This window comes from Lampris incognitus, chromosome 18, assembly GCF_029633865.1.
Source record: "Lampris incognitus isolate fLamInc1 chromosome 18, fLamInc1.hap2, whole genome shotgun sequence".
NCBI classification, from domain to species: domain Eukaryota; kingdom Metazoa; phylum Chordata; class Actinopteri; order Lampriformes; family Lampridae; genus Lampris; species Lampris incognitus.
This window is the reverse complement of record NC_079228.1, coordinates 37,601,324-37,673,412: the sequence shown is the minus strand read 5'-3', so window position 1 is coordinate 37,673,412 and position 72,089 is coordinate 37,601,324. Positions and strand designations below refer to the sequence as shown.

The window sequence follows — 72,089 nt, the reverse complement described above, 5'->3', positions numbered from 1 at the left end:
CTTGTTGAGGTAAGGTGCTACCCCTCTACAGCCTGCAGTTGCAGTTTAGTGTCTTACCCAGGACATAAGAGTATGTTCATCTATACACAAATATATGTGTGTGTGTGTGTGTGTGTGTATATATATATATATATATATATATATATGAAGCCGGGGTAATTACACACGGGACATTCAAATATAATTTTAGGGTCTTTATTCCGATACTAAAAATATGGATAGATGAAAGGTAAGAGGTTCACAACATCCCACTTCAGCTCTGGGTGTGAGAGGGATCGTTTGGAGGGAACAACCGTTTCAATTCAATGCAGCTCAAAATACAAAAAAATACTTGTATAAATACAAATACAATAAATACGGCAGTGGCAGCTTCTCAAAGTTTGAAAGATCCTAAAGACCTTATGGCGGACACAAAACCCTCACCATCATCTGGTCTGCAATTGTTCGCCTTCTCTGCTCTGCATGGTCAAAAAAAACAAACAACAAAAAAACCGTGGCCACAACGAACATTGTTCACGTCCTGACAGTGTGACAGCATCAGCGATACGCATCCTATCTTAAAGCGACAGTAGTATAAATGTCAATATAACAGAAATAGGGACTTGAATCGTGGTTTCCGAATTTATAAGGATTTAAATGAATTTCTTTACATTCTACACTAGTACTCCTTTACCACCGGGTTACACTCTCCCCTGCTTAACTATCAATGTCCTCAGTGACTACTGCATACATACTCTTCACCTCTTTCAAAGCTTCTCTAAAGAACACTGAACCTAAATTGGCTAGGATCTGAGATACAACTGCTGAACTTAGGGACAGAGACTCTAAAGCTGATTTTGGCTCATGATGCGGATTTGTATGCACACCAGCATTGATTCTCTTACTCCTGCGAGGCGCAGGGATGGGAACCTGTACCACAGGTACAGGGTCGGGTACGGGCTCTGAATCAACAGTTACTGACTGTCCCAGTTCAGGGTCCAAAGTCTCAGTCTCCATAACACTGGGCTCTATATCAGGCATTACTGACTTGATAGACTGAGGGTCAGGAACAGGGAGGGGATCGGTTTCTGGATTGTTCTTTACCCTAAAAGAAACCTCTTCAATCACAACTCCATCATCATGTTCTCCATCTGACCGCTCTGATTCTGAACCCTCAGACTGAATAGGCTCACGCTGTCAGTACTGAACCACAGGCTTGGACTCAAAACGCAGACTCAAGTCTCAGTTCAAAAAAATCAGTCCTTTTAATAAAAATGAGGTTGGTACACAGGTGATCAGATAACAAGGCAACAGTGCCCAAATCGGCAGGTGAAAGGCGAGGTCAAAAAAGGCAAAAACAGGTCAGGAAACCATAGGGCTCAAGAAACTCACACAAGGAAAAAATGCTGGAACGCCGTCACAAGGAACAAGAAGAACTGGCACAGAAGGAAGGGAACACTAAGACTATATACTCTGCAGGAGGGGAGACAATGAGACACAGGTGCAACACATTAGGGCAGGGCAGGTAATCACACAGGAAGGAGACACATGAGGGCAGGAAGTAAAGGACCTGAAACGAGACAAGAGGTGAGTATCAAACTAAAACAGGAAGTACAAGACAAAGAACACTGGGAGAAACAAAAGATAACTATCCAGACGGGGTGTGACAGTACCCCCCCTCTACAGCCAGCTCCAGACGGCTCAGTGTTGCCAGGGTGGGCCCGATGGAAGTCCCGGATGAGGGAGGGGTCCAGGATGTTGCTGGCCGAGACCCAGGAACGTTCCTCCGGGCCGTATCCCTCCCAGTCGACCAGGTATTGGGAGCCCTGGCCCCGATGCCGGACCGCCAGGAGCTTCTGGACAGTGTAAACAGGGCCACCATCGATGAACCGGGGGGGAGGTGGGGGCCTGGAGGCAGGGACCAGAGGGCTTCCTATGGCCGGTTTGATCTGGCTCACGTGGAAGGATGGGCGGACTCTCATGGCTCTGGGGAGTTTGAGCTTGACAGCAACTGGGTTAATGACCTTGGAAATAGGGAATGGCCCCACAAACCTGGGAGCAAGTTTCCAGGACTCCACTCTGAGAGGCAGGTCTTTAGTGGATAGCCATATCCTCTGGCCGCTCCTGTAAGTGGGGGCAGGGATCCGTCGTCAGGCAGCCGCCTTCTTGTAACGCTCGGAATTGCGGAGCAGGGTGTGTCGGGCCCGGGCCACACTGGGCCCGGGCCTGACAGCAGCACACCAGAGCCAGCGCAGAGGGCACACTGATCTCCCTCTCCAGGGCAGGGGAGAGAGGAGGTTGATATCCATAGGCACACTGAAAGGGGGAGACCAGATGAGGAACATGGGAGAGAGTTGTGTGCATACTCAACCCAGGTGAGCTGACAGCTCCATGTGTTGGGGCTCTGGGAGGCGAGGCAACGCAGGCTGGTCTCCAGCTCCTGGGTCAGCCGCTCCGTCTTTCTGTGAGAAAGGGCTGTGGTCCTTGGGCCCACCCAAGCTCCCTCAAACCAAGCACCTCCCCGCACTCTATACGACGACACCAAAAACACCACAGTCAATGCCACGTGAGGCCGGCCGCCAGACCACCCTCAGTGTTATCAGAACTGCCAGTCTGCATGGGCTAGCAGTTAGCTTAGCCTGCCCTGCTTCTGCATCCTGTCAGACCACCCTTGGTGCTTCTTCCTCAGGCACGGCTACAGGCAGGGCCGTGGTCCCTGGGCCCACAAGACGCAGCAGACCAAGCGCTCTCATCCGATCCAGCGCCAGCTCTCCCAGCTGTCAAATGAAGACAAACTTAGACGCAGACGTGGACAAAGACACTGCGTGGACGGTACTATGTGAGGCCGCTGCAAACGTGAATTCGCGCCGCCATCATCCCACACCGGAAGCAGAAATATACTAGCCGAGGTACCCGGCGTTGCCCAGGGAAAATATTTGTAGAACCGTGCAACCCTTGGAAAGTGCTGATTCTAAAGATACCTTACCCGGCATTGCCCGGGGAAAATTTTCTCACCAAAACAACCAACACGATCGGATTTTTACGATATAAGTAAGTGATGATGAAATATAGGATAATTTATGATATGATACATGTGATAAACAAATGAATGTTATTAACGAAAATGATCAAATGTCATAATTTTCAATCCATTCATCAAGCTTCTTTGCCAATGTGTGTATTAACTGGCGCAAACCTGCCGCCGCCAGCCACCGCAAATCGGCACAAAATAAACTCAATTTCGCAAATAAATCAAAATTTTTACTTGGTTTTTGAAATATTTTTCAAACTGTGCAATCCTTGGAAAGTGCTGATTCTAAAGATACCTTTCTTTTTGTTCTACAATGACTATTTCTGGAGTTTTAAGCAAACATACAAACATACACTCTTGCTTTATATATATGATATTGTGGGAGTGCAATGTGGAAGTGCAGGAATGAGGAGACGGAGAGATCGAGTCGAGTTAATTGCGTTTACTTGCCATACAAAATGACACCGATACAGCACAATCTCTTGTGGCAACCAGCTAATCGACCCCTGCTGACCAGCTCACCGCTGCTGCAAACATGGCTCACCCCGGAAACTCTGAGCAGTGCCTACGTCAGCACTCTGAATATCTGCCTTAAAGGAGCAGCAGCCCCTGGTGAATCTAACCTGAATTGTGTATCACCACAATATACACATATATAAAGATAAAATTATAAATGAAGGAGGAGAGGATACAGATGTGAGGAATTTAGAAGCTGTCCCTCCTCTATTTCTCTTTCTGTCTCTCTCCAAAAGTTGGTGGGTGTCATTTTGTTTGTTTTTGAGTCTATTCCCCTTTTCATCCCAGTTTAGCATGTTGACTCTTCCTGACGTCCCACCATCACACGAACCACTGCTGCCTGACACCCACCAGCAGCAGTTATGTTCCCCTTGACCCCTCGCTGAGCCACACACCCACTTCTGCTTTCCATGTGCTAAAAAACACACCAGTCTTTATCGGTATGTCAATGAGGAACTGTTCTAAAGAATCAAGCACTTCAGAGAGGAGAGAGTTTTATATTTCAACATACTGACTTAAACTTCCCAGTATGATAGTAAAAATCCACTGGTCAGGATCAATACATGAAGGGGGACGTCTACAGTGACATCTGTATGTAGTACTAATACAGGATCAATACATGAAGAGGGACATCTAGTATAGTGACATCTGTATGTAGTACTAATACAGGGTCAACACATAAAGAGGGACGTCTACAGTGACATCTGTATGTAGTACTAATACAGTATCAATACATGAAGAGGGACATCTAATATAGTGACATCTGTATGTAGTACTAATACAGGGTCAACACATAAAGAGTGACGTCTACAGTGACATCTGTATGTAGTACTAATACAAGATCAATACATGAAGGGGGGCGTCTACAGTGAGATCTGTATGTAGTACTAATACATGATCCACACATAAAGAGGGACGTCTACAGTGACATCTGTATGTAGTATTAATACAGGGTTAATACATGAAGGGGGACATGCACATTGACATCTGTATGTAGTACTAATACAGGATCAATACATGAAGGGGGACGTCTACAGTGACATCCGTATGTAGTACTAATACCGGATCAATACATGGCAACAATCAATAATGGCAACAACAGCAAACGGTACTCACTTGACGTACCGACAGCCAGTAAGTGAGTGATTACTGTAATACTGATGTTATTATTTACCTGGATAATCTGCCCAGCAGTATGTACTTGAAGGTGCAGGTATTTGCGTCCCTATAAATGTTTTGAAAAAGAAAGTAAAAAAAAGAGAATTGACAGTTATTGTTGTCGGTAATGTTGCTTCAATCTGTACTCTTTCAGTTTTAGCGATATCTGTCTCTCTTTTGTCGTGCCGCTCAGTAATCCAGGTGAGAACATCACAGAGGGTTGAATCAGTTCATCTGGACACAACGTTTACTGAGAGGAACGTTTCATCATAATGCCCCTTTTCCACTGCATGGTACCGGCTCGGCTCAACTCTACTCGCTAGTTTTGGTTTTCCATTGGGCAAAAGTTAGGGATCGTACCTGGTACCAGGTACTTTTTTTGGTACCACCTCCGTTGAGGTTCTAAGTGAGCTGAGCCGATACTAAACGGTGACATCAAAATACCACCATAAATAAATAAATTGAATTAAATAAATATACATCTAAATAACTATAAACATCTGTATATTTATTTATATTTATTTAAATATGTATAAAACAAAAACAAAAACTAGTCAACATGCCCCCAAATGACCAGCAGAGGCTTCATGTGAGGGGATACTACCTGCAGTGGGGATCCAAATCCCAAAAAGTAAAGCGAGTGGAGTCGAATGGAGTCGAGTCGAGCTGAGCCAGTACCACGCAGCAGAAAGGGGACATCAATGACCTCCTCAGTCTCAACTGACTGCAGGTATCCCACCCTTACTCAGTTGCTTTCAAAACCCCAAACACGCTGCACCAGAAGTTGGTCCACCCCAAGGATCGGGTCCCTCGGCACAAACAGAGCAATATAGTGTACGCTGTTAAGTGCCAGGAGGATTGTCGTGACTTGTACATCGGGGAAACCAAACAGACGCTGGCCGAGAGGATGACACAACACAGGACAGCTAACACGCCAGACCAGGACTCCACAGTCTACACCATCTACAGGCCAGGACTCCACAGTCTACACCATCTACAGGCCAGGACTCCACAGTCTACACCTTCTACAGGCCAGTGGCCACTCTTTCAAGGATGAGGATGTGCACATCCTTGATAGGGACGAACGCTGGTTTGAACGGGGAGTCAAAGAGGCCATCGATGTGAAGAGGGAACGACCATCCCTGAACCCCTGGAGGAGGGGGGGGGGTTAAGAGCACATCTCACATCTGTCACCATCTTACAATGCTGTGATTGCAAACATTCCCCAAACCTCTGTGAATAGTACACATGACCACTGTGACTCTAGTTAATGGTCACACCCATGTTTGCATATGAAACTGGTGGTTGGTTTGGGTGGTTATGCCACTGTATTGTTTAGCATGGTGGGACACCTGCAGTCAGCTGAGACTGGAGAGGTCACTTAGATGAGTGATGGAACGTTTCTCTCAGTAAACGTGTCCAGATGAACGGATTCAACCCTTTGGTTGTCTCTCTTTTCTTTGCAAGTGGTAAAGCAAATCTCATCTGTTTTGCTGTCTGTTGTCACATTATAACACACAGTGTTATCGTTTGGCTTGGTATTAGACGTGACTAATGTTGCTCTGTGGAAGCACAATGTGAACATTAGATATCAGCAGCAGAACACACACATACACACATACTTGGCTCTCGCTCAGCCTACAGTAAACCGAAATCTACCAAAGGCGTTCAGAAATGGAAGATTTTGTGAGATGTTGTCAGTGTTGTCAGATGTTGTCAGATGGGCTGTGCTGGATATGCTCTTTTCTCGTCCTTTCTGTTTGGATTGCGTTTAGTTGTTCACATCACTGCATGGAAGAGGTCTGCCTTCGGGCGAAGAACTGCACATTTCATCGTTCAACTGTTTGTCATTCTGCTTGAGTATTTACTAGCTAGCTAGCTAGCTAGTAAATACTCAAAACAATCAGATCCTATATGGGGTTCAGAAATGAAACATTTCAAATGGAGAGAAGTTTAAACCCAAACAACAACAAAAAAATAATCAGATATCAGTTAGAAAAAACAACCACAGTAATACAACCGGAAGAGGATATTACTGGTATGACTTTCAGCTCCACCACAGGTTCATCATTACAGTAATACAACCCACTGTCAGAAATTTCAGTCGCTGTAATGTACAGTGACTTATCTACTAGGGAACTATATCGCTTATATGGGTCTTTAATGTGTGTGCGGTTTGTGTCACCAGGAGTAAGGATGTCAACTTCACGTCCATTAGTCCCTCTCGTCTACTTTACATCGTTGCCAGAGAGACGACATGACAACACCGCGTACTTCTTCTCTTTCACCACCTGAAGTCTTATTATATCTGTCAAATAGAAAACAAATTGGACACATAAGCAGAAACACAGCCTAGGAAAATGAAATTACACAACTCATTGTTGGGAATAGGCTGACTGTATCTGACTCAGAATTAAATTCAACATCTGAATCCCTTTTTGCTGTGTAGTGAAGTCAAGAACTCTGGCCTGCTCAGTCTGGACAGTTTGTGCCAAAAACGTTGCAGACTCCATATATACTGTAAAATCACATCATGTTTTTTTGCAAGGTTTGTCAGTCAAACATCCTTTTTGATTTAATGTCAGAACTGTGTTGTTGGCCTGATGCGTATATCGTCACATTTGCGAGCAGCATTAGTGAAATGAGTCAGCTTGCAGCAGGACCAGGTAACTTTGGATCAAGAACATGAAAAAGACCAAAATAATTGAAATCCAAAGTCTATGTGCTTGAGTCAAGATGCAAGAAAATTAAATGGAGAAGAACAAAAACATCATCCCGTACTGGATCAATGCCACGTTTTTGGTTAACCATCACCATGAATCAGCTGCGATATAGGCTATAACGCTTTCCAGACTATTTGAGAATATTAACATGTATTTTTAAAAAACAATTTTTGATTATCCCTTAAAACTGAACTATCCCGTGGAACCAGAGTCAGAAAATGAAGAGGAATACAGTGACTTATAGAAATTAAATACCTCATTTGCTATATCCTTTGGCTCAGAGGATTCACTCCCATTAATAATAAGCTTATTTACTTTTTTTTTTAGCTCTGTGATGGCCAGGCAGCCTGTCCAGGGTGTCTCCCTGCCTGCCGCCCAGTGACTGCTGGGATAGGCTCCAGCATCCCCGCGACCCTGAGAGCAGGATAAGCCGTTCAGATAATGGATGGATGGATGGTGTTTTTTATCTGTCTCCTTTTTTCCAAGTTGAAAGAAGTAAGCAGAATTTCACTATTCTCATTACTGTTGATTACTGTAAGTGTACATGAAGATGTCATAGCAATTTACATTCATATTCTCTCTTTTGTTTGCACAGATTTTTGTTAAAGCCTACAGAGTGCCCTCAAATCTTAGATTTCAGAAACTCCCATTTGCTGCAGTTAGAGAGTTGGACATAATTTTTAATTTCAGAAATCCATCTCATCTCATCTCGTCTTCAGCCGCTTCTCCGGGGTGGGGTCGGGGTGGCAGCAAGCTAAGTAGGGCACTCCAGATGTCCCTCTCCCCAGCAACGCCCTCCAGCTCCTCCTGGGGGATCCCAAAGCATTCCCAGGCCAGACTGGACATGTAGTCCCTCCAGCGAGTTCTGGGTCTACCTCAGGGTTTCCTCCCAGTTGGCCGTGCCCAGTAAACCTCCAAAGGAAGGCGCCCAGGAGGCATCCTAATCAGATGCCCAGAAAATTTCAGAAATCCTTCTAATATCAGCACAGTATTCCTAATTTTTCAACAGATCGTCATTAAACTTCCAATAGCCTTTGGAGTTGACGGTCTTCATAGCTGGATTCAAAACTACCGAGACTGGTCAGTTAAGGGGGGCTGTGCGATGGAAGAATTAAATGTAGATCTCATCACTGCCTCTGTACCAAGCCAAAAATCAATTCTTGACTTGCTGCTTGCATTAGGATTAATCCAAGAGAACTGTTTTACGTTCGGGATTTAAATTTCTCCAAATATCAAGCAAATGGTCGTCAATGTTAAATTGTAAAATAGCTGGGTTATAGTGAAACGTAGCATAATTAGATGGCCACCTATCAAGCCACTCATCAGGCATTATATTAAAGTCGCCACCTACTAACACAGTCAGTAGGGAAGGGCGATTACAATTCAACTATAACCTCTGTAATTTTCTAAAGAAGCTTACTGTTTTCTTTGTAATTATTATACCCATATATATTGACTAAAATAACAAATAAATTGTCTATATCCACCACTACAGCCAACCAGTGTCCATTAATATCAGCGCTATGTGTGACAACTTTACCAGAAAAATTATTAAAACAGATTGCAACTCCTCTAGAACGGTTGGAGCCATGGCTGAATAACATAGTCACCCCACTGAGTAGACCAGAAAGTGAATAACACAGAGTCACCCCACTGAGTAGACCAGAGAGTGAATAACATAGTCACCACACTGATTAGACCAGAGAGTGAATAACAGAGTCACCCCACTGATTAGACCAGAGAGTGAATAACACAGTCACCCCACTGAGTAGACCAGAAAGTGAATAACATAGTCACCCCACTGAGTAGACCAGAAAGTGAATAACATAGTCACCCCACTGATTAGACCAGAAAGTGAATAACACAGTCACCCCACTGATTAGACCAGAGAGTGAATAACATAGTCACCCCACTGATTAGACCAGAGAGTGAATAACATAGTCACCCCACTGAGTAGACCAGAAAGTGAATAACATAGTCACCCCACTGATTAGACCAGAAAGTGAATAACACAGTCACCCCACTGATTAGACCAGAGAGTGAATAACACAGTCACCCCACTGATTAGACCAGAGAGTGAATAACATAGTCACCCCACTGATTAGACCAGAGAGTGAATAACATAGTCACCCCACTGAGTAGACCAGAAAGTGAATAACACAGTCACCCCACTGATTAGACCAGAGAGTGAATAACATAGTCACCCCACTGATTAGACCAGAGAGTGAATAACATAGTCACCCCACTGATTAGACCAGAGAGTGAATAACATAGTCACCCCACTGATTAGACCAGAGAGTGAATAACACAGTCACCCCACTGATTAGACCAGAAAGTGAATAACATAGTCAACCCACTGATTAGACCAGAGAGTGAATAACATAGTTACCCCACTGATTAGACCAGAAAGTGAATAACATAGTCACCCCACTGATTAGACCAGAGAGTGAATAACATAGTCACCACACTGATTAGACCAGAGAGTGAATAACATAGTCACCCCACTGATTAGACCAGAGAGTGAATAACATAGTCACCCCACTGATTAGACCAGAAAGTGAATAACATAGTCAACCCACTGATTAGACCAGAGAGTGAATAACATAGTCACCCCACTGATTAGACCAGAAAGTGAATAACATAGTCACCACACTGATTAGACCAGAGAGTGAATAACACAGTCACCCCACTGATTAGACCAGAGAGTGAATAACATAGTCAACCCACTGATTAGACCAGAAAGTGAATAACATAGTCACCCCACTGATTAGACCAGAGAGTGAATAACATAGTCAACCCTGAAGCGGAAGTATGCAGCTTTATTGGCCTGTCCTGCTTTTTCGATCTGAGGCCAGAGACGTTGTCTCTCCATCCAGTCCTCTGCAAAACGGGGGTGGTTTGCGTGGTTTTCGCCAGGCTCGCTATCGTAGTGTAACCGGTTATTTTCTTGCCCGGTGCGGGATTCGATACGAGGTGTACTACACCACAAGGCGACATCACTAACCGCTCGGCTAAAGGGTCAGACCCCCCAGCTAATGGGTCTTATTAGTAGTTTAGAGTCGTTACCCTCCCCGGAAGCGCGCCCTCGCGCTTTGTTATTCCCGCGCTCCGAAGAGACTTCTGAGGATCTGCACACTTCCGGATCCCACCGCTGCCACCAATGTAACCGGTTATTTTCTTGCCCGGTGCGGGATTCGAGACGGGGTGTACTGCTTATTAGTAGTTTACAATGGTGCTGTTGCGTTTCAACTGGCCATTAAACTCCGCCAACCAGTGGCGCCCCCAAGGGGTGGCCACGGCCACCCTGATACTATCCCTGCCCCCCCCCCGCTGGCCCCCCCAGCCACGAGTCGCATATGCAGAATATGCTTCTGATTATGCATAATATGCTTCTCTCTGATATCTTACATTAGGTGCTGTTCATTTAAATCAATAATGTATATTTTTCTTAACTCTCATATCGACAGTTTTCCACTAGGCTATACAGTATACTACAACAGCAGCATAGGATTCCCGAAATTCAGTCACGGCTTTTGGTTTTGGTGTGCCACCCCAAGATTTTCAGTGGCCCCATTTGCCCCCCCCCATGAAACATTTCTGGGGGCGCCACTGCCGCCAACTGGTCATCCACTCTAGTACCCAAGGCTCGACCGGCCTCCAATATGGCTCTACTGGCGACGTCGCTCCCCTCTTCCTCTGACTTCTTCTTCGTTTCTCCGCGTTGTTTTGACGGAGAAGTTGGTGCGACGTCTTGTTCCCGGTCCCTCTCGCTGCTGTTAGCGTTCGCATCCACACCTCTATGAAGTAGTCGCGTCCGTTGTTTTCAAGTAGACTGGAGGGAGCCGAAGAACCCGAGGGACGACCGTCAATAGGTTTCTTTGGATTTGACATTTTAAAAGTTTGAAATCCAGCCGTTTGATGTCGACGTAACCGTCTAATTTTATAACTTTGGGCTGTAAGGAGGCAGAGCTGCGAAAAGTTGCACTGCTCGGCCCGCCATCTTTTTTTTTGAGCCAGAAGAAGACGAGGAAGAAGAAGAAGAAGCCTTCGTTACTGTTACGTCACTTCCGCTACAAGGTCAAGGCCTCAGTCAAGCGCCAGATTTGCCGACTTGCTTGAAAACAATATGTAATGTTTGGAGATGTTTCAAGCAGAAGAAGACGAGGAAGAAGAAGTGTTCGTTACTGTTACGTCACTTCCGCTACAAGGTCAAAGGGCCTCAGTCAAGCGCCAGATTTGCCGACTAGCTGTGAAAACAATATCTAATGTTTGGAGATGTTTCAAGCATTAGCATACATGTACGGACTAGTCCAACTGTTGAGGCTGGAAGGACTGATTCTTCTGCCCAAATGGAGATAAGGCATCTCTGGTACGTGCATATGTTAATACTGAGCCTTCAGTGACACCTACTGGTGAAATGTGTTAGCCAGGTTGCCATGACGATATATCGTATGTAGATCGATATCCGGTATGTGGGGAGTTCTGGGATTGAATTTTAAAAAAAAAACAACTTTGAGCTGAAACATGGTGTCAGAAGCGGTTTAGCTACCAAATACACTAATAAATCCACACCATGGATCTGAGGTTCAACAATCGGTCAGAGCCTCCTCGAGCACCCTATTGTATTTTTAAATCACTTCAGGACACAGCGCTGTCACTCGACACAACCTCTCCGTGGCATTCTTTATTTAGACTGACTCAGCATCAAAGGCAGACCCGATCAAACAACCCAGAGCCCGCAGGCATCACCAATCGATCCCAGCACAATAGAACAGCACCAAATCAAATGCAGCACTGTCGATGTGTGCAGACATAACATTCCCCCCCCCCCCGGCAGGATTTCAAACATGAAAGGTTGACACAAAGTCCTCTAGGTGGCCAGGGCGTAAACGTGTGCGAACAGGTCGCGGGGCGGCCTGAGGCTGGGCAGGCCGAGGTGGGGAGGGAGATGGCAGGGGAAGTTGAGGCCCAGAAATGTCTGGGGCCCATGTAGGAGCTGCATGAAGCCCCGGGGCGTCTCGCCATGCTGAGGGAATGGCTATGGTTGTGTCACCAGCTGTGTGTGGCAGAGCTGACACCTTCCGTAGACGACTGGAGTGCCACCGAGTGCCATCGCTGAGGAGGTAAGTGGCTGGGCCCAGCTGACGGGTGACTTGGAGAGGAGAGGACCAGTATGAAGCCATTTTATTGTCCCTGTGGGGCCTGCGGACCCTGACCCAGTCTGACACATTGATGTCTGGCACCCTGGTTCGTTTTGACTGGTCAAACCGTTGCTTCATCCGCGTCTGCTGACGAGTGACTGAGGCTCTGACCCCAGAGGGAGGTGCCTGAGGTGTGGAGGGGCGGAGCCTGTCAAGGGGAATGCACAGTTCCCGGCCTAGCATGAGAGAGGCTGGGGAGACGCCTGTGGTCGAGTGCTGTGTGGCCCGATAGTGCAGCAGAGTGTGACGGATGGCCTGTGTGAAAGAGCACCCTTGGGCCATGTGTGCTCTGAGGCCGTTCTTCAGTGACTGGTGAAAACGTTCAACGCCGCCATTGGCCTGGGGGTGGTAGTACGCAGTGCGTATATGACGGATGCCCTTGCTTTCGAGATAAGCAGTGAACTCAGCAGAGACCAGCTGAGGGCCGTTGTCAGTGGTGATGGTCTTTGGGAGGCCCCAGCGAGAGAAAAGAGAGTCCAGGAAGTCGATGATGATCTGTGAGGTCACAGTGCCGGAAGTGGTGAGTTCAGGCCATTTTGAGTGTAGATCGTAGGCGACCACCATGAAGCGTTGGTGGTGGGGAACTCCATGGATCTCACCACAAATGTCCAACTGCAGTTGTTCCCAGGGCTGAGAGGGCCAGGCGAGAGGTTGCAGGGGTGGGGGAGCCTGGTGGCCAGTCTTGCCACTCACAAGGCAGGCAGAACAGTCCTTCACCAGAGCCTCAATATCTCTGTCTATCCCCGGCCACCACACCAGGTCTCGGCAGCGCTGTTTCAGTTTCACAATGCCCAGGTGGCCTTCATGCGCCGTATTCAAAACACGTGCACGGAGAGCAGCTGGGACCACTGTGCAAAACCCACGTGCCACGCAGGTGTCGTTCCAGCAGGAGAGCTCCTGTCTGACTCGGGCGAACGCAGCCAGCTCCTCTGGGACCTTGTGAGGCCAGCCGTTCTGGATGTAGGTGCGGAGCTGAGAGAGGACAGGGTCCTGTTCGGAGGCTGCCCTCAGCTCCTGCAGAGAGACAGTGGCCTGGAGGGGTGTGTGTAGCATTTGGACAATGTCCTTTTCCACACAGTCAGTGTCCGTCTGTGGAGCTGGGGTGGAGACAGAGCGAGAGAGCAGGTCGGCGACAACATTGTCTCTGCCTGGGGTGAACTGCAGGCTGAAGTTGTACTGGCGGAGGCGGTCAGACCAGCGGTGCAGCCTCAGGGGTTTGTGGCCTGTCCCAGAGGTGGACAGCAGCGCTGTCAGGGCCTGGTGATCTGTCCTGAGGGTGAAGGAGCGGCCATAGAGGTAGAGGTGCCACCTTTCACAAGCCCAGATACAGGCTAACGCCTCACGCTCACCCACGGAGTACCGCTGCTCGGTCAGGTTGAGGGCACGGGAGGCGAAGGCAATGGGCTTCTCCACACCGTTCTGGGTTTGAGACAGCACAGCCCCTATCGCTGTGGCTGATGCGTCACAGGTCACAAAGGTGGAGCTGGAGATGTCGAAGTGAGCCAACACTGGTGGTGAAGTCAGTTGAGTCTTGAGATCACGCACAGCGTCACTGCATGCCTTTGACCACACCCATGGCTCGTCCTTACGCAGCAGCTGGCGCAGGGGGGCTGTGGTCGCAGAGTACTGGAGAAGAAACCTCAGGTAGTAACTTGTCATACCCAGGAAGGAGGCGACCTGGGCGGCCGAGCTGGGCTCAGGGATGGCCTGAATGGCGTCCACGTTGGATTGTAGTGGAGTTACACCGCTCGCTGACAGCCGGAACCCCACGAAGTCGATGGCTGGCACAGAGAGGACACATTTCTCAGCATTGAGAGTTAGCTTGTGCTTGGACAGGGCTGCGAAGACCATGTTGAGGCGCTTGTCGTGGATTTCACTGGTGGGCCCGTGTACCACTATATCGTCCAGATAAATGGCCACGCCCAGTATGCCAGCCAGCACGGAGACCATGATTTTCTGGAAGCAGCTAGGGGCGGAGCTGAGACCGAAAGGCATCCTGGTGTAGCGAAACACTCCTGCATGTGTCACAAAGGCTGTGAGGTTTCGGCTGCTGGGGTGGAGGGGCACCTGTAAGTACCCCTGTCTGAGGTCGAGCTTGGAGAACACCTCAGAGCCATAGAACTGAGCAGTGAGTTCTTCTGAGGTGGGCAGTGGATACTTATCAGGGACTACTGCCTTATTTACTGCACGTAGATTGACGCAGACACGCAGGCCCCCCGACTTCTTCTTAGCCACCACGAGGTGGCTAAGAAGACCCAAGGTGACGCGTCCACCGGTTCAATGATACCAGCTTCCAGCAGTTGTTGCAGCTCGGCGGAGACCCCATCACGGAGAGCCAACGGGATGCGGCGCAGTGGTTGGATGACAGATTTCACAGCAGGGTTGAGGAGAGGTTGATGGGTGAAGGCGGAGAGGCAGCCCAGCCCCATAAACAGCGATGGCCACTTCTGCTGCCAAGGTGTGGCGACAGTCAGGATTGCTGCCCCCCTTGTGTCTAAGAGGGAGAACCCCAGAGCGGAGAACAGGTCCAGGCCCATCAGGTTGGCCCCACGGCGTGCCACATGAAAAACTGCATTGGGCACCAGCTTGGTTCCATAGCGGACAGTCACTTGGAGAGAGCCAACCAGATCGATTTTGGAGTCACCATACCCACAGAGGACAGCTGAGGGTGCGGACAGTGGCAGTGAACCGAAAAATTGACTGTAGGTATCAAAATTCAGGAGAGACACACCTGCACCGGTGTCCAACAGCAGGGGGATGCACACATCGTTAATGTTGACTGTGCATGATTTGAATGACACTGGCCCAGAGCTCACCTTGTGAATGACGGCGGTTGAAGACTGGGGGGTGTGGCCATCTGACCCAGCCGGGGAAGATCGACAGACGTTGGCAAAGTGATTGTGCTTACCGCAGCTACGGCATGTCTGGCCACGGGCAGGGCAGTTCTGAGCCCTTGAAACATGAGACCGAGACCCACAGTTACCACAGGACTGTTGAGGGCGGGGCCGAGAACGCCGTCGTTGCAGTTGCAAGACGTCCCCAGTGGAGTCCGCGCCCGCCTCACTCTGGTTGGGTTGCGTCCCGAGGGGCAGCCGTGAGTAGAGGGAGGAGTCGTTGGCAGCTTGACTGGAGGTGGCCACTTGCTGTGTATTTAGCATAGCAGCACACTCAGCTGCTCCCTCAACCTGTAGTGCGATGGTAATTGCTCTGGACAGCAGCAGATCGTCTTTTTCCGGCAGGAGAGTCTCACGCACCTTTGCGTTGTTGGTGTGTTCGGTTAGCTGGTCGCGAACCATCTCGTCCTGAAGCATGCCAAACTTGCATGAGCTAGCTAGCCCTCGCAAATTAGCTACGTACTGCCGCACAGACTCGCCAGGCAGTTGGTGTCGCTGACGGAATATAAATCGCCGAAGGAGGGCGCTCTGTGGAGCAGCGAAATGGGTGCTCATAAGTCCCACAGCGTCGTCAAAGCTTGTGACGTTCCCCAGAGTCCCGAGCACACGATGACCCTCTGCTCCCAAGCAGTGTAGCGACAGAGCCGTCTTCCTAGCCTGGCTCACGTCGTCGAGCCCTGAGGCGATGATGTAATTTTCAAAACTATGTAGCCAGCGAGTCCATGGTACCGGAGGCTCGCCAGGTAATGCCAGGAAGGGGGCAGGTGGTGGGAGAGAGATATCAGCCATCCTCGTCGCCAATATTGTATTCAGAAATCACGTCAGGACACAGCGCTGTCACTCGACACAACCTCTCCGTGGCATTCTTTATGTAGACTGACTCAGCATCAAAGGCAGACCCGATCAAACAACACAGAGCCCGCAGGCATCACCAATCGATCCCAGCACAATAGAACAGCACCAAATGAAATGCAGCACTGTCGATGTGTGCAGACATAACACACCCTAGAGTAGACTTTCCTAGGGAGGCTGAGCAATGTGATGCCCTGATAATTGGAGCACACCCTCTGGTCCCCCTTTTTGAATATGGAAACCACCGCTCCAGTCTGCCACTCCACAGGTACTGTCGCCGACCTCCACCTGACACTGAAGAGGCGTGTCAACCAAGACAGCCCAACAATGTCCAGAGCCTTCAGCGTCTCAGGGCGAATCTCATCCACACAGGGATATGGGTGGGGCTTCCCCCGAGTCTTCAGACTCTACCTCCTCCACTGAGGATGTGTTAGTCGGGTTCAGGAGCTCCTCAAAGTGTTCTTTCCACCGCTCGACAACAGCCCCAGTCCGGGTCAACGGTTCCCCTCCCCGGCTGAACACAGCTTGAGTCAAGCCCTGCTTCCCCTTGCTGAGTCGCCGGATGATTTGCCAGAACTTCCTTGAGGCCAACCGAAAGTCCTCCTCCATAGCCTCGCTGACCTCCTCCCACACCCGAGTTTTTGCTTTCGCGACCGCCCGAAGCAGCAGTCACTCTGGCCTCCCGGCACCTGTCTGAGAGGCCTCCTTCTTCAGCCCCACGGCTTCCCTCACCAGTCACCACCGGTGTCCACCAGTGGGCTCTTGGGTTGGCCTCTTTTGGCCACTTCATTCTTTTTTCTTTTCTTTTCTTTTTTGCTGCAGGTACCACTGTCTTCACCGTTGTCTTTTCTTTAATTTATCAAAATCTAAAAGCAGTTTCCCTGAAATTTCCCTGATTTGAATAAAGTCGGACTTAGAAATTTAGACAGAAATTTTGATGGCCACATCTGCTCTTTATTCTATGAATGGAATGGACTATAAACCACAGATCATTCTCATCTCACTAGCGAGCATCCTGCTCCCATGTTAGAATAAATACGGCGGAAGAGCAAATGCTGCACCATGCGTCTTTCTGCAGTTCCGAAAGACCCGCTTTATTCCCAGATGAATGAGACCAGTCTTAAAAGCCAGTGATGGTGATCCATTTCACCGGTCGTTCGACGTGCTGACCCCATCCACCCTTTCTCTACGGTTACGTAATAATGTGAAATAAATAAATAAATAAAAGAACACGCCCACTAGCTTCACAGCTGCCATAACGGGGCGATTTTAGAAATGAAGCGGTTCGTTGTACTGGATAAAGAAAGTGCCCCTTGGTATTTGCGGTGGAAAGGTTATAATTCAATGAAAGTATCGCAACGCAAATGGTCGGAGAATCACGCGTGGGGAGGTTTGGGGAAAACGGGTCGTTTGTTTGGTCAAAGCGTGATTGGTCGGTACTTGTATCAATTTCACGTGGGCGGAAATACTATGCCGATCATTAGACAGTATTCGCGTCAATCAAAATTCGGCGTTTCAATTGGTCAGAATCGCTTTAAACCCCCAAACTCCCTACCGATTGGTTGAAGCGCGCCCATAAACACCGTTTATATTAGTTGATTAGTTGATTGGCCCGCCAGTCAAACCCGTCTTCGCTTTGATTGGCTTCTGCGTCGCAGGTGGGCGGCGAGTCTTCCGGAGAGCCATTTCCGTGTCGGTCATATGAGTTGCGAGACTAGAGGCGAAGCTCGATGGAGCGCTGTGAAAGGAACTGAATTTAGAAAAAAAAACAACAAACTCTCACCCCACAGAGGATTATTTCAACGTTTTGAAATACAAACCATCGCAATTTTGGACGCCGTGACTGTCGCGGTGTGATTCGGAGGAGAAGGGCGACCCGTTTCCTGTTTGTTTTGCCGTCCGCTATCAAACCCCTCGGTTATCTTAACTGCACCCCGTCTATCTCCGAGCGCGCGCCTCGGCGGCTATGGCTACGGATCTACTATCTGATCTGGACAGTCGCTTCTTCGCCGATAACCTCCTGACGAGCGAAGACTGGGGTGAGTTTAGCATCCGGTGTTTCTAACGCGATGTCCGTGCCTGGTCGGTTATGGTGAAAACGCGTAGATGGGCAAGCACGGCGTCGCCCGTGTCCAGGCAAGGGCTGCTGGAAGGGTCTGCGAGGGTAAGGTGGGGGGGCATGGCCAAGTGGTTTTAAACTGATAAGAGTCTGCGGTGCTGACCAAAAACGTGCCTTTTTTTCCTATGTGAAGAAACGGGTAGATTAGTCAATGCATGGCTGTAACACGTGTGAGTGTTCCTGTTTGCCCGTAGCGAGGCTCTGCAGACCCGGATATGGCCGCGGGCTGATGAGATGCTGGCGTTCATCGCCTCTTTACCAACCAGTGTTTCTCCACCCAGTCCTCAAGGGACCCCCCCCCCCTATCCTGCAGAGTTTCTTTGCAACCCTGCATAGGTATCTGTTTGTAGTAATTCAGCAGGGAATGTCAGAGTTTGCACACCTTGCATAATTAAGTGACGCGAGATGATTGGTCGAGTACGTACAAGCAGAGCTACCTATGCAGATTTTCTTTGCAACCCTGAATAGGTGCCTGTTTGTAGTTATTCAACCAATCAGCAATGGATTTTGTTAGACGTTGCACACCTTGCATAATTAAGTGCTGCGAGATGATTGGTCGAGTAAGTACAAGCAGAGCTACCTATGCAGGGTTACAATGAAAATCTGCAGGATAGGGGGTCCTTGAGGACTGGGTACAGTGTTTCTCAACCCAGTCCTCAAGGACCCCCTATCCTGCAGATTTTTTTTGCAACCCTGAATAGGTTACCTGTTTGTAGTAATTCAGCAGGGAATGTCAGAGTTTGCACACCTTGCATAATAAAGTGATGCGAGATGATTGGTCGAGTAAGTACAAGCAGAGCTACCTATGCAGGGTTACAATGAAAATCTGCAGGATAGGGGGTCCTTGAGGACTGGGTACAGTGTTTCTCAACCCAGTCCTCAAGGACCCCCTATCCTGCATATTTTCTTTGCAACCCTGAATAGGTGTACCTGTTTGTAGTTATTCAACCAATCAGCAATGAATTTTGTCAGACGTTGCACACCTTACATAATTAAGTGCTGCGAGATGATTGGTCGAGTAAGTACAAGCGGGGCTACTTATGCAGGGTTACAATGAAAATCTGCAGGATAGGGGTTCCTTGAGGACTGGGTTGAGAAACGCAACGCAGAATGCCTTGCTAATGGGTACGCGGCGTTGCTGCGGTGAATGGCTTATGTGACTTCAGTCAACGAGCATCATTCGCCAACCAGCTTTCAGGAAAGCCTTCATTGCTGTAGCTACCTATTGATGTGTCAGTCAATCAAGTTGCTCTTTACGCTGTTATTTCTATCTTGTGTCAGCTACTCTTTGCTTTCCTGTATGAGTTTACAGAATGAAGATTTACATCAGCCATAAAAAGGGTGGATAGGCTGAGTTTAACCCCCCCCCCCACACCTTACCACTGGGGCTGCGTGCATGAAAGATACAGATCACAAAGAAAATCTGCAGCGCATCACACGCGTATATCATTTGATTAACGTTATCTGTGGAATCCATATTATCCTAATATATCTTTATGCTTTCTCAGTGATCCAGGTAAGGAAATCACAGAAAGTTGAATCAGTTCATGTGATTGTTGATGATCATTTGCATATGAAACCAGTCGTTGGTTTCAGTCGTTATGCCACTGTATTGCTTATAAGGGTGGGCGACACCTGCAGGCAGGCGGGACTGAAGAGGTGATGAAACGTCTCTCTCAATAAACCTTGTGTCCAGATGAACTGATTCACCTTTCTGTGATGGCGTACATACGTTTCATTTGCATGTGTGATGGGGAAAATAGGTTTCTTGTCTGTCAATTTATACTTAATGGGTGTAAAACCATCATTTATATTTTATATCTTTTAGTTTGTAGTGTGTAAAGAGACTGGCGTCCCTCCGATTACCCATTCCTTAAACAAGTGCTCTTAGTGTGCTCATTAAGCTGAAATATCAACTGTCAAGTGATGTTGAATTTAACCCGAAGCTCATTTCTTACTTTGTCAGACAGTCAGCCATCATCTGAAGAGCCTGACTTATTCAAATAAAGATATTGGCGGGGACTGAGTTTTGTCTCGGTATTGCAGATCAGCAGTGAGACAAATAAAGGCGAATAAAAGTACAATTCAAAACAAGCTTGGTCCTCGATCCGGACATCTCCTCTTCCGTAAGATGGCACAGGACTTTCTGTTTCAGCCTGGGCTGCATTTTAGAGGCGTAGTCTGAGCCCATAGCCCTGACTTATCAAAATACATGTCCGCTGTTGCCTTAATGGGCGGGTCTCCAGAGAACAACAGACCTTTAGCCGAGAGTTACTGCTTTTGAAGTGCATTTGGCAAAAGTATCACTGCATCAATGCTGGGACTGTGCAGCAGCTTGTCAGAATACAGTTTGTTCTGCTTTGGCAGAATAATAAGAGTTTATCTGGTCCCCCACGGTAAGACCTGGTCCACTGCAGGTCCCGATTCTCTGTCTGGGAGTCTGAATGTTGGGGTTGTACTGTGGGCATCCCAGTAGCCAACAGAAGAACACCACGTGGTGCTATTAACACACACACACACACACATACAAAATCCAGACATAAACACCAGAAAGTTGAATCAGTTCATTTGGACACAAGGTTTGAGAGAAACAGTTCATCACTCATCTAAGTGACCTCTTCAGTCTCAGCTGACTGCAGGTGTCCCCATCCTTATAAACAGCACAGTGGCGTAACGACCGAAACCAACTATCGGTTTCATATGCAAATTGCCGTGACCGTTAACTAGGGTTTCAACGGCCATGTGTACTATTCACGGAGGAGTCACAGAGGTTGTCTGTACTTAGATCCATCCATCCATTATCCAAGCCGCTTATCCCAACCGGGGTCGCGGGATGCTGGAGCCTATCCCAGCAGTCACTGGGCGGCAGGCGGGGAGACACCCTGGACAGGCCGCCAGTCCATCACAGCCCCCCCCCCCACATACCCACATTCACACCAAGGGACAATTTAGTATGACTGATTCACCTGACCTGCGTGTCTTTACTTGGATGACGAACCTTAATAACAACCACACTCCATCCATCTGTCGAGACTTACTAGGACCTGGGTTTTAAGCCATGTGATACTCTGATTAACTCGTCACATCACCTGGTTTCCAATCAGCTAATATTTGCTCAGTGCCCAGACGTGTTTCAGTTTTGATAGTTAAGCCATCCTTTATTGGTGGAGCTAGGTACTGGGAGGACAGAACTTCCATTTCCTGTGTAGCTCAGTGAATGGGGCATGGCACTGACACTGTCTTACTTTGATAGCGGGAAAGGTATGGAAGCTAAAGAAATTCATTTTTTAATCGATCCAGGCCTCATTTCTCTGGTAGTTGCAAACGGAGAAAGAGACCAACGTTTATTGCCCTTCAGGGATGGGCAACATGATGCAGAAAGGGCCGGTGTGGGTGCAGGTCTTTGGTCCAACCAAGCAGTTACGGCCACACCGGCCCTTTCTGGATCATGTCGCTCATCCCTGCAGGTGGTTGCTTCCTTGCCAGATTGGTTCGTGTGGGAAACAGACCTCTCGGCGTGTCTGTGAATGTTCTCATTCATCCAGGTCATGGTTATCCAAAGGAGTTGAATCAAGTGCAACTGGACTTGGTATATATCCGTGAAGACGTTTGGCCTCTCATCCAAGAGGCTTCCTCAGTTCGTGCCTTTCTGACTAGACCAAGCGAGTCTGACTGGCTGGTGATGAGACTCAGAATTGATCCTCTAGGAGTCGTCGTCAGAGCTATAGATGTCCACGGCTCTTTGTGACGGCATCACAGGTAACCATCCTTCAGCAGGCGGTTTGTGTTAATTTCCCATCCTGGGTACAAAATCCTTTCTGGGTTCTTTTTAAAACGTTTGCAAGGACGTCGTTTTCTTCGTCTTAACGAAAGGGCGGGTGATGTGTAGGGTGGATATGTGATCCCCTGTGTGTTGCCTTCAGGGTTTTAAACCCACCCTGTTACGTCCCAAAGGCTTCGTCCTCGCTACTTACTTTTCCTTTCTTACCCTTCATAGCATTCTGTCTTCGAAGGTAAACCAAAGAGCCTTGACAAATGAACAGTAGAAGGGGCATCCGGGTGGCATGGCGGTCTATTCCGTTGCCTACCAACATGGGGATCGCTGGTTCAAATCCCTGTGTTACCTCCGGCTTGGTCGGTCATCCCTACAGACACAATTGGCCGTGTCTGCGGGTGGGAAGCCGGATGTGGGTATGTGTCCTGGCGGCTGCACTAGCACCTCCTCCGGTCAGTCGGGGCTCCTGTTCAGGGGAGAGGGGGGAATTTGGGGGGGGGATAGCGTGATCCTCCCACGCGCTACGTCCTCCTGGTGAAACTTCTCACTGTCAGGTGAAAAGAAGCGGCTGGCGACTCCACATGTATGGGAGGAGGCGTGTGGTAGTCTGCAGCCCTCCCCGGATCGGCAGAGGGGGTGGAGCAGCGACCGAGACGGCTCGGAAGAGTGGGGTAATTGGCTGGAGAAATTGGGGGGGGGGGGTCAAAAAACAGTCGAAGATCAGGATTAAATGTAGGATTTGGACTGCAGGTTGACAGATGCTTTAGTCCACATTAGCTCGCGGGTCCTTCTTAGCGTGGCTGGCCCCCGTGGGAACATAACACCTGACACTCATACAACTGTTGGAAAATAAGAAGGGGACTGAGCCCATATTAGCTGACAGGGAACAATGGATTGTAAAGGGATCGGACTTCACGGTTCCCGCCAGTAGCTAAGCAGGAGGTGAGTAGGAGGTGGGTAGCTAGCCCAAGTTTCCCTGTTGTTGTTTTTAAAATCTGCTCAAAGTCCACAAGGGTGTTTCTCGGCTCCATATCATCAAACTAAACCAGGCGTGATGGCCGATGTAACAGTGGACCGGGTCGTAACGGTGGACCGGGTCGTAATGGAGCGCAGGCGGACTGGTGTGAGGGTCAGTACCCTTAAAGGTGAACGCCAGAGAGACTCGTGTCCAGTACGTCAGTCAGTCCTGCCCCCTTCATATATTTAGAGAACTGGTGAATGTGCATTTGTGGAGGGTCGGGTGTCATCTGCTGTCCTTACACGTCTGTATCGGGGTATTTACATGCTTATTACCCCGGCTATATCAGGGTATTTACATGCTTATTACCCCGTATGTATCAGGGTATTTACATGCTTATTACCCCGGCTATATCGGGGTATTTACATGCTTATTACCCCGTATGTATCAGGGTATTGACATGCTTATTACCCCGTATGTATCAGGGTATTTACATGCTTATTACCCCGGATGTATCAGGGTATTTACATGCTTATTACCCCGGCTATATCAGCATATTTACATGCTTATTACCCCGTATGTATCAGGGTATTTACATGCTTATTACCCCGGATGTATCAAGGTATTTACATGCTTATTACCCCGGCTATATCAGGGTATTTACATGCTTATTACCCCGGATGTATCCGGGTATTGACATGCTTATTACCCCGGATGTATCCGGGTATTGACATGCTTATTACCCCGGATGTATCAGGGTATTTACATGCTTATTACCCCAGCTATATCAGGGTATTTACATGCTTATTACCCTGGATGTATCAGGGTATTTACATGCTTATTACCCCGTATGTATCAGGGTATTTACATGCTTATTACCCCGTATGTATCCGGGTATTTACATGCTTATTACCCCAGCTATATCAGGGTATTTACATGCTTATTACCCTGGATGTATCAGGGTATTTACATGCTTATTACCCCGGATGTATCAGGGTATTTACATGCTTATTACCCCGGATGTATCAGGGTATTTACATGCTTATTACCCCGGCTATATCAGGGTATTTACATGCTTATTACCCCGGATGTATCCGGGTATTGACATGCTTATTACCCCGGATGTATCCGGGTATTGACATGCTTATTACCCCGGATGTATCAGGGTATTTACATGCTTATTACCCCGGATGTATCAGGGTATTGACATGCTTATTACCCCGGATGTATCAGGGTATTTACATGCTTATTACCCCGGATGTATCCGGGTATTTACATGCTTATTACCCCGGATGTATCAGGGTATTTACATGCTTATTACCCCGGATGTATCAGGGTATTGACATGCTTATTACCCCGGATGTATCAGGGTATTTACATGCTTATTACCCCGGATGTATCAGGGTATTTACATGCTTATTACCCCGGATGGATGGATCGTACCTTTGTGTTGGAAACGTCTCAGGACTGTTTTTCTGTGCAGTCTTGTCTCGCGATATTGATATTGACATCAATTTTGATATTCATATCGATTTTGCCATTATCGGTATTGATATTGATTTTGATATTAGCTTCCACAGTTAACTGATCATGGCCGGGGGTGGTTATTCCCGCTGGGTTCAGCTCTGGTGTGAAGAAAGTCATTTTGATTTGAAGATCTATACATGTGAACATTTATTTATTAATTTGTTTGTTTATTGGTATATGAAATAAATTGTGAATGTGAAGGCAGTTTTTTAAAACGCTCACTCTGTCTCTCTCTCTCTCTCTCTTCACTCCCCTTTCACTCTGTGTGTGTGTGTGTGTGTGTGTGTGTCTCTCTCTCCTTCTCTCTCCACATCATTTTTTTCACTTCTTGTCTCTCTCTCTTGCTCTCTCTCTCCCCCTCTCTCCATATCATTCTTTTTTCACTTCTTGTTTCCTCTCTCTCTCTTTCTCGTCCCAAAGGCTTAAATGAAATAAATAATTCTGTTCAAAAAACTTCTCTCTCACTTCCCCACTCTCTCTCTCCCCCTCTCCATATCATTATTTTTTCCCTTCTTGTCTCTCTCTCTCTCTCTCTCTCTCTCTCTCTCTCTCCCCCTCTCCCCCATATCATTCTTTTCACTTCTTGTTTCTCTCTCTCCCCTGTCGACGTCTGTTGTCTCTCGCTTCCTCTTTCTGCTCCATCGTGTTGAATTGAGTTGCACCCCTTAAAGCTGCAATCCTAAAGATCCACATGCAACCAAATGTCATTTTAAGATAATCCAGGGGTATCAAACCCGCGGACTGTAGCAGTGTGTGGCGTGGACGGCTGGTGTCTGGTAGGACTCTGCCAGGAAAAATGACAGGGTGCATAGCGTTTTCCATCTTCGTCATATCAGCCAAATGAGGAGGAAGAGGGCAGGTAGTGTTGAGTATGAAGAAGTGGAGGTGTTGTGTCTAACCGGCGGATATGACAGAACAAGCTGGTGGAGGACCTTCACCAACACACAGAACTACACCCACAAGTAAAACTCAGGTTCAGCCAGGTTTTATTGTTCGTTTCTGACACAACGGCCCTGCTGACTCTCATTCATTTGGAACGGAGCTGTGCCATTCAGGAATGTTGTGGACTAAACTCGTTTGTGCGACTGTCTTCCTGTCCCTCTGTAGATGCCTGTCTGTACCAGTGTGAGAGCATGGAGGAGGGCGAGGATGGACACTACTGCCGGGGGCTGAAGTACGACTCTTCGGTACGGCGACTAATCGAAGCGTTCTCTGATTTTCAAAACGTCAGCACACGTCCCGTAGAAACACAGTACACACACAGTTCACCCAGGCTGACTCGCACAACTAGTTCAGTGCTCGGCACGCCGGCCCGTTGGCCGCCCTCCATTTCATATGGCATACCGTGTCACATGACCGGTTAATGGTTAATGGAAGCGTGGTCCAGTTTGCAGCTGTAATCCATTTTTTGCATATGGGACCTGCTTTGGTAGTCTGCCTGCTGCTTACAAGATGAGATGGACTCCTGTTGGTGTGTGTGTAGCCGCGCACACGTCGCACAACTTCATATGTCTTCACACACAACTCCCGCTTGATTAAGGCTTATTTCACTCAAACAAGTTGTGCAAGTAGTGGCAGTCCAGGACTACCACATGGATCGAAACCACGCTGTGTAGTTTCACGATCCTTAGAAAATACACTTGGGGGAGGGGGGGAGGGGGGGGGACGACTACAGCTGGTTAAATTAGTCAGCTGAGTTTGCTGATGCAAGCAAAAGCAACCCAGTTCATGTTATGAAAGGTTGAAATACAGCTCCACGGGCGTTTCGGAGTGCAGGTTGGTGGCAGAGATGAACTTAGAAAAAGAGAGGCAGAGTTGGATCGGGGAGGGGGGGGGGGCATGAGTCATGGGATTAATCGGTAATTAGCTGATGGATGAATGAAAAGGAAACATGCGTGCACACGCACACACACTTCATGCTGCCAGCGGACCGACTGACTGATGTTGGAAGTTGGTTTTTTGCCTTTGTTTTCTCTCGCTCTCTCACTCTGTCTCTCGCTCTCCCTCTCTCCCCTTCCTTCTTTCCACACCTCCCCCCTACTCCCATGGCGGCTTCTCTGTGCAGTTCGACAACAACCTCGTGCTGACCCTCGACCCAGACAACCCCACCTCACCATGGCGACACCTTGACAACAACCTGCTCAAAGGTAATTACTGTGCGGGCCAGTCAGCCGAAGAGCCGCGGGAACATTAAACCGCCTCAGTTGACACTTCCTGTTCAGCTCTTGACCTCTGTCATTCCCCCCCCCCCCTCCCTTTTTTCTCTCCTATTGTACCTGGCCAATCACCCCGCTCTTCCGAGCTGTCCCGGTCACTGCTCCACCCCCTCTGCCGATCCGGGGAGGGCTGCAGACTACTACATGCCTCCTCCGATACATGTGGAGTTGCCGGCCGCTTCTTCTCACCTGACAGTGAGGAGTTTCACCAGGGGGATGTAGCACGTAGGAGGATCACACTATTCCCCCCGGTTCCCCCTCCCCCCTGAACAGGCGCCCCGACCGACCAGAGGAGGCGCTAGTGCTGCGACCAGGACACATACCCACAACCGTCTTCCCGCCCGCGGACACGGCCAGTTGTGTCTGTAGGGATGCCTGAACAAGCTAGCGGTAACATGGGGATTCGAACCCTGTGTTGGTAGGCAACGGAATAGACCGCTACGCTACCCGGACACACTCAACCTCTGTCATGCCACAAAAATCATGAGATGCCCAAAGGCTCAGTTCACCTTAGCCCATGCAGAAACGCAACTACTACAACAACTACGCCGACATACTACAAATGGCGTGCTTGATATTACTCCTGGCCATTTTCCAGAGCACATCGTAGTGTTTTAGAGTTGTGGTTTGTGTTTTTCCTGCCTTCCCAGGCAGCCATTTGTTTCCGTTCATTTCAGTGCAGTATGAAAGTCAACTTGCGGAGACATGGAACTTGTTAGAGTTCATCTGTGCTTTTGACTGCATCCTCCCGCATAGATATTGTAACTTTGACCAAAATTTAAGTTGCATAAATGTTCGTGTGACTATGGGCGTCCGGGTAGCGCAGTGGTCTATTTCATTACCTACCAACACGGAGATCGCCGGTTCAAATCCCTGTGTTGCCTTCGGCTTGGTCGGGCATCCCTACAGACACAATTGGCCCTGTCTGCGGGTGGGAAGCCGGATGTGGGTATGTGTCCTGGTCGCTGCACTAGCACCTCCTCTGGTCGGTCAGGGCGCCTGTTTGGAGTGGAGGGGGAACTGGGGGGAATAGCGTGATCCTCCCATGTGCTACATCCCCCTGGTGAAACTCCTCGCTGTCAGGTGAAAAGAAGCGGCTGGTGACTCCACACGTATCGGAGGAGGCATGTGGTAGTCTGCAGCCCTCCCTGGATCACCAGAGGGGGGTGGAGCAGCGACCGGAATGGTTCGGAAGACTGGGGTAACTGGCTGGTTACAACTGGGGAGAAAGGGGGATTAATGTGACTGATCTTAAGCAGTTTGATTTTCATACTGTACTGAAGTGAATGGAAACCCATGGTTGAATGGAAGGTTGGAAAAATGCATTCAAAGATGTAAAAAACTACAGTATTCTTTCGGAAATGGTCCGGAGTATTTTAAAGTATATAGCATTCATAATTAAAGGTCTAAAAATGCAAAAACAGCGACGTGGCCCTTTAAGGCGTGGTGTAGATGCAAAACACTCGAGTGACTCGATTAAATGCTGCTGTGTCCTGCAGGTGCCCAAAATGACTAACCGTAATCCAGTTTCTGCTTGTAATGTGACATGGTGGCGCAGTGGGTAGTGCGGTCGCCTCACAGCAAGAAGGTTCTGGGTTCGAACCCCGGGGTTGTCCAACCTTGGGGGTCATCCCAGGTCATCCTCTGTGTGGAGTTTGCACGTTCTCCCCCGTGTCGGTGGTGCGTTTTCTCCGGGTGCTCTGGTTTCCCCCACCAACTGGAGTTGGTCCCCGGGTGCAGCATGGAGGCTGCCCACTGTGCCTAGCTACACAGCTAGCATAGGTTAAATGCAGAGAACGAATTTCCCCACGGGGATTGATAAAGTAGTAAAAGAAAAACAAAAAAAATTCTGAATTTGTAATCATGTCTGCTACTGATACTGTGAATGTGGTGTGTGGCCTCAGTGGGTTTTTTTTGGGGGGGGGGGATTTTTCCGCCTTTTTCTCCCCAACTGTATCCAGCCAATTACCCCATTCTTCGCTGTCCCTGGATGCTGCCCCACCCCTTCTGCCGATCCGGGGAGGGCTGCAGACTACCACATGCCTCCTCCGATGCATGTGGAGTCACCAGCCACTTCTTTTCACCTAGCAGTGCGGAGTTTCACCAGGGGGATGTAGCACATGGAAGGATCACGCTATCCCCCCCAGTTCCCTCTCCATCCCCGAACAGGCGCTCCGACATACCAGAGGAGGCGCTAGTGCAGCGACCAGGAAACATACTCACGTCCGGCTTCCCACCTTCAGACACAGCCAATTGTGTCTGCAGGGATGCCCGACCAAGCCGGAGGCAACACAGGGATTCGAACCGGTGATCCCTGTGTTGGTAGGCAACGGAATAGACCACTACACCACCCGGATGCCCGGGCCTCAGTGTTTACCTTTGGTTTTAGTCAGAAACCCACCACCAGTACAAACGATAAAGTGACAAAGGTTAAAACCTTGACTTTAAACACTAGAGAGTACATTTTCAGGGGAAAGTGTGTTGTCTAGCTCACAGTGTTGGAAAGTTGGATAATAGGAGGTTGTTAGAAACCTGTCGACTGCCAGTCACAGCCAGCCCGTCATGCACCAACTCCCTTGCAAGACTTTACATTCTGCCGTTCATTTCTGTGGGGTAAAAATACAAACGAAAGCTGGGTGGTTTTGAAAGTTCACAGGGTTTCAGAACATTAAAAAGATCTGCACATCTGGTGAAGCAGCTGACTGACTGAGAGGCTGAAGGATGTATGAAGGATGTGTGCATGATGTGTGCATGATGTATGAAGGATGTGTGCAGGATGTATGAAGGATGTATGAAGGATGTGTGCAGGATGTATGAAGGATGTATGCAGGATGTATGCAGCATGTATGAAGGATGTATGCAGGATGTATGCAGGATGTATGAAAGATGTGTGCAGGATGTATGCAGGATGTATGAAGGATGTGCACAGGATGTGTGCAGGATTATGCAGGATGTATGAAGGATGTGTGAAGGATGTATGAAGGATGTGTGAAGGATGTATGCAGGATTATACAGGATGTGTGAAGGATGTATGCAGGATTATACAGGATGTGTGCAGGATTATGCAGGATGTATGAAGGATGTGTGAAGGATGTATGAAAGATGTGTGCAGGAGAACAAAGCATGTCAGCAGACAAACTGGAAATGTGTGTGAAACAAACTTCACATTTATCAAAGAGGAGCCAGTTTAATACAGGCTCACCAGGAAGAACTCAAATGATCTCTCTCTGTCGCTCTCTCTCTCTCTCTGTAGGGGAGGGTTCTGTAATGAAAGATGACATGACCATTACTCAGCCGTTACCAGTGGAAATGTGTAAGTGCTTCTCTGTTGTCCTGCCAAACATTTTTGATAAAAAAAAACCCCCACAAGAATGTCTGCTGCAATATTCAGTGCTGTGTGTGTGTGTGTGTGTGTGTGTGTGTCTCTAGTGTTTCAGGTGAAAACAGAACCCCCCTCCCCAACTTCCTCACTGGCATCAGACTGCTCCACGTCTTCACCAGACCCAAAGGTGAGAGAGGGCGAGAGACACATAGTAGTGTTAGGTGATATGTCAGAATTTTCCCACTGGCGTCCGTTAGCTCAACAGCAATCAGCCCAGTAATCGGCAGCTATGAAGAGGATGAAGACTGGAAAGGCGGTTGGTCCAGATGGCATACCTGTGGAGGCATGGAGGTGTTTAGGAGAGATGTCAGTGGGGTTTTTAACTAGATTGTTTGACACAATCTTGGAAAGTGAGAGGATGCCTGAGGAGTGGAGAAGAAGCATACTGGTACCGATTTTCAAGAATAAGGGTGTTGTGCAGAACTGCAGCAACTACAGAGGTATAAAGTTGATCAGCCACAGCATGAAGATTTGGGAAAGAATAATAGAAGCTAGGTTAAGAGGAGAGGCGATGATCAGCGAGCAGCAGTATGGTTTCATGCCACGAAAGAGCACCACAGATGTGATGTTTGCTTTGAGAATGTTGATGGAGAAGTATAGAGAAGGCCAGAAGGAGTTACATTGTGTCTTTGTGGATTTAGAGAACGCATATGACAGGTTGGTGCAGTGGTTAGATGGGTCACCTCACAGCAAGAAGGTCCTGGGTTCAAACCCCGGGTAGTCCAACCTTGGGGGTCGTCCCGGGTCGTCCTCTGTGTGGAGTTTGCATGTTCTCCCCGTGTCTGCGTGGTTTTCCTCCGGGGGGCTCCGGTTTCCTCCCACAGTCCGAAGACATGTAGGTCAGGTGACCCGGCCGTACTAAATTGTCCCTAGGTGTGAATGTGTGTGTGTGTTTATGTTTATGTTTATTTATCGGGATCCCCATTAGCTGTGCCTTAAAGCACTGCTAGTCTTACTGGGGTCCACGTAAAAACAATACATTTAATACATACATACTGTGTCTATTAAATGTGTGTGTGTGTGTGTGTGTGTGGCGGCCCTGTGTGATGGCCTGACGGTCTGTCCAGGGTGTCTCCCTGCCTGCCGCCCAATGACTACTGGGATAGGCTCCAGCATCCCTGCAACCCTGAGTGCAGGATAAGGGGTTTGGATAATAGATGATGGATGGCTGGATAGCCTGTCTTATACATTTATGATCTTATAAACTTGCACAGCTCTTATAAATGTTTCTGCTTATTTTTAAAGTAAAGTTTGATGAATTTTAAGAACACGGCACATAGCATTCCTTGTACCAAAAGCCTCCTTATGTTTTTATCAGTCGTTTGGCCTACATAACAGAAATATGTACTACGTAGTAGGCCCGTTCGTTTTCTCACCTCGGATCGAGAATTGTCGCAACTCCATGCAGGCGCTCAGATCCAGCGTCACTGGATCGCTTCCGACGTTTTCACGCCTTGGTCCGTCTCTGCTGTTTCCTCAAGGAGACGGGTTAGAGCTCCGGTGGATGGTGTAACATCTGCAGCCGATGCGGTTGATGAGCTGATCCGTTGCGTGAGCTCTTCGAATGGTGCGAGCAGGGAAATCATATTTTCAGTTAACTTCCACTGGTTGTTGAAGAAGGCATAAGCAGATGGTGCCCGTTTCTCTTCTAGCAGACTCTGTAGCATATACAAAGTACTATTCCACCTAGCAGATGAGCAAGTACAAATTGACATGTTGGTCAAGTGGAAAATATATTTTTCTTTCTCTTTTTCCAGAGACCGTTAAGGGCGTGACTAGTGAACCCAGTTGCAGGATACGGACGAGGGATGAAGGCGAGTAGGGAAAAGAGGTTTATTGAGGATGGCAGGCAGCGGCGAGGTTATGGCGTAGAGGCGGGTAGCAGAGTCGGGCCATGCCAGACGGGTGGACCGAGGAGCAAGCGCGACTGGACTGCGCCGAGCTCGGGGGCCAGCGGGCGAGCAGGCAGATGTGACAGGCAGGGAGAAGAACTGGAGAGGGGCAGTACTGAACACAACAAGAAGGCGATTAGCCTAACGAGCAACAATACTGGGAAAATACTCGGCAACATTTGCAGAGCGGCCGAGCCCATGAACCACCGGCGGCGGGCCTCTGCTCCGCTGTCTGCTACGCTCACATTTTAGAGAATATAATTAATATTTTCCTCATTAATGATGTATTAGTTCACCACCCGTGACCCACCTGCTATTAATCAGAGCGCCTGGCTCAAATTAGCTAGCTTGTAGCAGGCAGCTGGCTAGACCGCTTCAATCCATCCATCCGTCCATTACCCGAGCCGATTATCCTGCTCTCAGGGTCGCGGGGGTGCTGCAGCCTATCCCATCAGTCACTGGGTGGCAGGCAGGGAGACACTCTGGACAGGCCGCCAGGGCATCACACAGGGCCCACACACACACACATTCACACACATTCACACACATTCACACCTAGGGGCAATTTAGTACGGCCGATTCACCTGACCTACATGTCTTTGGACTGTGGAAGGAAACCGGAGCACCCGGAGGAAACCCACGCAGACACGGGGAGAACATGCAAACTCCACACAGAGGACGACCCGGGACGACCCCCAAGGTTGGACTACCCCGGGGTTCGAACCCAGGGCCTTCTTGCTGTGAGGCAACCACGCTACCCACTGCGCTGCCCTGTTTCAATCCAATGAATAATAAAAATACACCAGTTTAAATTTGTCCTTACTTGGACTCGGGGTTTGTAGGCCTACTTGGGTTCAATGAAGGCGATGCCGGGCCCTCTTGGGGTTTGATCTGTGCTTCGTTCAACCAGCACAACATAATTGTGAGGTCAAAGAAGGTTGAATCAGTTCATTCGGATACAACGTTATCCAGACGGAACTGATTCAACCCTCCTTGAGTTTCTTACCTAGGTTATTGAGCATGCATCAAGACATATTTGTGAGGTCCTGCCAGCAAGCCGTTTGGACCAGTACCGCAGGAGCATTCCAGGTCTCGCGCTGAGTAGCCAGCCAGTGATAGTAACTATAGTAGCAGCACGAGAAGATGCGCTCCATTGTAGTCAGTGCTTGGTTCAGTTTGTCATTTGCTAAGTGATAGTTTGAAATAAATAAATGTAATATATATAAAATCGCTCTCATGCCGGGGAAGATTTCTGTTCGTCCCAAACACATTTTCTATCGTCCCCGGGACAACAGGATGCCATTAGTGTCACGCCCTGTATGGATGTTTGCATGCGTTTACCTTTTCCTTTTTTTGGGGATTTTTTTACCCCTTTTTCTCCCCAATTGAATCCGGCCAATTACCCCATTCTTCTGAGCCATCCCGGTCGCTGCTCCACCCCCTCTGCTGGTCCGGAGAGGGCTGCAGACTACCACATGCCTCCTCCCATACATGTGGAGTCACCAGCCGCTTTGTTTCACCTGACAGTGAGGAGTTTCACCAGGGGGACGTAGCGCGTGGGAGGAACATGCTACCCCCCCCCCCCAGCAGGCGCCCCGACCAACCAGAGGAGGCGCTAGTGCAGTGACCAGGACACATACCCACATCTGGCTTCCCACCTGCAGACACGGCCGATTGTGTCTGTACGGACACCTGACCAAGCCGGAGGTAACATGGGGATTCGAACCAGCGAGTCCGATGTTGGTAGGCAACGGAATAGACCGCCACGCTACCTGGACGCCCCCTGCATTTACCTTTTCTGTTGTAGCAGACGCTCTCAGCCAGGTCAACAGAACCACAGCAAATGTACAGTAAACCTGGATGTTCAGATCTCCAACATCTCAAACGACGACAGTCAGACGGGCCAAAGGTCAGAACCACAGCACCTCTGTGACTGGAGAGCCGGCACATTATGCAGAACAACGGGAGGAGAGGGAGGTCAGCGTGGCCGACATGAAGACTTGACACGGATTGCTCATTGTCTACTCGTTAAAGTGGGTCAGTGGAACTGGGCCAGCACTCAGGACTTTGTATTTATAGCCTTTATCTTAAACACCTTGTCTTTGGTGATGCAGTTGTTAATGATGGCTGGCCCCGGGTGCCCGTTAATAATTAACGTCGTCTATTTTTGTAGTTATTAAAGATAGATGTGTTGTGATGAATAAGATTATAAAATGCACTCATTAGAATAACACAGACAGAGGTGGAAAAATGACCAATGTGCCAGGTGAGACTGAAAAAACACTAAAAAACGATGTCAAAACAAATAAGTTTAGTGTCAAAAATGACAATAGAACATTGCTACTATTGCTAATAATAATAATGATGATAATAATGATAGTATAATAATGATGATGTAATACACTCTTGCTGTGTCTTTAAAGAGTAGCTACAGCATCGCCATTATCTCTGCCTGGGGGTCTTTACGTGTGTGTGTGTGTGTGTGTGTGTGTGTGTTGTATCTTAATACATCGCTACATGAATGTGTACACACGTTTACTTTCCTTTAATGATAAATTCTTTCTCTCTCCAGATCACTGTGAAAGGAGAGAACCCTCCGACTCCTCCTTACATGTATGGAGACATTCTCTCGCCTCCGCTGGGCTCCATGGAGGTTACCGTGGCGACGAGCGCCACAGCGGCACAGCCCCAGACGCCACTACCTGCTGTGACGCAGACGCAGCTGCAGGCACCATTACAGAGCCAGATGCCGGCGGTGATCAGCACCCTCGAGACGCAAGCCACAGGTGTGTTGGCTCAGTATCTACCAGGTTTGCTCCGGTCGGTATTCTGAGACTCCGGCAACAGCCCTGCGTCTCCGGCAACAGCCCTGCGTCTATGACTAGTTTTCCAGACACTGCTGAGACTTCCACTTACAGTCAATACTGAATAATATGACCTCCTGTCAGCAATGGCTGTCATGTAGGCTACTATATCCCAGCTAAAGTCATGTAAAGTGTCTCTGGGAAGTGATTTCCTAAAAACGGTGTGAACCCTGCTGGTGTATCCGGGCAGACTTCTGCCTGGCTCCCTAAAGGTTCCCGAAAAGTTTCTTGTCTCTTATCACCAAAAGGGATGGAGGGATATAAAACAGGAAGAAGGGGGAGTAGGATCTAAGTGAGTGTACAAAGAGGTAATAGGATCATTAGGTAAGAACGGGAGTAGATAAGGGAGGACGGCTTTGGAAAACACTTCAGAGGAAACACCGAGGGTGGTCTGACAGGGCGCAGAAGCGGGGAGGCTAAGCTAACTGCTAGCCCATGCAGCCCGGCATTTCCAACAGTCAACTTGGCTGGCATTTGTTCTCTGGATGGTGGAGTTTTATGGACTGTGTTGCACTGGGTGGACTGTCGTTGGCTGTTTGTGTGTGTGTGTGTGTGTGTGTGTGTGTGTGTGTGTGTGTTTGTTTTTTTTGCTTTGTTCTCCCTGTTTTTGTATGTTTTTGGTAGTGTTGTTTTTAGAGGTTTTTGAATATGTGTTTTTGTCCTTTGTGTTGCACTGCTGTGGGCTGTGGGATACGGAATTTCGTTTCTTTTGTGTACGTAGTACACAATATGAAATGACAAATAAATTGTTCCTGATTCCTGAAAGTTTAGTGACTTCCATCCATCCATTATTATTATCCAAACCGCTTATCCTGCTCTCGGGGTCGCAAGGATGCTGGAGCCTATCCCAGCAGTCATTGGGCAGCATGCAGGGAGACAGCCTGGACAGGCCGCCAGGCCATCACAGAGCCGACACACACACATTCATACCTAGGGACAATTTAGTACGGCCAATTCACCTGACCTACATGTCTTTGGACTGTGGGAGGAAACCGGAGCACCCGGAGGAAACCCACGCAGACACAGGGAGAACATGCAAACTCCGCACAGAGGACGACCCGGGACGACCCCCAAGGTTGGACTACCCCGGGGCTTGAACTCAGGACCTTCTTGCTGTGAGGCGACTGCGCTAACCACTGCACCACCATGCCGCCTGTTTAGTGACTTCAGTTTGAAAAATGCAGGAATGCAGAGGAGTTTAGAAAAGGAATAGAAGTGAATGTGGCTGAAAAGAGGGAAGAAAAGAACAGTGTCAGTGGTGAAAGTAAAAGAAGACAAATAATCTTTAAAGCCAACGTTTTTTTCTCTTTTTCTCTTCCTGTCCTATCTCTGTCATCTCTGTCTCTCTCCCTCTCCAGTTGTACCTACATCCACGCTGAAGGCCAGCACCATCCTTAGTAGTAAACCTCCCATTCAGCCCCGGCCGATGTGTGTCACCCCCCTGTCCGTCCCCCAGAGCCCGGCCCCACCCAAGACCCTCATCCTGCAGGGCCTCCCCACCATGGACCAGACTAGACCAGGTAAGATGCTCAAGATTATTTGTGTGTTTGTGTGTGTGTGTCTCTTCTCTGGCTCGTCACCTTGCCATGGTGGAGAAGCTTGCATGTATTAATGATCCCAAGTTGCTATGCCGTGCGGTGCTTGGCTCCTGGTAGGGTCACCCAAGTCGGATAGGTCAAGGGGGAGATTCCAGATGAAGCATGATCCAACAAAGACCTCAACAGCGGAACTGGCGGAAGACGTCTCCAGGTCACAACAGCAGTGAAAGCAGATGAAGGCTGCAAAAGAGGGTGGTCCCCAATCGTCTTGGTTCTCCATGCCATTGAACTCTGGCCACCCCCTGCTAAAGACCGTGTTGTTGCTGCAGGTGCATCAGCCTTTCCACATAAAAAGTTGTCACGCATAGGCGTCCCCCAGCAAGGATCTACGCCCACCTGAAGACGCAGAAGGACCCAGAAGGAGGACAGTCATATGTGACCGCCGATGATGAGGATGACGATGGTGTGTGTGTGTGTGTGTGTGTGTGTGTGTGTGTGTGTGTGGGTTGTTGTGTATTTTGTTTTGGCTGGTCCGGGCCAGCCCTACAAACGCAAATGTCCGTGACTGAGTGATCATGTTTGCAGTGACTAAATTACATGATTGGGCTACTGGATCAGGTGACCAACAACATCGCCAAAGTTACACGGTTGGTTGGCCGAGCACCAAGAGGCATGAGGGAGAGCGCACTCTTAAAGCACCCCAAATAACAATCACTCTTACAAAACACTCAGTGGCAAATTTACAAAAGTATTGCGCGGCTTTTACAGCTGTTAAACCTGCACAAATTAGACAAAAAGAAACCGTGTAATTCTCAAAGTACCCGCCAACGGTGAAATGCACCCCTAACTGCGCTGCCAAGCAAATAGCGTCGCGGTGCGCCGGTAGTTTTTACACGTCTTTAAATTAAGTAACATGTATATGTTTGGTGCAAAATTGTCCCCTTTCTATGCAAATTAGCCTCATTGCAACAGAAGTCCAATCCACAAACACCAACGCTAATCGCTACACACAGTTATTGAAAATTATTTGCTTCTTCAGAGTTGGTGGTAACTGACGCTCATTTGTAAGAGTTGTCATGCCCAGACTTTCCAGTGGTCATGGCAGCAGTGATTGTAGCCAGGCAAAGGCGTCGTCATGCTAGGTCTGCTCGTGAGCAGGTATTTCAAAGGAGAATATCACTTTTTGGTTTAACATTCACAGATGCAGGTTGCCAGCTCAAACAATTCTTGTTATACTACTGTGTTTTTGGCGTAAAGCAACCATTTATACTTTGTGACACGGATGATTGCAGTCAGGGGCAATATGCACTCAGCGGCAAAACTTTATGGGTGTGGTTGTGCTGTAATATCATTCGCACAGTATCTTTTGTGAATCCGACCTCGATACAGGGCAGATAGCAGTTGCGTGTGATGTGCAATTTATGATGTTATCAGTGGCCACAATCTGTTCTTTATGAAGTCACCTGTCATTACAAAGTGAGTCTTAGAAACGAGACATCCACAGATGGAAACAGGTGAAAGTGGAGGGGGAATTAACAGGTAATTAGAATAGTTATAATTACAATTAAATTAAGTTGTCTTTCAAAATCAGACATCCCAAGATATGAGTGGAAAGTACTGGGACCACTACAGAAAATGGCAGATGAACATTTAATATCCAGGAATTCACATTATAAACACTACCACTGACTATCCCTGTAACAAATTGGCCACAATCTGAGCATTGACCATACACGGTCCAACCATATACTAAATTTTGACCAAGTCTTGTTTATCTTTTTTATTAATCCTAATGCCCGAAAAACCTCCAAAGGAAGGTGCCCAGGAGGCATCCTAATCAGATGCCTGAACCACCTCAGCTGGCTCCTTTCAATGTGAAGGAGCAGCAGCTCTACTCCGAGCTCCCTCCGGATGGCCGAGCTCTTCACCCTATCTCTAAGGCTGAGCCCAGACACCCTACGGAGGAAACTTATTTCAGCCGCTTGTATCTGCGATCTCACCCTTTCGGTCACTACCCAAAGCTCATGCCCATAGGTGAGGGTTGGAATGAAGATTTACTGATAAATTGAGAGCTTTGCCTTCCAGCTCAGCTCCCTCTTCACCACAACGGTCCGGTACGATGTCCGCATTACTGCTGATGCTGCACCAATCTGCCTGTCAGGTTCTCGCTCCATCCTCTCCTGGCTCGTGAACAAGACCCTGAAATACTTGAACTTCTTCTCACTTGAGGCAACAACTCACCCCAAATCCGGAGGGAGCAATCCACCATTTTCCAGTAGAGAACCATGGCCTCAGACTTGGAGGTGCTGACTCTCATCTCGGCCATTTCACACTCAACTGCAAACCACCCCAGTGCGTGCTGGAGTCACGTTCTGATCAAGCCAACAAAACCACATCATCTGTGAAGAGCAGAGATGCAATTCTGAGGTTCCCAAAATGGACACACTCCTCACCTTGGCTGCGCCTTGAGGTCCTGTCCATGAATATCACAAATGGAATCGGAGACGAGGGACAACCTTGGCGGAGTCCAGCACCCACCGAAAACGTGTTTGACTTTGTGCCGAGAAGGCGGACACAGCTCTCCCTTTGGTTATACAGGGACCATATGGCTGGTAGCAACTGCCCCGGTAACCCATACTCCCGCAGCAACCCCCGCTGGTGCCCCGGGGTACATGGTCGTAGGCTTTTTTTTTTTTTTGGTCGTAAGCTTTCTCCAAGTCCACAAAACACATGTAGACTGGCTGGTCAAACTCCCATGCCTCCCAACTGGGAGAAGACCCCGGGGTAGACCCAGAACTCGCTGGAGGGACTACATGTCCAATCTGGCCTGGGAACGTCTTGGGATCCCCCAGGAGAAGCTGGAAGGTTTTGCTGGGGAGAGGGAAGTCTGGAGTTGCCCTACTTAACTTGCTGCCACCGCGACCCGATCCTGGAGAAGCGGCTGATGATGAGATGAGATGAGATTAATCCTAATGCATATACAGCAAGTGCATGACTTTAGAAATCCCCATTCTGAACATGTTATTATTTCCTTTGTGTCTGTCTGTCTGTTCCTGGCTGGGCAGCTCAGCTTTCTTTGCGGCTGAATCTCTCGTAAAAACCAGAGAAATATGGCCTGAAGATAAAGTCTTGGAATATTTTGGTAGACTTATATCTGTTGGTAAAAGTAGAAGCTATTAAGTTAAAGGTATTCGATGGAGTTTTCCTTCTTAACCATTTGGTTTTGTTTGCATTCAATGTTTTTCACTAGAACAATGTGTTTGAGACCTAACAAACATGCTGAATGAGTTTCTTGGCTCAAAAACATTTGCAAAGTTTTTTTTGTTTACATTCTTACAGTACTGTGCTGGGGGTACCCTTTTATTATAGGATATGGGGTGTTCTATATCATGAAACGTGTGGAAGAATATTTAAGTTCATGGAAGTAACCTTTAAATTGTATTAGCTAGTATTTTTCTTTTACCCTTAACCCTGTCAATTAGTGCCTTGCTCTACTCATTGATTTATACAGGAAATTGAGCCATTTCATTCTCTCTCTCCTTCCTTGCTTTAGTTGTCTTGTCCCCGTCGGTTTGCCTCAGATCGACTCCGGCCATCGTCAAAATGGAACCAGTATCACCCAGCATCCCTCAGCACTGCTGCAGTCCTGCAGCTCCACCCACCAGCAAGCCCATTGTCCCAGCAACCACCTCGTTGCCCGGCAACAACTGCAACGACGTCGACGTGAGTAGTCCGTTGAATCGGTCGGTCCTTGCTGGGTGTGGTGGATGGATGTAATGTGGATGCAGGGTGGATAAACAGAACTAATTCATGACATCGTTAGGTAGGGACGTGTATTGGCAAGAATTTGCTGATACGATCTGTATCATAATACAAGTGTCATGATTGAATATATTGTGTTATATTATGCTACAAACACTGTGATATGCTGCAATATCTCGTCATAATTATGGAAAAATGTCATAAAGAGTACAGCTCCACGTGCATCAAGTCAGAATAATCAATCATAGCTAGTTTGGCAGACACCGCCTGCTGTTGTTGGGTTCAGTTTTATGTTAAAATACTGCACCTGCCACCTAGTGGCCAGAGATGAAATTAACAATATTAAGTAGAGACACTGACACGTCTCTTTTGTGTGTTATCTTAAGAATTAATAACTGTTTTTAAAACCGGTACAGCGTTGTGAAAGATGCTATTGATATACTCAAATGTATTGATATTTTCTTGCTCCCCTAGTTGGCACCAAAACTAGGTCATACAGGTCAGAAACATGAAGCGATGCATCCTGCCCAATAGAAATGACAAGGAAACGAAGCCATAGATGAGAGTACAAATTACTGGTAGACATGCCACTGTGCGGTCACTCTAGAACACTGGCACATTTAGGCAAAATAATCCTCTTGCATAGAGGATTAATATGAATACCCAATTGAGATATTAATGTATTACATATGTTAGCATGTCTGTTAAGAAATGACTGACACCAAAATTAACATTTTAACAACTTTAATACTATTTAAAATGGCTGCTGTCCAACGCAATAATCAAAAGTCAAGTTTAGACTATTTCTCTGCACTGGAGGGCGCTAGTGTGTTTCTAGGACAGAGCAACAAACTTCACAAAGGAAATGATGCGACCAACACACGTCGTAAGTAGTGACATGACGCGCAAATTACGTGCGGTCATTTTGACGGCTCATGGTCGTTTTAGGTAGATCTTATTAATACTTTTGTACAGTTGATCTAAAACTCATTTTAAATGCAAATATACACAATTTTAGGAACATTTAGGGAGTGGGAAGTGTATCCCCCCCCCCCCCCAAATTGTTAAACTTTGAAAATACAAAACAGTCAAAATGACCGTCTTGGTCGTTCTAGTGTTGAAAATAATTTGTGTTGTTTTGTTTGGCTGCTGGTTCTGATGACAGCAGACGCTTCCCGTTTTTCCACCCACTTGTTTTGTTTGCAAACTGCATGTGGAAAATGAGATCCCCTCTCAAGGCAGATAACAAGAACACACAATACAGCAGGTGTAAAGGCAACAGGCTCAGACGGCTCATAATCCAGGTAACATCTCCATCCAGCTCACAGTATTTACCGTTTATTTGTGTCCCCGTTGGTCTTTACTAAGACAACAACTGCTCTTCCTGAGGTCCACATGGAAACATTCATACTCAGATGCATAAATAAATTCATAGAACATACATATAAATATATATCATACAATTACTGCTATAAACCCTCCCCTCAATTTAAAACCGTTAGAATTCTGACCATTACAAATACATTAAATAAGATGACAGAAAATTGCGGAAAACATGATATAGAGGGCAGTCTGACAGGGCGCGGAAGCAGGGCAGGCTAAGCTAACTGCTAGCCCATGCAGACCGGCAGCTCCGACAGTCATCCTGACTGGCGTTCGTTCTCCTGGACAGTGTTTTTTTTAAAAATTTAATTTAATTTAATTTTTTGTTTAGCTTAGATATATGTGTTAGTGTGGATATGTGTGTTCTTGTACTTTGGATGTGTTTTTGTCTTTGTGTTGCACTGCTGTGTGTGCGGGGGGAAACGATGTTTCGTTTCATTTCGTGTGTGCAAGTGCATGAAATGAAACGACAAATAAAATGTTCCTGGTTCCTGATTCCTGGTGTGCACTTGAGAGATAAAGAAACTGGAGCCGGGTGAAAAGAATTTTTTTTTCTCTTTTGGTAAACAGGATGAGCTTGTTCAGTTGAAATGGAGATGGGTGTGTGTGTCTGTGTGTGTGTGTGTGTGTGTGTGTGTGTGTGTGTGCACGCTCACTAGCTGTCGTGTCAGGTTCACACTCCGACACCTGGTGCATTATTTCCTGGGATGTATGAGCTGTGGCGGTGAGACGGCTGCAGGATGTCGTGTTGTGTCATGTAATGTCACTGTGCGACCATTCCCAAGACGTACAAGATGATTTGATTTTGATTTTGAGGACGTGTTCAATAAGGTTTTCAATTCTGTACATCCTACACCAAGTCTTATATTAGAGAGAACAAGTTTTGGTAACACTTTAGTATGGGGAACATAAAAAAACTTAATTACTAGTGAATTAGTAATGATCAAGATGTCACTTTAGTATGGGGAACATATTCTAAGTAACAAAAACTTAATTTACAGTAATTTAACACTATGAACACTTCTGGTTTTGTGTGTTGTTATGTAAGAACAGACCATATTCATTAAGTGTTAGTAAGGGAGAATAACTCTTCTTGTGGTACTACCACCTTATAAAGGCCATACTAAGCAAAGCATATTGAGATGGTACTACTAATAAGCAATACTTCTGAGGTTATAGAGGGAAAACTCATAGTTAATGGCTTACTGGTTGTATAATAAGGCCATGCAGAATAAGGCATTAATGAGTACGTAATAATGACCAATTAAGAGCCAACATGTTGCTAATTTGCATGCTAATAAGCACCTAATTAATGGTGACTACGTTCCCCATACTAAAGTGTTACCAAAGTTTATTTTCATCAAAAAACACTATTTAAGACTGACGAGACATTAGATTAAAACGAGCGGTGGCAGCAGTGCTGCACTGATTGTAAAGCCCCTTGAGACGACCTTGTGAAATAAACTTGATTGTTGAGATGAATTTGTCCAGAAATAAATCCCCATGTCCCCCACAAAATATGCCCCACATTGGTTGAATAAGTTAGGGTGTCTGGGTAGCGTAGCAATACATTCTGTTGCCTACCAACATGGGGATCGCCGGTTCGAATCCCAGTGTTGCTTCTGGCTTGGTCGGGCATCCCCACAGACACAACTGGCCGGATGTGGGTATGTGTCCTGGTCGCTGCACTAGCGCCTCCTCTGGTCGGTCAGAGCATCTGTTCGGGGAACGGGGGGGAAACAGCATGATCCTCCCACGCGCTATGTCCCCTTGGTGAAACCCCTCACTGTCAGGTGAAAAGAAGCAGCTGGAGGAGGAGGAGGCATGTGGTAGTCTGCAGCCCTCCCCAGATCGGCAGAGGGGGTGGGGCAGAGACTGGGACGGCTCGGAAGAGTCGGGTAATTGGCCGGATTCAATTGGGGAGAAAAACGGGGGGGGGGGGTGTTGAATCAGTTAATCTGGACCGAAATGGAAACGTAATGACCGAAACCTGTGTGGGGTCGTTATGCACCTGTATTGTGAGTGTGTGTGGGGGGGTGCCGGGGGGGGGGGGAGTACCTGCAGTCAGCCGAGACTGAGGAGGTCACTCAGATGGGATTTTTAGGCTCGGATCGTTGGGCGTGCGTCAGGACTCGGGGGACGTGGTTGTAAATCTGATGAGGAACATTTAGTTACTCGCAAGTGATCCGAATTACCAGGAAATCCATTAAATGCAGTTAAACTAAGTCAGCATTAGTCGCTTTGGCAATCCGTTATAATAACTTCGGTTAATAAGCAGTCAGGTAACGATGAATTAAACGTTAATTACCGATGACTCATGATAGATGTTAGAATGTGGTTAACGAGGGGGGTAAAACCGGGCCGGAGGTGTCGGCACTCGGCCCCAGCCGGGGGGGGGGGGGGGGGGGCTCAATCCTGGATAAAATGTAGAAAAATAACAATTATAAACAGATTCTAACCTCTATAATGTAACTAATAATAATGAATTAAACATTAATGACTTATTACCCACTAATTATTAATGATCAATTACCCACATTTTAACCAGATTCTAACATCTATAGTATAGTAAGTAATTAATGTTTAATTCATTATTAACTATCTGCTTGGGAATGGCTTATAAAAAAATTATTATTAAAATTATTATGGCCATTTCTCCCAATCCATCCTCCCATCACCCCTCCCCCCCCACGCCCGTCCTCCTCTTCCTCCAGATGAAGGTGCTGAAGCGGCAGCAGAGGATGATAAAGAACCGGGAGTCGGCCTGCCAGTCCAGGAAAAAGAAGAAGGAGTACCTTCAGAACCTCGAGGCCCAGCTGAAGGAGGCGCAGCAGGAGAACGAGCGCCTCCGCCGTGAGAACCAGGCGCTGAGGGAGCGGTTGGCCAGGAATGAGGTGAGGGATAAACCAGAGAAAACGTTGGGAGGCCGGTGGATTATTCCTGTTTTCAGCCAACAATTTTTTTTTAAGAAATTGGTTTGTTTGTGGCGGCACGGTGGCGCAGTGGTTAGCGCGGTCGCCTCACAGCAAGAAGGTCCTGCGTTCGAACCCCCAGGGTAGTCCAACCACGGGGGTCGTCCCGGGTCGTCCTCTGTGTGGAGTTTGCATGTTCTCCCCGTGTCTGTGTGGGTTTCCTCCCACAGTCCAAAGTGAACAGATTTAAAGTCCGACCGAAGTCAGTAGTCAGATTTCACCCGTCATATCTAAAACCCTTGAACTCCGCATTAGAAAACTTTTACTTTATTTGTAAATGATGAATATTTATTCATAACTCTATTCACGCGACTGATATTCTTTATAACTTCATATTACTAATACTTATTCGTCACTTTATAAATCAGTTGTCTGAAGAACTGTGAGGGAGTGGTCTGGTCCTCATTAATATTCATGAGCTGACCTTTGAGTAACAGCTACAAGCAAGGGTTGGTGGTGATTTGAGCTGATTGGCTGTATGTAAATGAGTGACTGATGACATCATGGGTATCAAGATCGGCAGGGGCGTCTATTCCGTTGCCTACCAGCACGGGGATCGCCAGTTCGAATCCCCGTGTTACCTCCGGCTTGGTCGGGCGTCCCTACAGACACAATTGGCTGTGTCTGTGGGTGGGAAGCTGGATGTGGGTATATGTCCTGGTCACTGTACTAGCGCCTCCTCTGATCGGTCGGGGTGCCTTTTCGGGGGGAGGGGGAACTGGGGGGAATAGCGTGATCCTCCCACGCGCTACGTCACCCTGGGGAAACTCCTCACTGTCCGGTGAAAAGAAGCGGCTGGCGACTCCACATGTATCGGGGGAGGCATGTGGTAGTCTGCAGCCCCCCCCGGGTCGGCAGAGGGGGCGGAGCAGCGACCGGGACGGCTCGGAAGAGTGGGGTAATTGTCCGGATACAACTGGGGAGAAAAAGGGAGAAAAAAAAAGATGGTCGGAAAGAAGCTGAAGCTGGGAGCTCTTAACAGAATAGAAAACCTGAATTCTACCTCTTTCTACTTTTCGTCATGTTCTCAGCAGACAGGGTCAGTACAACACGCATGTTGATTAAAGCAGCGTTTCCCAACCCGGTCCTGAAGGACCCCCTATCCTGCAGATTTTCATTGTAACCCTGCATAGGTAGCCCTGCTTGTGCTTACTCAACCAATCATCTCACAGCACTTAATTATGAAAGGTGTGAAACATCTGACATAATTCATTGTCAATTGGTTGAATAACTACAAACAGGCACCTATTCAGGGTTGCAAAGAAAATCTGCAGGATAGGGGGTCCTTGAGGACTGGGTTGGGAAACACTGGATTAAAGTAACAAGTGATGTTTGAAAATATGAATGTTTCAGTCCCAGTCCAACTTAAAATCGTGTAAAAGCGTCTGTTCTTTTTTGAGGCATAGAAGAAAAAACCATCTCAGACACGAGTCACTTCGCTTTAACTGCATAGGCTCCAGCATCCCCGCGACCCTGAGAGCAGGATAAGCGGTTTGGATAATGGATGGATGGATGGACATGAAGGTGGTTTGGCCTGATGGAGGTAAACGAGGCGACGGAGTGTATTAGCTGCTCAGCGCTCCCCAAGGTGTAGAGATCTGTGGTTACTGAACCGAGAGCAGAGCGGGACGTCCCCAACCTGGGAGATTCAGACAGGATTTAAACCAGTTGCTAAGACTGAACAAACTGAAATGTGTCTTACACAAACGCGCAGAGCGAGGGATGTGAAAGAGGAGGAAGATTGAGATAGAGAGATAGTGGACACATCTGGAGAAGCCTGTAAAACCGGTTCATTGGTTGGAAAGACACAAAACGGTGCACATTCATTTACACTGTACTGCAAGTCGGCGGTGAGAAAAGTGCTAAAAGAAGAGAATAAATTAAATTTAACCAGGTCATAGGTGAGATAAAAAAAGAAGGGCTGCTTTAGAAAATAGAAAAACAGAAAACTAAGAAGTCTCGTGTCAAATATACAGTTAAACAGCATATAAGAAATGACGACAGCAAAGAACAGTAAAGTCAAATTCTTGAACCACAAATGAGAGAATAAAATCATCTTAATATCCACAAAGAAGAAAATGAAAACACACAGGAAGTGGTGTTTGTGTGTGTGTGTGTCCATGCGCTTATGCACACACTCGTGCACTGAGTTTTCTCTACACGTGCCAGCTTTTGCTTGTGTTTGTACACGGATCCCTACATGGACGTGGGGCCATGATGTTTGTGTGTAGAAGCCATGAGTAAAATGCACTTCCTCTTCCTGCTTGTGTGTTTCAGGGAGGGGACTCTGCCAACAACAAGAGAGCCGTGTGTGTCATGGCCGTGCTGCTGTTCATGACCTTCAGCCTGGGGCCCGTAAGGTATCGGACATACTAAACGCTATACTCTGCTACTGGGTAGCACACACACCATGTCCTGTACTTTAGTGTCTGTATCGGGGCTGATCTTTGTTCGGCAGGTTGGTATTTGAACATAATTTCAATGTTTGGATTCTTCTTTTTTTTTTCCTGCACAGCCATGACAGGAGTTTTTATATACAGTAGTATGAGATTTGCGGATGACATTGTGATCTGTAGCAAGAGTAGGGTGCAGGTTGAGGAGAGCCTGGAGAGGTGGAGGTATGCACTGGAGAGAAGAGGAATGGAAGTCGTTAGGAGCAAGATGGAATACATATGTGGGAATGAGAGGGAGGACAGTGGAATGGTGAGGACGCAAGGAGCGGAGGTGACGAAGGCGTATGAGTTTAAATACTTGGGGTCAACTGTCCAAAGTAATGGGGAGTGAAGAAGAGAGTGCAGGCAGGGTGGAGTGGGTGGAGAAAAGTGTCAGGAGTGATTTGTGACAGAAGGATACCAGCAAGAGTTAAAGGGAAGGTTTACAAGATGGTAGTGAGACCAGCTATGTTGTATGGGTTGGAGACAGTGGCACTGATGAAAAGACAGGAGGTGGAGCTGGAGGTGGCAGAGTTGAAGATGCTAAGATTTTCATTGGGAGTGATGAAGAAGGACAGGATTAGGAATTTTTATATTAGAGGGACAGCTCAGGTTGGATGGTTTGGAGACAAAGCAAGAGAGGCAAGATTGAGATGGTTTGGACATGTGTGGAGAAGAGATGCTGGGTATACTGGGAGAAGGATGCTGAATATGGAGCTGCCAGGGAAGAGGAAAAGAGGAAGGCCAAAGAGGAGGTTTATGGATGTGGTGAGGGAAGACATGCAGGTGGCTGGTGTGACAGAGGAAGATTCAGAGGACAGGAAGAGATGGAAACTGATGATCCTCTGTGGCGACACCTAATGGGAGCAACCGAAAGTAGTAGTAGTAGAAAAGTAGTAGTCTTGACTAACTGTCCCGCTGTCCTGTAGCGTAGCCTAATATGACATCCAAATGAGCAGAGTCCTTCTGAGAACATTTTATTCAAATAAAAACAAGAACAGCAGGGAACCGAAATGAAGAAAACTAGACTATAGGGAGGGAAAGTGACAGTCGCCCCCTGGTGGTAGCATTCCTAGTTTAACATGAAATGGCATTAAAATCTTAGAAGTTTAAGAAAAAAAAAGCTTTGGCTATATGCGATATTAAGGCATCGATGCTACTTAGAAATGATTTAGGTCAAACTTTTTTTTAACTAATTATTTTGTGTAATGAAAGTTAAATGTTTTACATTGATTGTTTATTGCTCTCTGTATATTGCAAAAGCCCCACAATTCCAATAACTATGCTGTTATGGCATTCTAATAATTTTTCAAAAATTGGGTCAAGTGAGAAGTGAATGGAGAGTCTACTCCGGTAGGATCACAACCACTGGAGGGCATACGTCCACTTTCCTTCCCTATTACAACCTGCACAGCGGCGGAAATTCTTATCGCCTGTTCACATGAAGAGCAGTGGGAACCTGATAGGGAGTCAAATTTCACCTTGACACCTGTCGCTGCTGGTTTACTAAACTGCTAGCATACATAGCTAGGCTACCGGCATTAATGACATTGGTTAAATTAGTATTATTGTCTCAATAGCTGAACAAAGGTAAAGCTATCGACTCAAATGTAATTGTGCCTCAGTGTCAAGTGTGCATGTTGCTTCGTTTGTAAGTTAATCGCTCAGAAACACAATGGCCATGTGAACCTTTCTTGTCAGTCAGCTGATATGTAGTGTTATGTACATGGAAATGTAAAGGGAACAAATGACGCATGTGGCTGCTGTCATTATCCGTCACCTGTCCTATGCCTTGATTTGTTTTTCATTGTCTAACTAATTTAAGACAAACATTCGGAAATTCATGAGAAAAATGCACCGAATAGCCGAAGCTTGAAATAAGGTATTTGGGACAGTCTATATTAAGACTATTCTGTGCTGTCAGCTTTCATACGGATAAAAAACATTATACTTTGGTTGTGCCATTCTTTCTCTGCTCATAATCCCTTTAAAAACTGAGCTTAAACCTCAAGTTTTTTTTCTCACTCCCTGTTTTAATTTAATCTGATCGGTTCCTGTCCCTGCAGCATTACGGATAGGAAGTTACCCACGGGCCTACAGGAAGGGGCGGTGTCTTTCACGGGAAGGCATCTGCTGGAGAGGGAAGAAGAACAACAACAGCAGCATCAACCACCGCCCTCCCAGCCACACAGCGGAGTGGAGGAGAGGACTGAGACGGAGGAGGATGGAGGAGAAGACCGATGGAAGAGAGACACAGATTCATACCAGTTTAGGTGGGTCTTAAAACTGTTATTATAAATGTTTTTAACAAAAGAGGTTCTGTTTTTGTATGTTGTCTCATGGTGATATTTTGATTGGCTAGTTTCTGAATGACATGAAGTCAAGTCAAATTTATTTATAAAGCACATTTAAAAACAACCCACATTGATCAAAGTGCTGTACAGACCAGAGCAGGTAGCTAAAACACAAATACAAGAAACACTGACATAAATAAGACACATAGCTCATAGTCATGCATAAACAACACATGGGCATAGGCACAAGCCAGAAATCAGCCATATCAGGAGGGTTCAAATGCTAATGAATAAAACTAAGTTTTGAGCTGGGACTTACAAGAATTGATGGAGGGGGCAGACCTGATAGGAAGGGGAATGTTGTTCCATAGTCTAGGGGCTGCAACCGCAAAGACGCGGTCATCCCCGAGCTTAAGTTTAGATTGCGGGACAACCAGGAGTCCCAAATCATTTGACCTGAGGGACCTGGAGGTGGAATAGAGGGTTAAAAGGTCTGTGACATAGGAGGGGGCCAGCCAATGTAAGGCTTTATAAACAAACAGAAGAACCTTAAAATCAATTCTGAACCGCACAAGCAGCCAGTGGAGAGAGATCAGTAGAGGGGTAATATGGTCCCTCTTCAGGGTACCTGTCAGGAGCCCGGGTGCGGTTTTCTGGACCAGTTGCAGGTGGGACAGGGATGACTTAGTAATCCCAATATACATGGAGTTGCAGCAGTCTAAGCAGGAGGATATAAAAGTGTCGATGACTTTCTCGAGATCTTTAAAAAAGAGAAACAGATTGAAATTAGCTATAGTATTAAGCTGGAAAAAACTGGCTTTCACTACTGCATTAACTTGCTTGTCAAACTTGAAGGTGGAATCAAATATCACACCAAGGTTTTTGACATGATGTATGACAAGGGTGGACAGGTTGCCAAGACTGTTGGGAAACACTTTATCTGAGTCAGGGTGGCCAAATAGGACAACTTCAGATTTGCCTTCATTCAGCTTTAGGAAGTTTTGTTCCATCAAGCACTTTGTGTCCTCGAGTCAGTTCAAGAGGCTGACTAGATTGGACTGGTCTTTTGGTTTCAGGGGAAGATAAAGCTGAGTGTCATCAGCAAAAAAGTGGAAGAAAATGTAGTATTTTTGAACGATTTGACCGAGGGGAAGCATGTTTATAGAGAAAAGAATGGGACCTAGGATAGAACCTTGTGAGACCCCGCAGGAGAGAGTAGCTGGGGGAGAGGAAAAATTGCCTATTTCAATGGAGAAACTTCTGTTTTTGAGTTAGGACGTGCACCTTTTCAATGCAGAGCCATCAACACCAACTCTGTACTGGAGATGGTCTATTAAAATGTCATGATCCACTGTATTGAACGCAGTGCTGAAGTCAAGAAGAATTAGAATGGCATAGTCACTGGAGTCGATAGAGAAGAACGGGTCATTGTACACTTTCAGCAAGGCAGACCTTATGTTATGATAAGCCTTGTAACCTGACTGAGATCTTTCCAAGGGGTTGTTTTGGTGTAGTAAGGCAGCACTTGACAGAATAATTGAAAACCTAAAGTGGTGCCTCTGGGGATGGAAGCTGGCGCTTAGGCAGACAACTTGAATGATGTCTAGCAAGGTTGGGAAGAATACCTCAAAAAAGTATTTGGTGCCTGAATACTGAATACACTGTCCTAAATGTAATCTGTGACGTATTCAGTTACTCAAAAAGAGTAACTTATTCAGATTACATTAACAATACATTTTCAAAAGGCAAATGTGAAACATCCATGCTGTATCATGAATATTATTCATGTCACATTGTTGCTTTTTCCTTTTTGTTACTTTTATTTCCATGCAATTATCTCAATATGTGTTGACCATCTCTCAATTACTACTCAGTTACTTCCAAGCAAGAACTCCATTACTGAACAAATACCATATTGGCTATGTCTTTATGCATACTCAATAATTCAGGTAAGGAAATGTTGCTCTGTTTGTGCCGGGGGACTTGATTCTTGGGGTGCACCAAATTTCTGGCGCAAAACAAACATGCCCCAAGGATCGGGTCCCCCGGCACAAACGGAGCAATATAGTATACACTGTTAAGTGTTGGGAGGATTGCTGTGACTTGTACATTGGGGAAACCAAAATAGACGCTGGCCAAGAGGATGACACAGCACAGAGGAGCTAACACGTCAGGCCAGGACTCCGCAGTCTACACCATTTACAGGCCAGTGGCCACTCATGGATGAGGATGTGCACATCCTTGATCGGGAAGAACGTTGGTCTGAACGGGGAGTCAAAGAGGCCATCTATGTGAAGAGGGAACAACCATCCTGGTCACTGCACTAGCGCCTCCTCTGGTCAATCCGGGTGCCTGTTTGAGGGGGAACTGGGGGGAATAGCGTGATCCTCCCATGCGCTACGCCCCCCTGGTGACACTCCTCACTGTCGGTTGAAAAGAAGCAGCTGTCGACTCCACATGTATTAGAGGAGGCATGTGGTAGTCTGCAGCCCTCCCCTGATCGGCAGAGGGGGTGGAGCAGAGATCGGGATGGCTCGGGAGAGTGGGGTAATTGGCCAGATACAGCTGGGGAGAAAAGGCCAAAAAAAGAAATAGAAATTCTCACCACAAGAGAGCTGTTCTACATTGCCTACATGTACCAGCATGCATTGCAGGAGAGTTTCTCAACAGCTGAGATTAGAAAATGAACATCTCAGCTAATCAGTATTTTAGTTCTTCTGTCATTCACTGACCTCAATGGAGGATGCAAGTAAGCTAGTTTGCTATAGTGGGCTATGGCGATGCAGACAACATTCACAAGTATTGTATACCTTATAGAGATGCCACTTCTATGATTAATACATGTAAATAAGGTCAAAAATGTCCCTTTTGAAGTCAACAAAACAACTAAAAACTAGCCACGGATGTCCTCATACATAGTTATAGATTTCAAGTTGAGCTTTTGGCTACATGTTAGTATTGGTAGTCTTGGTCTAACATTTTTAGTTAATATTAAATTCAGCAAAGCTGAGTTGTCACTGGGCAAAGTGCTTTCTCTGTCTCAACTAGAGATGCACCGATACCGATATCAGATATCAGGCCGATACCAGGCTACAATGAAGTAACATATCATAAATAAAATCAAAATGGCTTGATTTACTGCATTTTTGGCACATGGAAGCCTGTATTTCTTTAATGGTGGGGAAAAAAGCTGATTCTCTCAATTTGCCCCTTGTCCCCAAACTAATGGTCTACATCCTCACTGTTTGGTAGAAGTAATGATTGGATCAGTGCTCAAAATAGGTATCAGCTGTGAAAAAGCAACATCTGTGCATCCCTAATTTCAACGAATTCACCTGTATTTCCCTGTGAATAAAAATGGAGGTTTGCGGTAATTCTTATTGGTGTGAATTTCTTGGCAAAATATTTCTTGCCTCTGTTATATGGCCAGCCATGCAGCGGTCATTCCCCGGTGAGGAAAATGCACATCAGGGAACTTTAATTCAATCTGATGTTGTGAAATGTGGTCGATCAGGTTCTGAGGTTATTAAATAGGCTACCGGCGCTTTGTTAAGCTGTCAGTGGCTGTCAGGTCTGAATAATTCATTCATTTTATTCACAAAGTCCCGTAGGGTTGAAGACGCCGGTGTATGAGGGTGGGAATGTGATGGGGTTGTGGTATGGAGTCAATGGCGGCAGTTTCTAAACTAGATGACATGTTTTCCTGTGACTGTCGAATGAAAGGCGAACCTTGGTGGGATTAGTTTCATAGCAACGCATGAGATAGAAGCTTACTTGGAGATCTGTGAGGTGTATGTGTGTGTGTGTGTGTGTGTGTGTGTGGGGGGGGGGTTCTTGGAGCCTGTGTGATGGGTTCATTGATATGAAGGAACTGGTGTTACAAAACATTATTACTTCATCCATATTAATCTGCGTTGCATTGGTGTCTGTGTCTGTGTTTTCAATCTTTTCTGAAGGAACCTGAGTGATGTCTTCAGTGACATGAAGGACCTGGTTCTGCAGGATATCGACCGTTACTTCACCTCCTCTGACTGCAGGCAGTTCAACCGCTCCGAGTCTCTCAGGTCAGTTGGTGGCACTGTCAGGTTTCCATAATGCCCCCTGGACCAGTCAGTCTTCACTGGACTTAACGTGGTTTTGGTGGTGGGGGCATCCAGAGGGAAGCTTCCAGGGTTTTTAAGTCGTTGTTAATTTTCCTTAAGAAAATGCAACAAAACATGTTCATTGACGACCCTATATACACGATCACGAGATGAAACCAAATCAAAACTCATCTTTTGAAAACAGGATGTGAGATAATGTTATGATGTGAGTGAATTGTGATTTTTGTTGCAGTCCTCTTGTTTGGTCATTGACAAACACTGTGTGTCATAGTCGTCATTCATAATGAACAGGCTGGTTTACAGTGACCACCATTTTGTCTGGATCCTTGGTAGAAACAACAATGAGTCTTTTGTCATGAAAACGAGTTCATAAATGGACACTGGTTCAAATCCGGTTGTCCAAATATATTTTTTCCCAAATATAGAAATAATATATTGAAAAGATGTCTTGATCTATGCTCAGTAATCCAGGTAAGGAAGTCCCAGAAGATTGAAACTGTGATCTGTGAATGCTGTGATTGCAGCTATTCCCCAGTCCTCTGTGAACAGCACACATGACCATTGTGACTCTAGTTAATGGTCACGGCAATTTGCATATGAAACGGATCGTTGGTTTCAGTCATTATGCGACTGTGCTGTTTGTAAGGTGGGGGAAACCTGCATTCAGGTGAGACCGCCGAAGTTACTTGAATTTAACGAAGTTACTTTGAGTGATGAAACGTTTCTTCCACTAAACGTTGTGTCCAGGTGAACTGATTCACCTTGCTGTGATTTCCTTACCTGGATTATTGAGCATGCATTAAGACATTTTTACTCATTTCGGCAAAGATTGCCTTAAAGCTGTATGTGAGTACGAGCGAACAGCGTGTAAGATGGCAGACTACAGAAACCACCTGAGATTGAGCTTCACGTGCAGACAGAGCGGGATTACACCTGCAAATGAAATCTTCTGTCAAGGGCCACTGAGCAACCAAGATCCTCCAGGAGGCACAGAGCCAGCTGTTGAACGAATGGGTGAGACGAACCAATTTTACCATCGACGCTTTGAAATAAAAGAGGAGCAGATCCAACAGAGACTCAGGTCACGTCCAGATTAGACCACTTTCCAACGTGTGATTGAGTTCACGGAGAAGGCTTGTCTAGCACAACATGGAAAGTCAAAAACCAGAAAGCAAAAGAAGTTCTGCCTACTTGCTGCAAGCCAGAGACATCGGCAGACAGCAGACGGCGCCCTCAATGGCCCTCAATGCCAGACACATGCTGGCAATGTGGACAAGTGGGTGAAGAATCTGTCCGACAGACAACTCACCCAGGCGGAGAAAGACATCCTTCCTAAGGGGCAGAATTTTGCTTTCGTGCCGAGAAAAATCCCGCTAGTGGTACTGATCACAGCCACGGAAACAGTGATCCGTAACAACAACATCAAGGACCCGGAAGCAGAGCAACTGCAGACGAAAGTTTCAGTCTGTCTCAAAAATGCAAAGGCGCCACCGTCCAACATCAGTAGAGACGAGAGGAATGGACTAAAAACTCTCAAATAAGGACAATAACATCATCCTTCCAGCAGACAAAGGCAGATGCACTGTTGTATTAAACCAGACAGACTATGAGAAAGTTATGACCTGACTTAGCGACATGAATACTTATGAGCCCCTGAAACGAGATCCAGGCAGTGGTTACAAGAAAAAGGTGATAGACCGTCTGAAACTGTTAGAACAGGACAATGCTATTGACAGAATTTTGTACCACAGATTATATCCAGGGGGCGCTACACCTAGTCTGTATGGGTTACCCAAGATACATAAACAGGATGTGCCATTACGGTCTATTGTTTGCTGTAATATCTCGAAGTTTCTGGCATCTGTTCTTAACCTGTTGGTAGGCAGTAATGAACATCACTTTCAGAATACTATGGATGTTGTGGATAAGGTGAGGGACATCATTATAGAGGGGGATGAAACAATGGTCTCTTATGATGTTAAGCCTCTTTTCGCGGGCCTTCCTGTTGATGAAGCAGTGGAGGTAGTCCGTATGAAATTACAGGACGACCCCACCCTTAGCAATAGGACCACCCTTAACACTGACCAAGTGTCTGCTCCTGAAGCTGTGTCTTCAGTCCACGTACTTCACATACAGGGGGCAGTATTGTAGGCAGAAGCATGGTTGTGCTATGGGTTCCCCAGTCTCACCTGTAGTGGCCAACTTGTATATGGAGGAAATGATGTGAGGCTCTGATGTCCTATCCTGGGACACCACCTAGCCATTGGTTCAGATTTGTGGACAACACCTGGGTTAAAATTAAATCTCAGGTCGTACCACATTTCACCGACCACATTAACTGTGGACAACCACATCAAGTTCACCAGGGAGGATGTGAAAGATGACAGGGTAGCCTTCTTAGACTGTGAAATTGACACTGGTGATGGGGGACATTTGATTGTTGATGTTTACTGTAAACCAACACATACTGATCAGTACTTAAGGTTTGACTTTCATCATCGACCGGAGCACAAAGTAGGAGTCATCGGGACGCTGTACCACCAAGCTGACACCGTCCCCACCGACACAGCAGCTGGGGAAGGGGAGAAATCCCACATTAAACAGGCCCTGGTTAAGTGTGGTTATCCTAACTGGGCGTTTGTCAGAGCCAGGAAGACGCCCAAACAGTGCACCAGCTGATCGAAGAGAGGAGAAGGACAACAGTTGTGTAAAATCCTTTTCACACTGGCCTAAAAACCTGCTTCTCAGTTGTGTTCAAAATAATAGCAGTCCAACATCACTAAGCAGACCAATCCCTGTTTTTGGTAGAAATTATATTTCTACATGGCAAATAACTTACTAGTAGGTGTAGTAGAGTAATAGAAAACCAACAGTCATGACATGCATGCTGCTGATTCTGTGTAATTGAATCTTTAATTGAAAGGGGCGTGTTCAAAATAATAGCAGTGTGGCGTTCCATCAGGGAGGTCATTCGGCTGTGAAAAAACAGGTGTCAAACGGGCGGCCCTTATTTAAGGACAAAGGCAGCAAATGTACATGCTGGTTCTAGTGCATTTCTCTGAAAATCTGAGTAAAATGGGTCGTTCCAGACATTGTTCAGAAGAACGGCGTACTTTGGTTAAAAAGTTGATCGGAGAGGGGAAAACATATAAAGAAGTGCAGAAAATGATAGGCTGCTCAGCTAAAATGATCTCAAATGCTTTAAAATGGCAACCAAAACCTGAAAGACGTGGAAGTAAAGGGAAAACTACCATTCGAATGGATCGAAGAATAACCAAAATGGCAAAGACTCAGCCAATGATCAGCCCCAGGGAGATCAAAGAAGGTCTAAATTTACCTGTGAGTACTGTAACAATTAGAAAACGCCTATGTGAAGCCAAGCTTTCGGCAAGAAGCCCCCTGCAAAGTCCCGTTGTTGAAAAATCGACATGTGCTGAAGAGGTTACAGTTTGCCAAACAACACACTGACTGGCCTAAAGAGAAACGGCGCAACATTTTGTGGACTGATGAAAGCAAGATTGTTCTTTTTGGGTCTAGGGGCCGCAGACAGTTAGTCAGACGACCCCCAAACACCGAATTCGAGCCACAGTACACTGTGGAGACGGTGAAGAATGGTGGCGTAAGCATCATGATATGGGGATGTTTCTCATACTATGGTGTCGGGCCTATTTATCGCATAACAGGGATCATGGAATACATCAAAATACTTGTTGCCTTATGCCGAAGAGGAAATGCCCTTGAAATGGGTGTTTCAACAAGACAACGACCCCAACCAAACACACCAGTAAGCGAGCAGCATCTTGGTTCCAGACCAACAAGATTAACGTTTTGGAGTGGCCAGCACAATCCCCGGACCTTAATCCAATAGAACATTTGTGGGGCGACATCAAAAATGCTGTTTCTGAGGCAAAACCAAGAAATGCAGAGGAATTGTGGAATGTAGTCCAATCGTCCTGGGCTGGAATACCTGTTCACAGGTGCCAGAAGTTGGTCGACTCCACGCAACACAGATGTGAAGCAGTTCTCAAAAACAGTGGTTCTACAACTAGATATTAGTTCAGTGATTCACAGGAAAGCTAAATCTTCAAGCATTTTTCAGTTTATACAGTAAATGTTTGAGTTTGTAAAGAAAAATGCAGACACTGCTATTTTTTTGAATAGCCTAATTTTCCTTTTTCTTCACTTTCTCTAAAGGAATAACAAATTTGATAATTTTTTTTGTTCATGTTTTGATTTGGAATAGAATGTGCAGTGTTCCCAATGCATTGGCGTGTATGGAAATAAAAGCTATTATAAGGATTTTGAGCTTTACTTACTTTTTTACACACACTGCTATTATTTTGAGCACAACTGTACATCCACCTTTGGTCAATCATTGACCACCAAAGGCGGATGTTTAGCGGGGTTTTTTTGGCCAGTGTGAAAAAGGTATAAGTGTAAACCAGTGGTCATTCTGTATGTGGCGGGAGTGTCAGAACAGCTGAGACGTGTATTTTCTAAACACCGCGTCTTAGCTGCTTTCAAACCCCAGAACATGCTGCACCAGAAGTTGGTCCACCCCAAGGATCGGGTCCCCCCGGCACAAACGGATCAATATAGTGTACGCTGTGAAGTGCAAGGAGGATTGCCGTGACTTGTACGTCGGGAAACTAAACAGACGCTGGCCAAGAAGATGGCACAACACAGGAGAGCTAACACCCCAGGCCAGGACTCCACAGTCTACACCATCTACAGGCTGGTGGCCACTCTTTCAAGGATGAGGATATGCACATCCTTGATAGGGAGGAACGCCGGTTTGAATGGGGAGTCAAAGAGGCCATCTATGTGAAGAGGGAACGACCATCCCTGGACCTGAGGGGGGCGCCTAAGTACATCTGTACATCTTACAATTCTGCGATTGCAAACATTCCCCAAACCTCTGTGAGTAGTTCACATGGCCATTGTAACTCTAGTTAATGGTGACACCATATTTGCATATGAAACTGATGGTTAGTTTGGGTCGTTATGCCGCTGTATTGTTTATAAGGGTGGGACACCTGCAGTCGGTTGAGACTGACGAAGTCCCTTGTGCCCCTTTTCCACTACATGGTACCGGCTCAACCCAGCTCGACTCGCAGAGTGTCGTTTTCCATTACCGTAACAGTACCCCCTCAGTGTCGCCCCTCGGCACTGATTTTTGGTACCCGCCCCAGTTTTTTTGGAACCTCGACAAAGGTGGTACCAGAGAAGTGGTAACAGTTACCAAAATGCCGGTACTTTCCAGTAATGAAAACGAAAAAGTCGAGTCGAGTCAGTACCAGTCAGTACCATGTAGTGGAAAAGGGGCATTAGACGAGTGAAACGTTTCACCCAACAAACGTGTTCAGATGAACTGGTTCAACTTCCTGGGACTTGGAAAAAGGTGTTTTTTTTTTTTTTTTAAATTTTAAAATGTCAAGAACGTGTTAAAATGTCTCTCGGCTCAAAATTGATTTTCTGTGTTTCAGGCTCGCGGATGAACTGAGGGGTTGGGTCCACCGTCATCAGATAGACAGAAAGAAGCTGGGCGGGAAACCAAAGATTGTTAAGAAGGCCAAGATCGCCCAGGTGAATGCCGGCTGTGGTTTTAAACGCCGTCCTTACGACCGGCGAGTGTCGTGGTGCTTGGTTTTGTTTCACGGTCTGGTTAACAAGCGAATACAGTGTTTGTGAACTTCTGGGAAAGTGTGACGACGTGCAGAGTATGAAAATCAGTTTTCTGGCTTTGTGAAGAATGATGGATTCATGTTTTTCCTCGAGGCTGATCAACGCTGTATAAAATCAACAGCCGTTCTTGACAGCATGTACTAACCCCCCACCACACACACCCTTTTCTCCCCTCACATTTTGCTGTAGCAGAAAGCACAGCTGAGGAAGACCAACTTCTCCAGATATCTGCCCGTTCAGGCCCATCGCTCCATAGAGAGGTACGTCAAACCCCCCTAACAAAACCCTTCCCTCCCCCACGGAAGACGGGGACAGATGTTCACCTGCAGGATGTGACACGTTTAACCAGTCTGAACACTGATTCAGCTCATCTGGACACGACGTGTAGTGAGAGAAACGTCTCGTCACTCATCTAAGTGACTTCGTCAGTCTCCCAAGTCACTTAGATGAGTGATGGAACGTTTCTCCCACTAAACGTTCGAGTCCAGATGAGCCGATTCAGCTCCTGGGATCTCCTTACCTGCATTACTGAGCATGCATCAAGACATTTCACTAATAACTTCATTTCCTGCCCAGACTTTTGAAAGGCTTCATCTGTGTTGTGACTTTATTTCCAGTCAGCTGCAGGTTCTGTCTGGGCCCGAGGTCACGTACAGTGACTTCCTCGATGCCATCGACCGGCGGGAGGACACCTTCTACGTCGTTTCCTTTAGACGTGTAAGAAAATATTACATGAACATATCAACCACACCATTAACACAACATTTCAGTCACATAACACTGCTAACACACAATGAAACATCGCCCCCCCCCCTTTTTTTTTTTCTCCCCAATTGTATCTGGCCAATTACCCCACTTTTCCAAACCGTCCTGGTCTCTGCTCCACCCCTTCTGCCGATCCGGGGAGGGCTGCAGACTACCACATGTCTCCTCCAATACATGTGGAGTCACCAGCCGCTTCTTTTCACCTGACAGTGAGGAGTTTCACCAGGGGGACGTAGCGTGTGGGAGGATCACACTATTCCCCCTCCCCCCCGAACAGGTGCCCCGACCGACCAGAGGAGGCGCTAGTGCAGCGACCAGGACACATACCCACATCTGGTTTCCCACCTACAGACACGGCCAATTGTGTCTGTAGAGGCGCCCATCCAAGCCAGAGGCAACATGGGGACTCGAACCGGCGATCCCCGTGTTGGTAGGCAATGGAATAGACCACTACGCTACCCGGACGCCCCCACAACATCGTTTTTTTACTTTTTAAACAGTCTAAGGCGGTCTTGTATTTTGCTGTATTCCACACATCGGAGGTGAGGGTTCGTTCCCTCGCCGTTAGGTTGCATATGGATTAATACACGAGTTCATTCACCTGCCGTAAGAGGTCTAAAGCCTCCCATATTGAATGATTAGATACTCAACAGAATAGAAAACCATCAGGACCGGAGCTGAGAGCTTTTCTGTTGGCTGGTTGTCTGAATTGTTCATAAGTATGAAAGCTCATCCTGAAGGCTGGACAGCATCTTGTGCATCGACCAGTATTTATTTTTAAGCTTGACGGGAACGCTGTGACAAGATCCTTTCCTTCTCATCTGTTTTCCATTCAGGACCATCTGCTGCTTCCAGCCATCAGCCACAATAAAACCAGTCGGCCAAAGATGTCCCTTGTCATGCCGGCCATGTCTGTCAACGGTGAGTTAGATTGGTTGATGATGATTTGGAGAAATTACTCTCGAAAGACTCCTCTTGAAAGGACGGCTCGCCGGTTTTCAAACTCATCTGTAGCCGGGATGGCATATGAAACACCTGCACATGTTCCTTATTGGTTCTGTCTCTCTAGACCAGCAGTGAAGCAGAGTTGTTTCCCATATGCCAGTTAACTACAGACTAGTTTAGCTGGGTTTCCTGTCCCTGCTGTGATCTGCCATGAAGACACTTCAAAAAAACCATCATTCAACCTCCTCCTACTTCTCTCTCTCTCTCTCTCTCTCTCTCTCTCTCTCTCTCTCTCTCTCTCTCTCTCTCTCTCTCTCTCTCTCTCTCTCTCTCTCTCTCTCTCTCTCTCTCTCTCTCTCAGAGAGTCTATATAACTCGTCCCAGGGCTATGAGATGATGATGCAGGTGGACTGTGAGGTCATGGACACACGCATCGTCCCCATCAAGTCGTCCGCCGTGCCCCCATCCCTTCGCGACCCCCCTCCCCCCCGACCGTCCGGCCACCACCCCAATGGCGGCCATCACCACGGCAACCACACATCGCTCCGGGGGCGCCACCCACACCACCCCTCTTCCGCTTCCTCCTCCTCGCCTTCCTCCTCATCCCCACGCCAGCCTCTGCCCGCCCGCCGGCAGACAGCAGAGTACTTCATCAGCCAATCGGAGGGCGTGTGAGGCCTCTCCATGGCGATCCCAGGAAAGGAGGGATGAAGGACAGGAAAGAAAGCAGGTAGAAGGTCGAAGATGGGTTGGGTTTGTTTGGAGGATATCTGTCAGGTAGAAACACACAAACCATTTTATTTGGATTATAATCCCGTTATATTTCTGAGAGCCTGTTTGAAGAGACAGCCCCTCCCCAGCAAGTCCACTTACCCCCTGAATAGAGGAAACTTCAAAGACCGCAAAAAAAGAAAACTTTTATTTATATCTCTAAAACCTTAAGCAAAGATACAGACGATATTTGATTTGGCTCAATTCAGACACTTCCTGTGTTTGCTGGTCAGCACTCCGATGACAGAGAATACCCTGGCAAGTCATGAAAGAGGCCCCTTTAGTAGACGATATACAAATATTTATTTTTAAATCCTGTCAAACATATATATTTAAATATTAGGGGTGGGACGATTCACAAATCTCGCGGTTCGATACGTCTCACGATTCAGGGCTGCTGATTTGGTTTCAGTACGAGACAGTGGACAGAGGACGGTGGACGCCTTGGTGAGCAAGAGACAAAACACTGCAGTTCTGTATTTTTCATTTATTTTAAGAATCAGGCCCAACATTTTGGCATTATCAAGGCACGTATTCAACTGTAATGCGAGTGCAAAAGTTCTAACAACATTTTGTGCCGTCTGTTCTTGTTGTGTAACACAACTGCTTTACTTTAAAACTTTAAACATTGAAAAACTACTAGAACGACCATGGCGTCATTTTGACCGTTTTGGATTTTCAAAGTTTAACAACTTTGTGGGAAAAAAGATACAGACCTGCCGCTCCCCGAATGCTCCTAAAATTGCATATATTTGCATTAAAATTAGTCTTAGATCAATTGCACAAAAAAGTTATAAAATCTACCTGAAACGACCATGAGCCGTCAAAATGACCGCGCTTAATTTGCGTGTCATCGTGCGCATCATGTCACTATTTATGACGTGTGTTGTCGCGTCATTTCCTTCGTGAAGTCCAGTTCTTTTTCTTACATCTCACGTTTTATAGGCCTTGTTAGGTTCGTTAGATTAGCAGGATGTGTTTTCCGTGTTGATTTTCAGGTATTAATTCCAACATGTCTGCGTACAGCCTCTGTTTCCATGACTACCACCGAGGCGTTGCAGTTTTTACAGGCGTTGGACAGCGGCCATTTTAAATTGTTTGAAAAATAGTATTGTGACGATCGCGGATGTGCAGACTCGCTAGCCCGGTGGCTAACGGGTCGGACCCTTTAGTCCACTGGTTAACGTAGTCGCCCGTGGTGCGGGAGGCCCGGGTTCACGTCCCGGCTGCCTCCTGATTTCGTTACACTATTAAAGTTGTTAAAATTTTAATTTTGGTGTCAGTCGTTTCCTAACAGACACACTAACATACGCAATGCATTAATATCTCAATTGGGTTTTTATCTTGACAGAATATAGAGTTTAAAACCCGGCGGTCATTAGGTAGGCGTGAAATCCCAGTCGTTCTAGACACAATCTCGCAAAATGGGGAGCGCCTCAAGACGATATCAAACGATTCGGAATTTCACCCAGTATCGTCCCACCCTTAAATTACATATGTATATAGCAGAACACTGCACTTAGACATAGCGCATTCATACCTTCTTGCCCCTGGTGGAAGAGTATGGTATGGCAGGCCATTTTCGATGGATATTCTCCATCCTATGTGCGGTCCAATTAAGTGAAATAAAGTTAGCAGTTTTTTTTTTTTCTTTATCCATCCGAATTGGTGGTGTAGTTGAGCTCGGTGCGGTGTGAATTGCACCGACACCTCCTGTGCGGCTCAACGGACGGATGGTGGTACTCGCGATGCCCGGCGTAGTAGTGCTGACAGCACTGGATCTCGGGTGTTTTGTGCTGTGGTATAAAAATGACAGAAAATTGTGTCAAAAGAAACAACACAAACACTAGATTGTTTAGTTTACTGTTGCTGTACATAGTTTTGTGTCTCGGTGCCCCCGTGGGGGGTAACATGGCCGCCAGCGTGGTGTTCAGGGGGACTGGCAGACCGCCAAGTTCCGTGTCAGCGCTTCCACTGGGAAACGGTTGTTCTTATTGTAGACTTTTGCGTTTGTATATTTGTGTTTTTGTGGCAATTTGTAAATGAGAGACCCCGATGTTTGCCACCGCACCCAGCAGCTCTACGTTAAGCAGCTGCTCGTTAAGCTTGAAAAAAGAAAGTCATTAAATAACATGAGGATCACCCGGTCCGAGGTTCGCTTCACGTTTGACCGGCTGCACACAAAACAACCACTATGAAGCAAATTGTGTTTGGTTTCTGTTTTGTTTTGTTTTGTTTTTTACTACTGCAGAAAAGTTCAGTGTGTGACGCGGGTTGGGAGAAATTCATCTTGGATTCAAAAAAAACAGATTTTTTTTTCATGTTTGTAAAATTCACCAGTCGTCGCAAGACCTTTTTCATTTATAACATGTTTGTGAGAATGGACTCGTGGGTTTTTCAACGACTCATGAATGAATGATGAAAAATGAAATGATGAAAAATGAGCATCGTGAAACGGTCTGAGTGGATCTCATGAGTTTGAAATCACACATTTCAGTTCTGGCCAGACAGAGTTTCCTGTGTCAGGTGTGGTTGGAGTAAATCAGGTGTGGTTGGAGTAAAAGGGATGTTTCAGTTCACTCGCACCACAGTTCAGCTTCATGTTACATCGCATCATTTTGTTTTATACGGAAATCTGCGTCTCGTGGGAATTATTTAATAGCTGTAAATATCAGTGTTGACTGTAGATATTTTGTTGTTTTTCATATATGACCTTTTTTAATCTGATTTTTTTCTCAATCTTTTGACATGAAAAAAAAAAGCGAAAAGTAATAAAAAAAAGTAGAAAGTAGTTTTCCAGATAAAAACAATAAATGAACAGGTGAATTCTCTTTCTAGTTTACCTTCAACTGAGCTCACCGTCTTCATCCTCAACATAACTTTATTTTCACCACAGAGTTGACCCATTCTAGTCAGAGGGTAAACATATATATATATCTATATATATATATATATATATGGACATTAAAATGAAGCTGCAGAACTTTATGTACAGACATAAGATAGAAAAAATAAATTATGATTCCTTTATAACCACATAATGGTCCCAAACTGGATGGACTCCAGTCAAACCCTATGCTGCCACTTTGGGAAGTTCTGTTTTTATTAAAATCTAGTTTATAATCCCCCCCCTCCCCCCCCACTTATTGCGTTTCTTTTTTGACCAAAAAAAGTTGACTCTTTATACAGCGGGACACTGAAAGTTTTCAGTGAAACAGTTTTGTGAGTCAAGCCCGAGGCGCCGCGTCTGTGTGGAAAAATGGACAAGAAATTCCTGTCGTCAGATCCACCGTTTATTTATTTTGTGTTTTTTTTTCTATGAAATTGATCGTTCTTTGGATTTAAAGAAATGAACAGATGATAAAAACAGTTATATGACGATATATTGGGGTTCCTGTGACGGCCTGGCGGCCTGTCTAGGGTCTCTCCCTGCCTGCCGTCCAATGACTGCTGGGATAGGCTCCAGCATCCCCGCGACCCTGAGAGCAGGATAAGCGGTTTGGATAATGGATGGATGAATGAATCAGTATCATGTTTTCTTATTGAATCCAATAGAATCCTGTATCTAAGCTTCGGTAAATTATTAAAAAGAAAAAAAAGGGGGGGCAAATTATGTTTAGATGTTTGGGCTCATTTTTGCATGTCGACCATGATGACAGAAGTAAGTAAAAGGAAGTGTCCTGCCAGCAGGGGGTGCTGACGAGCCCACATGACATCATACGCCCATGACATATTCCCATGACCTCATCCCCTCCTGAATCCACAGTTAAGTCTTAATGAGCCTTTTTTTTTTGGCTTTTCCCCCTTTTTCTCCTCAACTGTATCCAGCCAATTACCCCACTCTTCCAAGCCGCCCCGGTCTCTGCTCCACCCCCCCTCTGCTGATCCAGGGAGGGCTGCAGACTACCACATGTCTCCTCCCATACATGTGGAGTCACCAGCCGCTTCTTTTCACCTGACAGTGAGGAGTTTCACCAGGGCGACATAGCACACAGGAGGATCACACTATTCCCCCCAGTTACCCCTCCCCGACCAACCAGAGGAGGCGCTAGTGCAGCGGCCAGGACACATACCCTCATCTGGCTTCCCACCTGCAGACACAGCCAACTGTGTCTGTAGGGACGCCCGACCAAGCCAGAGGTAACACGGGGATTCGAACCAGCGATCCCCGTGTTGGTAGACAACGGAATGGACCGCCATGCCACCCGGACGCCCCGAACTCTGCTTTTTATGTGGTTTTATTGTTTTGCCACAGCAACCGATGGCAGTTGTAGACCAAAGGTCTGGATCTCTAATGTTCCATTCGAGACTGATTTAACTCGGAGCTTGGCGAATCCGGATTATTGGATCAACTCGGAACCGATTCCACAACAGAGCCGACCATCGAACCCGAACCCTATACCTGTGTATTGAACGGATGGCCGAACAGCACAACCCACCCCACAGCTCGTGGTTGTGTTCAAATCCGGGTGTTGAACCCAGCCGCCGGCCCCTGGCAGCACACGCGCTTACCCGTACGGGTCACCCGACGGTCCCGTGAAAAAAATAAGCAAACCAATTTTCACCGACTCGAACCAGAACCCTGACAGGCCCGGACTTCATGTCCGTTGATCTAAGAGCTGCGTAGGACGTCTTGTCAGTTTTCACACAGGACCGCCGACCGCGGCGGTCTTCATGCTGCACAGTAACAACAGCCGACAAGTCAGGTGCCATGCAGTTGTAGTAAATGGATCAGACTCGGCTGCGATGCTGACCGCCGATAACGACCATTCTGATAACGACCATTGATCCAGCCTACAGGTTGCACTGCTGTGGGCAGGAATACCACTCTTTTTATAGCTGAGACTTACTGTTCTGTGTGGCACAGTCCACCCACCTGGTACGTTCAAGTAAATTCAACCCAACACACACACCCTACAGCAGTGATGTAAATACGGTGTACGTCTTCGCCCTTTTTCGTGTTTTCTTATTTAAATGAGGTTTTTCACAATATGTGCGTCTTTCTAATGTCGCCCTTTAACGAGTCAAGTGAGATGTATGAACTGCTGTCCTGTGTTTGTAGAGATGTTGGATTTCATAATTAAAACTTTTATGGCGAACGGCGAGTCCATAAGCTCATTGTTTGCGTTGCCCCGCTTCACGTACGCACAGCAGGTTTTGTCAAGTTTGACAGGATGTGACATCATTGACTCCAACAGGAAGTTGTCACCCAGCATGCACGTGCACGCACACACACACACACACACACAACCAAATACTGTTGCCAATGCTAACATGAGGTTAAATGACGTATAGCAGTGTAATGTAATGATGCCATGGTTTATCTTTGCTGACCACATCTCTTGCAGTAATTATTTAATTTGTGTCCTGCACTTATACATTTGATTTATTGTTATGCAAATTGATTTTTTTTATCGAATTGTTTTGGTTTAATGTTTGCATGGTGCATTTTATGAATATTTTACCTTTCTTTTAAGTGCTGTACACCCAAATCCGGTTTGGGTTTTTTTACTCAACCGTGAGACAGACACTTTAGGTATCACGAGCAATGCACGGAATTAAGGTGGTGACTAATTTTTTTTATGGCCAACTACTGCCACTACTACCGCTACTACCGCTACTACTACTACTACTACTTTTGGTTGCTCTCATTAGGGGGCGCCACAGCGGATCATCCGTTTCCATCTCTTCCTGTCCTCTGCATCTTCCTCTGTCACACCAGCCACCTGCATGTCCTCCCTCACCACATCCATAAACCTCCTCTTTGGCCTTCCTCTTTTCCGCTTCCCTGGCAGCTCCATATGCAGCATCCTTCTCCCATCCTTCTCCCAATACACAATATAAAAATGTTTTATGAACCACTCCACCCTGCCTGCACCCTCTTCTTCCCCTCTCTTCTGCACTCCCTATTACTTTGCACAGTTGACCCCAAGTATTTAAACTCACCCACCTTCGTCACCTCTACTCCTCCATCCTCACCATTCCACTGTCCTCCCTCTCATTCACGCATAGGTATTCCATCTTGCTCCTACTGACTTTCCTTCCTCTTCTCTCCAGTGCATACCTCCACCTCTCCAGGCTCTCCTCCACCTGCACCCTACTCTCGCTACAGATCACAATGTCATCCGCGAACATCATCGTCCACGGAGACTCCTGCCTGATCTTGTCCGTCAACCTGTCCATCACCATTGCAAACAAGAAAGGGCTCAGAGCCGATCCTTGATGTAATCCCACCTCCACCTCCACACATACGGCTTCCGACCAAGCCAGAGCTAACACGGGGATTTGAACTGGGGATCCACGTGTTGGTAGGCAACGGAATAGACCACTACGCTACCCGGACGCCCCGTCTCCAGGATTTTTATAGTTGCACTGACTGTGACTTATTTAAAAAAGTCTGTGATGATCTGGATGAACTCACAGAGACTGTGTCTGCATGTATCACCCTCTGCGAGGACTTGTGTATCTGGCCAATTACCCCACTCTTCTAAGCCTCTCCAGTCACTGATCCACCCCCTCTGCCGATCCAGGGAGGGCTTCAGACCTTCAGACTACCACATGCCTCCTCTGATCTCTGATACACGGGGAGTCGCCAGCCAGTTCTTTTCCCCTGACAGTGACGAGTTTCACCTGGGGGACATAGCGCACGGGAGGATCACGCTATTCCTCCCCCCCCCCCACCCACACACACGAGCAGATGCCCCGACCGACCAGAGGAGGTGCTAGTCGCAGCGACCAGGACACATACCCACATCCGGCTTCCCACCCGCAGACACGGCCAATTGTGTCTGTAGGGACGCCCGACCAAGCCGGAGGTAACATGGGGATTCGAACCGGGTTCCCCGTGAAATATCAGTTTTAACCAAGGGGATGTGACTCGGTACAGGGAAGTACAGAAACAAGTTAAAAAGGAACTTAAGCTTGCCAAGTGTGGCAAAAAGGGCAAAGTAGAGAACATGCTCAGTACTGGTAATTCACGCCTTACATGGCAGGGTGTGAAGTCTATGATGGGCATACAGTCTAAGAAGTGTCCAAGTTCCCTTAATCGCAAGCCTGACCTTGACCTTTCTAATGAACTGAACACTTTTTATGATAGTTTGTGTCCATGATTTTAGTGAGGAGCTTTCAGTCTTCAAAAATGCTGTTCCTGAACAGAATGATGTGCTTGTTGATAGGGGCAAGGTCCTGAAACTTTTCCGGGGTGTCAAGGAAAGGAAAACTCCTGGTGGCAAGGTCCTGAAACTTTTGCAGGGTGTCAAGGAAAGGAAAACTCCTGGTGGCATTGGAGATTGTTCACTTAAGAATTGTGCTGAGCAGTTGGCAGATATATATTCTGTTTTATCTTCATGTTTTCACTCCAACTCCATAGGGTTCCTTGCCTTTGGAAGGATTCCATCATTGTATCTGTGCCAAAAAAATAAAGCTCCAAAGTCACTTAATGACTGCCGGTGGTGCTTACCTCTCTCATCACAAAATCTCTTGAAAAGATTGTGGCGGATGCGCTTCTGAACACAGTGCAGGCAATTTTGGACCCGCTCCAATTTGCATACAGGTCAAGTAGGGGGTTGAAAATGTGATGGGCACCCTGTTAAACATGATCCTGGCACACCTAAAGGGTGCAAGGACTTTAGTGCCACTATTATTTTTATTGATGTCTCCTTAGCTTTTGTATCCATCCTCATATTTTAGCAGGAAGGTTAGAGAGCATCCACAACGTTGGCCCTGGCGTGATGTGCTGGCTGATGGATTACTTGACTGAAAGGGTCGCAATGTGTGAAAGTTAATGGCTGTTTATCAGATGTTATTTTTTCCTCCACCGGATCGCCCCAGGGGTGCATCCTCTCACCTCTTTAAATTGTCTTGTACACTAACACATGCTAAAGCCAATATGTGAGGTGTCATGTCATTAAGTTCAATGATTCTGCCATCGTATCTTGTCTTAGCAGTGATGACCCTTATCATGGCCCTGTAGTGGCAGAATTTCGTCCTTCCTGGACATCAATGTGACCAAAACTGAAGAGATGACAACAGAGTCCAGAAAGAATACCACAGTTATCTCTGCTGCGGTTTAATGATCAATCAATAGCGCTTTTCTAGCTGCAACAGCCACTCAAAGCGCTTTACAAAACATTCTGACCCATAACCTGTGGTGCAAGATAGAACTGGGGATTCTAATATTTCTATCATTTAGTGTATCGATACAGGCACGACAGTATTTAAAAAAAGAATCACCCAGTATGAGTTAACTGTAAATCATGAAAAAAATCCCGTAAATCTAAATTTCATACCTTTATTTTCATCTTCGAGTACTAATTGCCTCAAATTATTCTCAAAACAGCAAGTTAACGGTCTCAAAATTACACCACAAAGACCTCTGTATAATGAATGGGCTGATGGGAGATTTCAACATGAATTAAACTGGTGTATGGATTTTAAGCCAGGAGATGTGTTACTGTAAACTCTCGCGTTACTTTAAATTGGCTCGTCTAGTCGTCTTTGTCTCTTGTTGGCGGGTGCATTTTTCAGGCTTTTCTACAAGTCGTACCTCATCCCATCCAGCTGTCAGAATAATCCATCTCAAACTCGAAAGTGCTGCTTTTCGACCTTGTGGGGGAGCTTCAAGGCAGGATGAACGCCTCTTTCATGTATTTACTCAAACTTATCTTTGGTTAATGAGCTGTCATATGGCCCCTGACATCAAAGTGTGTACTTTGACTTTCCGATGCTGAAGAGACCAAGGTTTCAAATATTTGCGAAGGTGTTAAGTCGAAGTCTACCAGAAAACAACAGCAGCGATGACAACTGGTGTGGCCCAGTGCGGAGCCCTGTACTGACTGCTGACAGAAAGGCCACAAAATGTGTCAAACACCATGCAGCGCACGCACACACTAACTCATGCTAAAAATCAGAAAATACTTCTATCTACTGACACTTAAATGATATGAATTAGCTTCAGGTAGCTAATTTACATCACGGGTGGGTGGGGGAAGGCTTCATCGGTCCCCTTTTCCACTGTGGGCCTAACACAATGCTGTGTGGGGGATTAACCTGTTGAGTGTTTGCAGCAGTATGATATATATGGTATATATATGGTATATATGATATATATGTGACAACAAAAAAATCAGTCTGCACCTTTCCAAACCAGAAACCCTGGATGACCAGTGAGGTCCGGCAGCTGCTGAAAGTCTGGGATGCAGAATTCAAGTCAGGTAACTGTGAGGCCTACAGCGCAGCCAGATCCAACCTCAAAAGGGGCATCAGAACAGCCAAACATAAATATTCCCTACGAATAGAGGACCACTTTCTCAATAACTCTGATCCTCGGCGAATGTAGCAAGGCATTCAGTCTATCACAGACTACAAAAGCTCTAATCGCGGTACCACTGTCCATGATGCCTCCCTGCCAGACAAGCCAAATCATTTCTATGCCCGCTTCGACAAGGACAATACTGACCCAGCCACAAAAATCCCCAGCCACCCAGAAAACCAGGTGCTCACTCTATCAGTCGCAGAGGTCAGAGAATCACTGCGCAGAGTGAACGCACGGAAGGCTGTCGGACCAGACGGCATACCGGGTTGGGTCCACCGGGAATGTGCCGACCAGCTGGCTGAGGTCTTCACACCTGTATTTAACGTCTCACTGTCCCAATCTAAAGTCCCGGCATGCTTTAAGACCACCTCTATCATTCCTGTCTCCAAGAAACCAACATCCACATGTCTGAATGACTACCGACCCATAGCACTCACCCCCATTGCCATGAAGTGCTTTGAAAGACTGGTTCTGGCTCACATCAAAAACATTATCCCCCCCCACATTCGACCCACATCAGTTCGCCTACCGTCCCAAAAGGTCTACTGAGGATGCCATTGCCACTGAATTGAATTGAATTGAATATATATATATATATATATATATATATAGAAAATTGCTGACAAGCTGACCTTTGAGCTTCATGTGGATGTTGTGTGTAGAAAAGCCCATCAGGGGGCATCCGGGTGGTGTGGCGGTGGGCTCGGTGGTTCGAATCCCCGGAGCCGTGTTACCTCCGGCTTGGTCGGGCGTCCCTACAGACACAGTGGGCTAGGTGCACAAGCGGTCGTCATTGAAACTTCCGGGCGTCCTGGAGTGCATAGCCATTTCCGGTCAGATTTGTTGTGAGGAGAACGGATAGCTAGCTAGCTGTATCTTTCAAGATGAGTGTCTTCGGGGCAAAGAGGAGGCGACTGGTTACTTATCAGCGACAACAGACAGCGACAACTAAAAAACACAGAATAATAATAATAAGAAGATAAATATAAAGATAAAATGAGACAGTTTAAAAGTGATTTCAGTGCATGTGCAGGGCTGT

At 46.8% G+C, this 72,089-nt stretch overlaps 1 protein-coding gene across 2 annotated transcripts; it reads left to right on the top strand.

Annotated features, from left to right (window-relative positions):
- The first annotated feature begins 18,076 nt into the window (after positions 1–18,076).
- atf6b (activating transcription factor 6 beta) lies at positions 18,077–61,831 on the top strand. Of its 2 annotated transcripts, none has more exons than XM_056298732.1 (17): positions 18,077–18,393; positions 25,841–25,920; positions 26,799–26,880; positions 30,203–30,262; positions 30,379–30,458; positions 34,796–35,009; positions 36,446–36,607; positions 40,179–40,348; positions 44,485–44,664; positions 47,020–47,102; positions 49,241–49,447; positions 53,425–53,532; positions 59,058–59,157; positions 59,449–59,516; positions 59,874–59,973; positions 60,858–60,942; positions 61,328–61,831. In XM_056298732.1, exons 1-17 carry the CDS (start codon positions 18,321–18,323, stop codon positions 61,639–61,641), a joined length of 2,166 nt encoding a protein of 721 aa, XP_056154707.1. In that variant the 5' UTR covers positions 18,077–18,320; the 3' UTR covers positions 61,642–61,831. The 2 variants fall into 2 exon arrangements, with proteins under 2 accessions (XP_056154707.1, XP_056154706.1); XM_056298731.1 differs by having other exon boundaries at positions 59,446–59,516.
- Positions 61,832–72,089: the final 10,258 nt, after the last annotated feature.

Coding starts and splice junctions, on each gene's coding strand:
- atf6b (XM_056298731.1), top strand. CDS start 18,321: ATGGCTACGGATCTACTATCTGATCTGGACAGTCGCTTCTTCGCCGAT. Junction 36,608..40,178: donor CATGGACCAGACTAGACCAG/GTAAGATGCTCA, acceptor TCCTTGCTTTAG/TTGTCTTGTCCCCGTCGGTT. Junction 60,943..61,327: donor GCCGGCCATGTCTGTCAACG/GTGAGTTAGATT, acceptor TCTCTCTCTCAG/AGAGTCTATATAACTCGTCC.